Below are 62,038 nucleotides of genomic sequence, written 5' to 3' on the forward strand. Positions count from 1 at the left end.
GATTATTGCCATGCAGTATGTAACAGAATTAGCCACTGCCATGAAGATAACTAACGGATTCATAAATGATTGCTTGAATGATTCGCGTAGACAAATGTAGTAGTAAACTCTGGCTGCGATGTGTAAGGAAATGCCAAGAAGTATTTTTATATAATACTTTCTGTCAACTGGCGTTACATAACCGTTGGTCACATAAAACGGGGACATCAAAAGCAGAGATTGGAAGAAAAATAATGGCCAATTGGCGTCTAGGATTTCCTTTTCAACGTAATTCTCAAGCAGGCACTCTGCTGGTCTATTCTTGTTTTTATACATTTTATTTCACTTGACGCGGTTGTTCAATAAGCATCACTTATTGGAAGTGGTAGTTCTTAGACAAACTATTTTATTAATAAAGGTACGGGTACATAATGGCGGTATAGTAGGTACAGTCATCATCAAAAGTAGCGTATCAAACAACGCGCCAAAGGTATCTGCCACCCTGGAATTCTTTCCTAAATTGGGATGTAATTATCTTTACAGTTCGCATTCAAAAGTATCTGTCACATTCTAATTATTTTAAATATAATTTATAATAATTTATCATCGTGCACTATTTTGTAACATTAAAAAAACTGATTATATTAGAAAGGTTTCCACTTATTATATGAACTACCAACTGTACGTAGGCGTATTAAATTTGTGTATTATTTGACGTTTGTAAACGATCGAAGACGTTCAAGTAAATTGGGACATTTCATTTGATAAATTACTTTTTTCTATAAACAAAGCGTATATTTACGATAAAATAAATAACTAGGTACTTGAACATTCTTAAGAAATTAAGTTTCTATTGATTTCATTTGCGATACAATCTTTTAACCCTTAATAAGGCATAAAGCTGTCAGAAATTATGCAAAATGAATCCTATCACTTTGAAACAAAGTTCAAAATGTGAGAAATATATTCCCTCTGCCTTATAAAGGCATAAACAAAAATCGGGACGGTTTTTTGGTAAATGACACACCAAGTAACATAAAATAATTTATTGAGTAATCTCGCATACACTCGTACGCTAAAGATCGGTTTTCCTAGGATAGCGGTGCCGTCATATAGCGGCTGTCTCCATACTAAATAATACGGCTAAATATGGATGTCGTAGTATTTGTATGGAGAAGGCCGCTATATGACGGCACCGATTTCGGAGGAAACCAAAGCTTAAGGCTCACATTGGATGCGGATCGCCGATCCAGTGTGCGAGCGGGACACCGCATACACGGTGTCTCGCTCACACCAATATGATGACCACGTAAAGTAAAGTAAAGCTAGTGCGTCACGCGCGGGAGGCGCGAGTATCGCAGGCCGAGCTCGTCGGCCGCCGCCTCGATGGCCGCGAGCGCTTTGTCGAGTTGCTCTCGTGTGTGCGCCGCCGATAGGCAGAACCTGTGGACGAGACAAGTATTATTTTAGCCATGCGGTAGAATGAGATAGCAATATCACTTGCTCCCTCTAACGCATAAATGCGTCCCTTGGAGTGGCCGGCGCTGGCCCATCGTGTAGAAGAGCCCTTAAACTGATATGTGTCATAATAATATACTAAAGAAAAAGTGACTAAGCCCGCCGGTGGCCGAGGCCGGAAGATTTATACAAGGTGTAACAAAAATAGTGGGTATCCGTTTAAGGGCATATTCGGTATCGTGTTTTGTTTAGGAAAAGCAGAAAATATTTTACAGTACATATGGGGCACTAGTGCGTAAAATAGCACTTTTCGTGCGTATGTCGAAACTTTACTCCCTTCGGTCGTGTTTTAATTCATCGCCACTCGTTTCGACTTTCCTCTTTTTCGCACTTGTATCGAAAATAACTATTTTGACGTGAAAAAAAAAATGTTTTTCTATGGGACAGGTCCACCAAGTCGGCCAATCCTCCATACAAAGGCCAAAAAGAGTCGAGTCATTATCACAGCGAACTCACAATGGTGTCGCAACTCATCTGGAGAGTTTCATAGTAAACAGCCGCCGCGTGCCGGGTGACGTTGATCAGTCTGTCAAGTGCGGATGGTGCAAATGGCACTTAGAACAACATTCAGTTACCCAGAACGGCGTTGTAAGTTCGTAACATAGACTAGGAATCCTCTAGACGGAGTTTAGAGCAATTATTTCATGAGACCGATGCTGCCAAAAATACTGGGGTGCGGGGGACGAGGTGAGCGAGTCCCGTGCCGTGATTGGTCCGTTCAAAGACACGGACGTCACACAAAGACACTTTGACTCGAAGATGGAGTAAAACTACCGTATATTTGTGGCAGAGGGGGTAGCGCTACTATGCTCAGTCTAGAGCAGCCATTCTCAAAGTGTGTTCCGCGTAACCCTGGGGTTCCGCGACACCCCTGCAGGGGTTCCGCAAGAATTTAGAATTATGCTTATTCAATAAAAAAAAATACACTTCTAAAAACTATTGTTTTATTGTAGGGTTCCATCAAGTTTTCCACACGCTTTCCAAAATGGTTCCGTCAAAAAAAAAGATTGAGAACCGCTGGTCTAGAAGATGTCTTGTCTGTGGTTCGTAACAGGGATGTTGCGAATATCCGCATCCGCATCCGCATCCGCGGAACTTCCGCATTATTTTCAACATCCGCATCCGCATAAAATCGATGCGGATTTAATGCGGATGCGGATGTGGAACAGGTCGGTACGGGAACGTCTTAGCATCGGCGTAAGTGCTAGACTGCTAGATAATTTAGTCATTAACCAAAAAAACCTATTAGAAATGAGCAGTCAAGCGTGAGTGGGACTTAATTTACGGAACCCTTGGAACGCGAGTCCGACTCGCACTTGGCCGGTTTTTTGAAATAAAAATTACTAAAATGTAATATTTGACGTTTTTTATGGTACTATCTTGACATCCGCATCCGCGGATGTGAGGCTTTAAAAATCCGCATCCGCGTCCGCGGATGTCAAAAAATCGGCATCCGCAACATCCCTGGTTCGTAACTGACCTTATGCGGGCCTGGTGCAGCGGCGTGGCGGGGAAGCCGACGCCGACGGCGGCCACCCCCGCCGCCGTGAGCCGCTCCACGCAGGCGGCCATCTTGCTGAACGAGTACACCATCATGGGCACCACCGGGGACTGCGGGTGCCCGTACGTAACTACCCCCATCGCGCGCAGGCTGTAATAAACGAAATAATAATTAGTATTGTCACAGGGCGGACACGCCATACATCAAAAACCGGCCAAGTGCGAGTCGGACTCGCGCACGGAGGGTTCCGCACCATCAACAAAAAATAGTGCAAAACAAGCAAAAAAACGGTCACCCATCCAAGTACTGACCCCGCCCGACGTTGCTTAATTTCGGTCAAAAATCACGTTTGTTGTATGGGAGCCCCACTTAAATCTTTACTTTATTCTGTTTTTAGTATTTGTTGTTATAGCGGCAACAGAAATACATCATCTGTGAAAATTTCAACTGTCTAGCTATCACGGTTCGTGAGATACAGCCTGGTGACAGACGGACGGACGGACGGACAGTGGAGCGCGGCGACGACACCGAAACCTCACGAGAGTTAGACATAGTGAGCCGACCAGATAGGCCACATATGTATAGTTTGTAGCTTTCTAATAGACCCCGAAGGCTAATCCTATTGTCTATTGTTAAGAAAAACTGCTCGTGCCACGTGCCACAACCACCTGCATAAAAAATCGGTACTTCGGTTACTGAGTACCGGCGAGTCGAACGCTACAGAACCAGTCTAAAATGTGTCATCGAGATGCGTAACAAAGGCGCGTTATCGGAGAGCGCACCTACACTGGTTTTTTGAGTGTTGGACTAGCCCGCGCTCAGGTGCCAAATAGAATAATTAGGATCATTTTTTGCAGGTAGGTAGCACGTGCGGTTTTACTGAACAATAGATAATAGGATAAGCCTTCGGGGTCTACTAGAAAGCTACAAACTATAGCAATACTGACCGTTCGCGGAAGTATCTCGTGTTATCCCTAAGCGCGGCCACACGCGCCTGGCCCTGGTCCTTGCGCAGATCCCTGAGCGCGCTGAGTATCTGCGCGGCGACCGGCGGCGCCATGCTGTGCGCGTACGCATGCGCGTGCCCGTGCGCGCGCACCCAGCTCACCAGGCGCCGGGAACCTGCAGATTTTGATTGCAGAATTGAAAAGATTTTTATTGAGAGGTTGATTTTACACCGTAGATGAAATGTTTGATAATCTTTAAGATTTAGGAAAATTATAGCCTACCTAATATTAGATATTACGTACACATTATTAAGTTTTTAATAATTTTAGTTTTAAGGCATGTATGTATTTCAAACACAATACCTGTATTGTTTTATTGAATAAATATATGACTATGACTATGATGTCGCGGCGGGCGTTAGGGGTTATGACGAGTACCGGTTTGACGTTACTCGGGGTAAATAAGCCGGCTCACTAGGAATGTACGTCGAGTGTAAAGGCCTGTGCGCACTGGGTGCGTGTGCGTAGACGTGCACGTGCGCGTTGTAATATACAGATCATTATGAGATACGGCACACCGCTTGCGTGACGTGTGCGTGAGCGATAGTGATTGGCACCCTAATTCCCCAAATTTTGCAGTTTCTGACTTGTATGCTGAAAATTGCGATGAAAAGGTCACATTTGCCTGCTGTTAAAGGTGAACACTTGTCAGAGATTATGTTTCGGATATATAGCTGGCCAAGCAATTCTAACCAGTAAAAATGTTCTATGGGACGATATCCCTTCACGCCTACATTTTTCAAATTTGCCGCTTTTTTCTACTGACAAGATCTGCTTGACCAGCTATATTTGCCAACCCTGAATAAAATATTAATAAAAACACTTCATATTTTTTTTACTTAATTACCTAAAGTAAAAAGGAGGGTGGGCAAATTGGCCTAATGACCAATAAGGACAAGCTATATGTCACTGGATAGCTTATTCTAAGTTCTAATACTTTTACTATGGCAGATAGTCCCAAATCTTTGTGTGAAAAAAGTTATCACCGCAAAAAGTAGTGTGAGTTTAAACGTGACTGTATAGTTTTTTTCGGTACTAAGTTCCTGTGTCGCAGATCATTAAGGTTTTGTTATTGTGGATGATTTGGTGTCACGATATTTTAGTTTTTTTATTCGTTTTCTTATGTTTTTTTGTGTCATATTTGTTTTTTTTAAACAGAGATTTGACAAGTCTCGTCATACAAAAAAATGGAGTATATAAAAAAACCTTTCCAATGGTATGTCGCTTATTCTTATTGGCTCATAGGCCAGTGTCCATACAAATCTGCCCATCCTCCTTTAAAACCAAACTATATACTTCTTCTTAGCCCACCCTGTACATGTTAGCCACTAGCCAGTAATATAAATAGGTGTGTACCCGCGATGTAGCCGCCGGCCGCCCTGAAGCTCTTGGTAAAGGTGCCCATGAGCACGTCGACGTCGCCGGGCCGCACGCCGCACTGGTCGGCAGCGCCGCGGCCGCGCGGGCCTAGCGCGCCGATGCTGTGCGCCTCGTCCAAGTACACCTGGAGCCCGAGGCGTTTCTTCAGCGCGATTACCGCCGGCAGCGCTGCCACGGAGCCTTCCATGCTGTACACGCCTTCTACTACCTGCAACAAGGACTTACTAGTTGGAATGAAGGTTTCCAAACTTTCCAGCGTAAACACTTTTGGTCTTCCTGAAATTTGTTATTTATAAATAAATAAATAATAATAAATAAATATTAGAGGACATTTTACACAAATTGACTAAGCCCCACGGTAAGCTCTAGGCTTGTGTTGTGGGTACTTAGACAACGATATATATAATATACAAATACTTAAATACATAGAAAACAACCATGACTCAGGAACAAATATCTATGCTCATCGCACAAATAAATGCCCTTACTGGGATTCGAACCCAGGACCGCGGCTTCACAGGCAGGGTCACTACCCACTAGGCCAGACCGGTCGTCGAACTTTATTTGATTAGCTAAAAAGTAAATAACAAATTTTAACGTTTTCGTACCTTTTGGCGTCGGGAGCGTCTACGCTATTTAAAGAGTTATCGAAAAAAATAACAGACTACTGGTGATCGTAGAGCTGGCAGCTTCCTCGCACAAAGATTAAGTATTGCAATACAGCGAGGAAATGCTGCCAGCATTTACGGCACCATGCGCAAGGGTATATTTAATTTTTAGTTATTTATTTTAAGTTTAGTTTTACTCATTTTTAGATTTAGTTTTTAAGTTTTATAGGGTATAATTTTTTTGTATGTTTACTGAAAATAAATTATTTATCTATTAGCTAAAGTACTGGTTTTAACGAAAGTGACGTCTTCCTGAACTTTCAACCCGGACGGCAAATTAAGCCTTATTTATACTTCGTTTTTTTAGCATTAGAAATAAGGTAAACAATCTTGATGTGTCTTTTAATTGAAAAACACATTTTAAAAATAAGTTACGGTAAATATGTAACAATTATGAATCTCATACGATCTTTTTTCTACTCCCGTACTTTTATTTGTCACTTAAAGGGTCGTGCACACACCTTTAAAACCCTACCTTATAGTTGTCAAGACAAGTCTTTAGTCTATTCCCAAAAAAAGAATTTGTGCTTACACGCAGTATTTTTTTGTTGATTTTACGATACTTAGTGTAATGACCACTTAAAAAATATTGAACGAAAAACAGTGTTGCCAACCTTATTTTAAATGTCATCTCTGACAAATAAGAACCATAGACATGTTATTTTAAATTTCATTCATTCATTCATTCTTTCCCGGCTTTACACTAGTTTACACTCCATTTTTGCTACTTCTTGAATTAAAAATATTTGTTAAATTTACAATTTTATTTCAAAGTAAGTGCTTGGTCGTAGAAAAATTATTGTATGCAACGTTGTTTAACTGAGTTAGTCCATGACTGAGTCAACAAATACTCGTGGCGTCTTTATTAACAATTTTCGGCTCCGCCTCAAATTGTTACTCACGCCGCTCGCCTTTTTTGACCTCTCTTAAACAACGGTTGCATAAAACTACTATTATAGTCTTCTGCTTTCATAAGTAATAGTTATTGATTTTTAAAAAGTGTTTTTCAATTAAAAGACATGTCAAAATCGCTTACCCTCTTTCAAGTTCTTTCTAATGCTAAAAAAAAACGAACTATAGAGATTACTCCGGTAGCTTGAGAGTAACAAACAAAGCACTTACAACAACAATCGTGTCCCACTTCCCCTCCGCCCTCGCGTTCCTCGCGAGCCGCTCGAGGTGCCTCATGTCGTTGTGCCGGAACACCCTGACGGTGACCCCCGCCAGCCGCAGCCCTAGTATCAGGCTCGCGTGGTTGTTCTCGTCGCTCAGCACCAGCGCGCCCGGCGCCAGCAGCCCGGGCAGCATGAGCGAGTTGGTCGCGAAACCCATTCCCACCACCACCGCTGCCTGGAGACAAACATTTCAACATTTGAAGCAGGGATGTTGCAAATATCCGCAACCGCGGAACTTCCGCATTATTTTCAACATCCGCATAAAATCGATGCGGATTTAATGCGGATGCGGATGTGGAACAGGTCGGTACAGGGACGTCTTAGCATCGGCGTAAGTGCTAGACTGCTAGGTAATTTAGTCATTAACCAAAAAAACCTATTAGAAATGAGCAGTCAAGCGTGAGTGGGACTTAATGTACGGAAACCTTGGAACGCGAGTCCGACTCGCACTTGGCCGGTTTTTTGAAAAAAAAAATTACTTAAATGTAATATTTGACGTTTTCTATGGTACTATCTTGACATCCGCATCCGCATCCGCGGATGTGAACCTTTAAAAATCCGCATCCGCATCCGCGGATGTCAAAAAATCGGCATCCGCAACATCCCTGATTTGAAGACACGTAAAGACAAAGAACAACAGCCATATTCGAACTTTCAGATACGTCAAATGCTAGGTATTGAAACGAAATGAATTGGATATGTCAGTGTCAATAGTGACGTTTCTTCAAACAATCACGTCACTTTTGACACTTGTTTGACACTGACATATCTTGGTGATGTCTAATAGATATCTAGTTCAAAATCGGAATCGGGCCCCAAGTCTTACAATGAATATGAACTTTTTGTGTTCAATATCTCTGAAAAGTTGCGAGTTACGTTTTCAAGGGTTCTATTCTAATGTGGCTGCTGATCCCCAGCAGGCCAGACATGATTAGTAGGTAACTTGTGCATTTTTAATTGGCAATATTATTGAAAATTCAATCTGCACTCTTAACGCATTTACTGCCAGGGGGCGTGGCCTAGGAACAAACTTGTATGACGGTGACGCACATGTGCGATGATGTGCGTCGGTGGCAGTGAATGTGTTAAAGAACTGAGAAAACGAAAAGAAACATCATACTCTCTGAGTAGGCTTTTTGTTAAAAACGCCGCGAGCTCTGCCATAGATCACGTATCAATTAATAACTAAAACCAGAAGAGTAACCCCTATAACATTTTTGAAGGGTAGTTAAATCGGGTAGTGGCTCTTTTTATCTTACCTCAACCCCCAAAAACTCAGCAAGCTCAGACTCGAGCTGAGCATGCAAGGGGCAGGAGCCCAGCTCCGCTCGCGACGAGCCCAGGGCGAGCCCGTAGCGGCGGGTGGCCGCCTCCACGTCGGCGTTGCCGCCGCGGTAGCCCAGGTAGTTGTACGAGCCCAGGTTCACGCATTTCAGCTCGCGTCCCGTGAACCTGAAATCAGAGTAGGGATATTGAAAGCATTTGTTTATGGTAAGAATAAAATCATAGTTACGCAAACGTAGACATTCGTAATCATCGGGATTCTCTCGTGTGCAGTCTTCGAACCAATACCACACGACTCCAGGCAAACCAACCCATTGACATTCAATAAGAGAGACGAACTCTGTCTACGAGCCGGCAGAGGTTGAAAGAATCCACGCGGGTGGAATAATAGATTGGAGGATTTGGATTTATGTTTAAAGCTGAAGAAATATAAATAGGCATATAGGTATATAGATTCTGAAACACCACGCTGCGCTCCAAGACCCAGGATCTATGTAGCTCGGAAAGCGGCCAATCTAAAATGGGACTGAGCTGGACTCGTCTGCAGAATGAGTTGTGGGGCAGAATAACTACGAAGGGGGGAGATCAAAAACTCAAATCGGGGATCTGGCAGACCGCCAGCGATGGCAGGATGAACTGGACTCTTTCTTAAAGGAGTGGCCAAACCAGGGATCGGATACCGGTATTTTTTGTATGGGAACGGAAACGGTATTTTTTCGTTCTTTGCTAATTACTTCATTTCTAATTGGGCAATCTAATAATACGAAGTCGTGACCTAAAAACACAACTAAGTCCTACATTTCGAGTATAAAATAATTCGAAAAATATGGTTATTTCTAAGTTTTTGCAAAAAACCGGTTCCGATCCCTGGGCCAAACACAGCACTGGATAGAGATCAGCTGAGAAGTTGAGGGGAGGCCGGAGGTCATGTGGCAAGGAATTTTGAATCCCGACAAGGGTTACCTGAAGGTCCAATTGTAGTCGTCGGTGGCGCGCTCTTTCAGCGTGATCTCCGCTTCAGGCGTGGAGCAAACTGGTCGATTGAAGCAGTGCCGCACTCGTCGGTACACGTAGCGCGAGTAGAACTGGTCGAACGGGTTGTATAGCGGTGCGTAGCCCTGCGAAGACAAATAAATATCATCAATAAGGCCCTTCTCTCACGAGGCCACTCTCAAGCGATTTGTGTTTCGTACGCGTATCCTACGCGTCGCTTGTGAGTACCCGCCATATTTATTTCCTACGTTTCGCACACGACGAGACGCGTCGACGACGCGTTTGATATCAGTCGCACGCTACTGTCTTGCTGGTCGCACGCGACTCGAGTCGTATACGCGTTGTATACTCAAGATGGCGGCGGAACAAGTTTTTAATATAAATTTCGTTCAAGAGGTGGAAAAGTATCCATGTTTATATAATTATAAACTGGTGTTTGACAAGTCAGGAAATATATTTTTATTTCAATTAAATGTACTTATACACAATAATTGGACGAATAAAGAATTGAGAATAGAGAAGAAGATTGTCTTCATCGCTGGAGTCACTAGACATCGTCGTATGAATGTTGTTCCGCAAATGATACAAAATAGTCTCATTTGCGTAGCACCGTGTGCGGAAACGAGTAGCATACCAGTAAGCCTAAGAGTAGTCCTTTGCTATCGATGCAACAAATGGCCCTATTTTGGACTAGCTAACTTTCTTACATGGACAATACATACAGTATGAAGTTACAACGTGTCAGTGCAAGAAATCCACTGTTGGATACCTAAAGACTCATCCAAAGTATGGTCACAATCATTAGGTAGTGTCATCTCACGATGACAAAAATTCCTGCTCTTTGTGACTACGTTTCTGCAAAAGTCGCCTTTCACATTCAGATTGCCTCCTCCTTCAATTTCGATTACGCATCGAATTTACTAATCCTAAGCTTACAACTATTGCATAACAGTAGTGTCGTAAACAAAATAAAAAAAATATTTAGAAGACTAGTCATTGGACGAAGACATCAAGAATTCCTTATCATATACAATCAGCACACACTCGTCAGTCAGTGTAACGTGTAACGCATGCCGTGCCTCTGCGTGACTCAGGTGCTTATCAGTGGCGATATAGCTATCGATCACTGTACCTGAATGCTCTAGTATTGTATCGTATCTATAGTTTGTCAAACGACTGTCTCATTTCAAACATAGACAGAGAGAATCATACTATCTTTGTCTTACACTACAGTACTAGCACCCAAAAGAAAAGGATGAGTATAGATTTTTTTGTTCTTATTTACTGACCAATATCTTGGTTTGACCAACCATGATGTACGAGTATACTACTACATCTATTTAGGTATGTAAAATGTGCCTTATTTTCTCCCCGTTGGGTAATTGTACTAATTGTGCTCCAACAGTTTTTATGTATATGTAGATACAGTAGAGTCCGATTAGTACGACTTCGCATATAACAACCAACCGCTTATAGCGACGTAAGTATAGGCACTTGTTTGGTTTTAGTATGAGCTACTATGAAAGTACAACCGTTTATTAGGACTCCGCTTATAACGACCGATCGCTTTTAACGACGAAAATTGACTCAAAATCCGTCCGTCAAGTCCGGCTACAACGACGAGCGACGTAGTTTTTACAAATAAATATGTAGTTAGTAAGAAGCTTACTCCGTCCCGCACACCTAACTCCCCTCCCCCTTTTGCCTATACGCAGCAAGATGAAAATAGTCATGTGACTTTTCGTAATCCTGCAAACTAAATAAAACCCAATTCCCATTATTCAATTTTATTGAGCTTAAACTTCACATACATAATTATGTACATAAGTTGGGTAAAATGACTACAATGCAATATTTTGGTAGGTACCTTCGAGCTGATCTGATGATGGACACAGGAGATGGCCATAGGAACTGTGTGATAGAACAACGTCAGCTGGATTAGATCCCCAATAATTACGACTTTTTATTTTACGGGATTCGAGTAATTTGCGGATGAAGAGTGAGTTGAATACGCGTACCTTGAAAAGTGGCTTCTTCTAAACACACAAGTCTCTCCATTTAAGACAAAGTGTTGTAATACTAACGTAAAAAAAAACATTTTAAAGGAAATGTTTTTTTTTTCTTTGATTGTCGTATAAGTATTAATAAATACAAAATTACGTAATTATTTTGATTAAAAAAATATATTAAAATTGGCAGTTCGTTTAGTACGACGTCCGGTTAGTACGACGTAATATCAGCGGTCCCGTGGGCGTCGTTATAACCGGACTCTACTGTATATAATAACCTCATTAAGGTCTTACTACATGATAGTAGTGAATGGTCTACTTTAAATTGGCGTAAATAATTTCGAATTTTGGAGCAAATTAGGCACATTTAATGGTATGTCTATGTAGATACATTAGTATTAGGCACAATCGGCACCATGCCAAAGCGGCCCAATTTCGTACATTTATTTTAATTTAATTTAGTATTAGTCTTTAGTTTTATTTTATAGATAAGTTAGTTTATTTTTTTTAATGTACCATTACTTCTAACCTATGTACATTAGTAGGTAGTTGTTTCAGTTAAGACTTTAAAATAGCCAACTAGACGTATTTTTGACACGACTGCACACAAACGGACGTACATATTTAGAGTCAGGGAAAATTTTATCGTAACGTACCGCACTGAGCTTCAAGCCAATCACAGGCTGTCGTCAATCTGATCGATTAAATTGACCAGCCGTTCCAATTAATACAAAACTCCTCGACAGCGCTACACACAAAAAGTTATATTCCTTACATAGTTTTAGTTAAATCTTTTTTTACTATAGCTAAATACGAATGGAAGCAGACGCGCTGCATTCCCGCCCACTACTTACCACGAATAGGTACCTACTTTGATTAATATTTCATGCAAGTAAATACTTTTAGTGATCCTCGGTATATTCAATGCAACGGGGAATATTGTACTTATTCTTATACTAGCTGTTGCCCGCGACTTCGTACGCGTGGATTTGTATATTGGTGGTTATATATTCTACATTAGCTTAGAACAATATGCAGCAAAATATTGCAGTAGGACGGTTAATCATTTGTTAATTATTCATATTATACGCACGCATGAGACTTGTCTTTCACAACCTACGAAGTTTCTAGCCCCTAACTAAATAAAATTGTTCTCGACATAATCCCTCTAAACCCCCTTTAGAAGATATTCATGTCATCTATTTAATAAAACCTACTACCTAACTACCTATTTACGAAGTTTGAAGTAAATAAAATTTGAACCCTATATAAACTTTCAACCCCTTTTTAACCATTTTAGGGGATGAATTTTTAAAAACGCTGAAATTACTTTTCTTGTATTCTAATAATAATGCCTCTGTACAAAGATTCAAGCCCCGTTCTCACAAAAATGTTTGAACTCCATACAAACTTTCAACCCCTTTTTTCACCACCTTGAGATAAAAATTTTCATTAACGCTGAAATTATTTTTTTTTCCATTTTAAAATAATACCGTTTTATGAAGTTTCAAGTTCCTAGCTTAAAATAAAATTCGAACCCCGTACAAAACTTCAACCCCTTTTTAAACCTGTTGGGGGATGAATTTTACAAAACGCTGAAATTACTTGTATTGTCGTCTAATAATATCCCCAAATACAAAGATTCAAGTCCCGCGCTCGAAAAAATGTTTGATATCCATAAAAACTTTCAACTCTTTTTTCACCACCTTAGGGGATGAATTTTCAAAAACTCTGAAATTAGTTTTCTTGTATTTAAATTTAATATCTATTTGCAAAGTTTCAAGTTCCTAGCTTAAAATAAAATTTGCACCCCAAGACGAACTTTCATCCCCTTTTTAACCCCCTTAGGGGTTGAATTTCCAAAAACGTCACAATCACTTTATTTTGTGATCGGCTATTATGCCTTTCAAAGAAGTTTCAAAGCATTTGTAATGGATTCAAACTTTCAACCCCTTTTTAACCCTGTTAGGGGATGAATTTTCAAAAACTCTGAAATTACTTTTCCTGTCTTTTAATAATATCCCCAAATACAAAGATTCAAGTCCCGCGCCCGAAAAAATGTTTGATATCCATACAAACTTTCAACCCTTTTTTCACCACCTTAGGGGATGAATTTTCAAAAACTCTGAAATTAGTTTTCTTGTATTTAAATTTAATATCTATTTGCAAAGTTTCAAGTTCCTAGCTTAAAATGAAATTTACACCCCAAGACGAACTTTCATCCCCTTTTTAACCCCCTTAGGGGTTGAATTTCCAAAAAACGTCGCAATCAATTTATTTGATGATCGGCTATTATGCCTTTCAAAGAAGTTTCAAAGCATTTGTAATGGATTCAAACTTTCAACACCTTTTTAACCCTGTTCGGGGATGAATTTTCAAAAACGCGGAAATTACTTTTCCTGTCTTATAATAATATCCCCAAATACAAAGATTCAAGTCCCGCGCTCGAAAAAATGTTTGATATCCATAAAAACTTTCAACCCTTTTTTCACCACCTTAGGGGATGAATTTTCAAAAACTCTGAAATTAGTTTTCTTGTATTTAAATTTAATATCTATTTGCAAAGTTTCAAGTTCCTAGCTTAAAATAAAATTTGCACCCCAAGACGAACTTTCATCCCCTTTTTAACCCCCTTAGGGGTTGAATTTCCAAAAACGTCACAATCACTTTATTTTGTGATCGGCTATTATGCCTTTCAAAGAAGTTTCAAAGCATTTGTAATGGATTCAAACTTTCAACCCCTTTTTAACCCTGTTAGGGGATGAATTTTCAAAAACTCTGAAATTACTTTTCATGTCTTTTAATAATATCCCCAAATACAAAGATTCAAGTCCCGCGCCCGAAAAAATGTTTGATATCCATACAAACTTTCAACCCTTTTTTCACCACCTTAGGGGATGAATTTTCAAAAACTCTGAAATAAGTTTTCTTGTATTTAAATTTAATATCTATTTGCAAAGTTTCAAGTTCCTAGCTTAAAATGAAATTTACACCCCAAGACGAACTTTCATCCCCTTTTTAACCCCCTTAGGGGTTGAATTTCCAAAAAACGTCGCAATCAATTTATTTGATGATCGGCTATTATGCCTTTCAAAGAAGTTTCAAAGCATTTGTAATGGATTCAAACTTTCAACACCTTTTTAACCCTGTTAGGGGATGAATTTTCAAAAACGCTGAAATTACTTTTCCTGTCTTTTAATAATATCCCCAAATACAAAGATTCAAGTCCCGCGCTCGAAAAAATGTTTGATATCCATACAAACTTTCAACCCTTTTTTCACCACCTTAGGGGATGAATTTTCATAAACGCTGAAATTAGTTTTCTTGTATTTAAATTTAATATCTATTTGCAAAGTTTCAAGTTCCTAGCTTAAAATAAAATTTGCACCCCAAGACGAACTTTCATCCCCTTTTTAACCCCCTTAGGGGTTGAATTTCCAAAAACGTCGCAATTACTTTATTTTGTGATCGGCTATTATGCCTTTCAAAGAAGTTTCAAAGCATTTGTAATGGATTCAAACAACCCCTGTTAGGGGATGAATTTTCAAAAACGCTGAAATTACTTTTCCTATCTTTTAATAATATCCTCAAATACAAAGATTCAAGTCCCGCGCTCGAAAAAATGTTTGATATCCATACAAACTTTCAACCCTTTTTTCACCACCTTAGGGGATGAATTTTCAAAAACGCTGAAATTAGTTTTCTTGTATTTAAATTTAATATCTATTTGCAAAGTTTCAAGTTCCTAGCTTAAAATGAAATTTGCACCCCAAGACGAACTTTCATCCCCTTTTTTAACCCCCTTAGGGGTTGAATTTCCAAAAACGTCGCAATCACTTTATTTTGTGATCGGCTATTATGCCTTTCAAAGAAGTTTCAAAGCATTTGTAATGGATTCAAATTTTCAACCCCTTTTTAACCCTGTTAGGGGATGAATTTTCAAAAACGCTGAATGTACTTTTCCTGTCTTTTAATAATATCCCCAAATACAAAGATTCAAGTCCCGCGCTCGAAAAAATGTTTGATATCCATACAAACTTTCAACCCTTTTTTCACCACCTTAGGGGATGAATTTTTAAAAACTCTGAAATTAGTTTTCTTGTATTTAAATTTCATATCTATTTGCAAAGTTTCAAGTTCCTATCTTAAAATGAAATTTGCACCCCAAGACGAACTTTCATCCCCTTTTTAACCCCCTTAGGGGTTGAATTTCCAAAAACGTCGCAATTACTTTATTTTGTAATTGGCTATTATGCCTTTCTAAGAAGTTTCAAAGCATTTGTAATGGATTCAAACTTTCAACCCCTTTTTAACCCTGTTAGGGGATGAATTTTCAAAAACGCTGAAATTACTTTTCCTGTCTTATAATAATATCCCCATATACAAAGTTTCAAGTCCCACACTCACAAAAATATTTGAGATCCATACAAATTTTCAACCCTTTTTTCACCACCTTGGGGGATGAATTTTCAAAAACGCTGAAATTAGTTTTCTTGTTTTTTAATATAATACATTTTTAGAAAGTTTCAAATTCCTAGCTTAAAATAAAACTTGTACCCCATACAACCTTTCATCCCCTTTTTAACCCCCTTAGGGGTTGAATTTTTCAAAATCGCTTCTTATCTCTTGTACACTTTATAAATGCAACCTAGTGTGCAAATTTCAACTTTCTAGCTTTTGTAGTTTCGGCTCTGCGTTGATGAATCAGTCAGTCAGTCAGTCAGTCAGTCAGTCAGGACACTTGCATTTATATATATATAGATTGTGCAATAAAGGTTAAATAAATAAATCAAATAGTATGGTAAACAGAGGGCTTTATCTCGTCAGAAAGGACTACTTTACTAGATATTTGTATGTTGTTTTTAAACCTCACAATCGACTCGATCAAAATGTTTTGTTTGCGTAGCAATAAAAAGCGTTGCAAAACAATATTTGCGAATAAAAAATAAAACGAGATAACAAAACCTCAACACGGAATACGTAGGTTGCCCTGAAAGTTTCGGGAATTGGAAAAAATACGCGTTTAAATGAAATAAAAGTACTTTTATTGTTTTTCAAAGTATTCTCCTTTGTGTTTAATGCACTTTTTCATTCTCTGAAACCAGTTATTGAACTCTGAACTGGGGGTTGACGAAATGGCCATTTTATAAGCGTGGACTGCTTCTTCCGCGGTCTGAAAACGCTGACCACGCAACCGATTCTTTATTTTCGGGAAAGTAAAAAAATCGTTGGGACTTAGGTCGGGGCTGTACGGAGGATGGTCCAGTAATTCGACTTTTTCGCCCTTCAGATAGTCGTTTGTTTTCTGAGCAGTATGAGGGCTGGCATTATCATGGTGTAGTATAATACGGCGGTTAGGGTTATTTTTTCGCAGTTCAGCAAAAACAATCGGTAAACAAACGCCTATATACCAATCGGCATTGACAGTTCTTCGATCTTCAAGAGCAATAGTCGCCACGTGACCCGATTTGGAGACAAACGTGGCTACCATTTTTTTGATCGTGCTGCGAGAACGAACAACTTTTGTTGGCTTCGGCTCGTCTTCGTAAACCCATACTCGAGATTGGTTTTTGGATTCAGGCTCATATGCGTAAATCCATGACTCGTCACCTGACACAATACTAAAAACGGCAGTTGAGCTTCCTCCATTAAATCTTTTTAGGGTTTTGTGGCACCAATTGACACGGACCGTTTTCTGCTCGTCAGATAACAAGTGAGGAATCCACCGGGAAAACAACTTCCGCACGCCCAACTCTTGCTGTAAAATAACTTGTACCTGACTCATTCCAATGCCTAAAGTCTCCTGAATTTCCCGATATGTAACATGCCTATCTTCTTTTATCAGTTGGCGAACAACATCGATGTTTTGATCGGTAACGGCAGTTTTCGGTCGACCCTCACGTACGTCATCCGCAAGAGACACACGGCCACGTTGAAATTCCGAATACCACCTGTATATTGTCGTCTTCGAAGGTGCTTCACTACTAAAAGCAATAGTCAATCGGTCTCCACATTGTTGTTGTGTTAATCCACTTTTAAAGTCATAATAAATCATTGCTCTAAAACTTTCGCGGGACAGCTCCATTTTCACCAGCGACTCAACGACTTTAAAAAACAATTGAAAATAGAACATTGTTTTTTTTTCTAAGTGGCCAGTGTTTTCGAATAATGAGACTATGCTTGTAACAAAGAGGTATAACACATGTCAAATATACGTTCCTAAGTATGCAATTCCCGAAACTTTCAGGGCAACCTACGTAAATGCTACTGAGCAGAACACGAATCAATTGTTATTGTTATACATGTAAAATTCACTCAATATATGTATTCTCTCTCTCTCTGCACCAATTGTAGGTACATACTTAAGTATCTCTGTTTGGCCCTATGGTTGACTGGTAGATAATGCCATTTGGCATTAAGTCCGCCATTTGTACATTGTTGTATATATGTTGTGCAATAAAGTTTAAATAAATAAATGAAATCACTTTAAAATTTTGTGTAGGCATGGCCTTTAAGAAAAAGGCATTGCAAAATAATGACAAGGAAAAGTTACTGTGGATAATTATTTTCCCAATGGCGAAATTCCAAATTCTTAAATTGGTGTTAACACCTCAATTTTGTAGTACAAATAGATAAACATAGATTTCGTGAATATAGATAGGCAATAAAATGTAGAGATCCCTCGCATATTGGGCTGAATATATGTATACCTATTTCTAAGCAGTTTGATGAGACTAGACTATGCCCGGTGTCATGTCTCGGGAAGGTGCGACATCGACGTGGACAGGCCCCTGGAAGTGACGTCACTGCGGCAGTCTGTAACCTACTTTCCTGCATGAAACCTGGCGACTATTCGTATTAGATACACGAGCGCGGGCGAAGTTTCTCGGTCGAACCAGCTTGACGTGACCTCAGAGTTCGTGTGTAGCCATGGTATAGCCTTTATTGCCGTCAAACCTTATTGTGTTTATGTAGTTCAGTATTTATAAATAAATAAATCATCATTTATTTCAGGCAAAGCCCATAAAAGTGTTAGTAGTTCGCCCAGTCGCTCATTGGAATAACTACCATCGGTCGATATATGTATGTAAAACAAAAAACCATCTCTAGAGCTACTCTAGCGGATACGCAACGCACAGCTCAGCAGCAGTTGTGCACAGTGGTAGAATTAACTAGTCTCGCTAAGAAGTTCCGCAAAAAAATAACGTTTTAATCTACTTTCAAAAAAGACTTAATACGAGAAAAATCTGTAGTCGGGTTACTTTCATCTTTTTTTTTTAATATTATGATTCCACCGAAGACCATTAATGTTACCCTTAAATAAATGAAGTAAAGCAATGGGTCGTATGTCTATTCCCACGCACATGAATATGAAATCGATACGGGAATTATACGATGTAGCGATTGTTGAGGCTTTATGTGAGGCTCTTGAGTGTATCTTTAATTTTACAGACTTGCATAGAAATAACCATTCAAAGTGACCCGTTTTCGTTGATCTCGAGTGTATATAGCTTGCTCCTGTTAGTTGCGCAAGCGACTGTGTAAGCAGGACAAGGGTAGGCGTTGTTAGCGGCAGCTAATGGAATTCGCGGGCTCGTTTAGATCAATTACCAGAGCACAAATACGCGGATACACTGTTCTGTTGTAGCGCTGGTGACCTAGCGGTAAGAGCGTGCGACTTTCAATCCGGAGGTCGCAGGTTCAAACCCCGGCTCGTACCAATGAGTTTTTCGGAACTTATGTACGAAATATCATTTGATATTTACCAGTAGCTTTTAGGTGAAGGAAAACATCGTGAGGAAACCGGACTAATACCAATAAGGCCTAGTTTCCCCTCTGGGTTGGAAGGTCAGATGGCAGTCGCTTTCGTAAAAACTCGAGCCTACGTCAATTCTTGGGATTAATTGTCAAGCGGACCCTAGGCTCCCATGAGCCGTGGTAAAATGCCGGGATAACGCGAGGAAGAAGAAGACACTGTTCTGTTGTAGAGGGCACAGCAGAATTTCGACCTCAAATTCGGATCAATGGAACCTGGAGTCGGAGAGGGTAAAGCCGGCTTCCCACGGCCCGTGTTTATTACAGGCCAGGCCGGATCGCGCCACGCCTGTGGATGCCTGTGCGGTTGATTACATCGGCTTCCCACGGCCCGTTGTTTCACAGATCTGACCGCGCCTCTACAGGCCGACAGATCGTGGGAACGGTCGCATCCGACGAGGCCTGTGGTCGCCTGTCTGCGCAGTCCCAGGTGAAATGAACCGACGCAGACGCGCCCCTACAGGCCGCGACAGGCACCGTCGCGCCGCGCCGCGACGCGCCTTTGAAGTTACCGACTCCTGACGGATCGGACGGGTGACGACAGGCGACCACAGGCCTCGTCGGATGCGACCGTTCCCACGATCTGTCGGCCTGTAGAGGCGCGGTCAGAACTGTGAAAAAACGGGCCGTGGGAAGCCGGCTTTACTCTATCTTATATAAGGTTGGTTTCCACCTGTCCAATTTCGTGGTCCAATGTGCATTGCGTCTCACTCTCTCACTCAGCAAAATGTGAGACGCAAAAGGTGGAATACAGTCCTTAAAATATAATTGAAGCGCGCCTAAATTCAGACTCGACTAACTCTACCTAACAGAAGATGGCAACCACGGCAGCTGTTGTTTTAATACTCCGTATGTGTGTATGTGAGGATATACAAAGAAAGGCAAAAGAGAAGCAGTAGGGTAAGGGTATACATCATAAGATTTTTTTTTACTCCGACAAGTTAAAACAAAATTGAGGGAACAGGAAGGAAAATATGCTGAAATAAAATATGGTACAAGCACACTAAACGGTACGTACCTACCTATTTTTGTTAAGTACAACTTACATGCCTACTCGTACTTATTACAGCTTAACAGCAACATTTTTTAACCGCCTTCAAAAAAAAAAGGAGGTTCTCAGTTTGACCCGTATGTATGTATGTATGTATGTATGTATGTATGTATGTATGTATGTATGTATGTATGTATATTTGTTCGCGATTATCTCGCGTTTGGCTGAACCGATTTTGATGCGGTTTTCAGAAAAGTGTTTCTTACATTCTGGAGAAGGTTTTAGTATACATAGATCTGAGCTGATGCTGAACCCTGGCTGTACCTAGTGGAACTCAGGTTTGGTGCAACATAGGCTCACGCTGTTTTGGTCATCCGACACGCCTTGATGAGCACTTGGGAGAGCAGTACCCAAGATAGAGCTGATGCTGAACCCTGGATGTACCTAGTGGAACTCGGGATGTACCTAGTGGAACTCAGGTTTGGTGCAACATAGGCCCACGCTATTTTGGTCATCCATCACATCATGATCAGCACTTGGGAGAGCAGTACCCAAGATTGAGCTGATGCTGAACCCTGGCTGTACCTAGTGGAACTCAGGTTTGGTGCAACATAGGCCAACGCTATTTTGGCCATCCGTCACATCTTGATGAGCACTTGGGAGAGCAGTACCCAAGATAGAGCTGATGCTGAACCCTGGCTGTACCTAGTGGAACTCAGGTTTGGTGCAACATAGGCCCACGCTATTTTGGTCATCCGTCACATCTTGATGAGCACTTGGGAGAGCAGTACCCAAGATAGAGCTGATGCTGAACCCTTGCTGTACCTAGTGGAACTCAGGTTTGGTGCAACATAGGCCCACGCTATTTTGGTAATCTGTCACATCTTGATGAACAATTGGGAGAGCAGTACCCAAGATAGAGCTGATGCTGAACCCTTGCTGTACCTAGTGGAACTTAGGTTTGGTGCAACATAGGCACACTTTGTTTTGGTTAACCGACTTGTCGTCGTGTGCCTATGTTGCAGAGTTCCACTAGGTGGGTCGATGAACTTTTTTCTAACTGCCTTTAAAAAAGGACGTTCTCAGTTTGACCCGTATGTATTTATGTACGTATGTATGTGTGTATGTTTGCTCGTGATTATCTCGCGTTTGGCTGAACCGATTTTGATGCGGTTTTCAGAAAAGTGTTTGTTACATTCTGGAGTAGGTTTTAGTGTACAGTACATGGATGGTTTGAAAAACCAATTGGACCCGGTAGGTGGCCATGCTATCGGTATGACTACCAACAAATTTATGTTGCTGAAACCGATTTAGATTAAATAGTGGGAGTGGGAGTCGGACTCAGACTGGGACTGGGAATGGGAGTGGAAGTGGGAGCAATATACATACAAATCGTTTAGCACCAAAACGTCGTATTATGTTGTGTCGCGTTTATCATCGAGTTGGGCCATCACCAACATTAGTAGGTAGTTACTAGCCCAAAACTAAATGGAGAGCCTAACAAACTAGTATTTTAGCCCAAAACCTAAAATAAATGAAGTACTACGTATCACTAAAAAGTAAAAAATAAAATAAAATAAATAAAAAATAATTAAAAAATTAAAAATAAACAAAAATAAAACCAAAATAAAATATCTTAATATAATATCTTTTTTTAAAAAAGGGAACCGCCTTCAAAAAACCAACCCACTGAAAAGTACAAAATAATTTTTATATGGCACCCCTTTACGTGTCCAGTCCCTATCCCGTCGTAAAGCAAATTTTTGCCAAAAAGTGATTAATACCTAATAATAAGAAAATTAATAATCATCCGGGTAATTACTTAGTTTTTGAAGGCGGTGCCAAACCAACAAAAACAGTCTTTACTACCAATCAGAAAAAAAAATACGAGTAGGTACAAGAACTAAATTAATGAGTAAACTAAGTATGTCTTTATAATGCAAGTAAGGTCAGCGTTCTTCGTTGTCTAAAATATCGGTTCTCAAAAATTTTGGTTTGGCACCGACTTCAAAAACTAAGTAATTACCCGGATGATTATTAATTTTCTTATTATTAGGTATTAATCACTTTTTGGCAAAAATTTGCTTTACGACGGGATAGGGACTGGACACGTAAAGGGGTGCCATATAAAAATTATTTTGTACTTTTCAGTGGGTTGGTTTTTTGAAGGCGGTTCCCTTTTTTAAAAAAAGATATTATATTAAGTTATTTTATTTTGGTTTTATTTTTGTTTATTTTTAATTTTTTAATTATTTTTTTTGGTTGATATAAGAAATACTTGGTAAAGCTGAAACTTATGGGACGCTACCATGTGTAAGTAATACTGCGAAACGTGTTATAGTTCCCAAGCTTACTTAGAAGCTACCTACTAGAACGTACCTATCAGTACTATCGTCGACACTGTTAACTAACCATTTCTAAACTACATACATACAGGGTGATTGGAAATTCGCCGTATTCCTTGAAAGGGGTTATTCTATGGGGAAAATTTTGGAAAGTTTCGGCAATTTTTTTATTTCACGTAATCAGTAGCTTATGGGCTATTAGATCAATGCTTTTTTTTATTCCGAATTTAAGTAGTTTTTTCACAATTACCACTTTTATGTCGAAAGGCGGGTTTTTTAAACAAAAACCTAAAAACTCAAATAACTTGAAAACCAATGAGTTTTGACCCCTAGTTGACTGGACTTAAATCATTGCAAATGACCCGTAGAATAACCCCTTTCAAGGAATACGGCGAATTTCCAATCATCCTGTATGTATATTGCAACAACATAATGCCTACCAATGAACAGATCAAAGCATTGCTGTTAGTACTCTTTATTACCTAATACAATCGAATAGTCTCCAAGCGTTTCTAGTTAAAAACACTAGACTAAGACTCCTCTGTCCATCTGTCTGTCCGGCCGTCTGTCTGTCTGTCACCAGGCTATATCTCATGAACCGTGATAGCTAGACAATTGAAATTTTCACAGATGATGTATTTCTGTTGCCGCTATAACAACAAATACTAAAAAGTATGGAACCCTCGGTGGGCGGGTTACGAAAAGTACGAGTTGTCGCATCTTATTACTACATTTTTACAGCACAAAAAGTAATAAACTGTAGATAGACTGACAATACTCACCTCTACCTATACTTGAAATTATTTGAGATGGACATTCATTTACAAATCAATATTAGTTGCAATTTAAACTTTCTAGCCTAACCTTGAAGGTCCATATTCCAAATGGTTACTTTAAATTGTCTCATACCTGATTTAAGCCATCTCTTAACGATGATTGCCGCCTTTTACGAGTTGCCTAATCTGCCATGTTTGCATATTCATATTCATTCGTTCAACAACACTACCTAAGTACCTACCTACTCATGTTTTCTTTTGCATAATTTGCATGGTGTTTTTATGCCACTGTAACTGAACAAGCCTATATCAGAATAAGTTTTCGCCCATAGCGGGCACCGTCTCTTTTTCCCGAACGAAGCACTTCGTACATTGCCTATAATTCTGATATTAAACTCTATCAAAGCAATAAAAATTATGTTGCGGATATCATCATAGCTATGTTTGGAACGAAGCATGTTGCTGATTTGCATTTGTAGCATCGCACGAAGCCTGCGTTGCGGATTTCTTACATATAACTGGAGTATTTTTAAACATTAAAATGTAGATTGTTTAAATAAAAATGATTTATTTAAAGTATTTTCATCGACCTGACTACACTGAACTGACCTGAGTCTTTCTACTTTGTTGCAAGTGTTGCAACTATAGGGCGTCTTCGAAATCAATCATTTTCTAGAATAAAAACCACCACGCCACACATTTATCGTGATTAGGGCTTGCAATTCGAATATTCGAATATTCGAATTTGTCGAATATTCGACCTGTTTTGATATTCGAATATTCGGCCGCTCAGGTTTCGAATATTCGAATAATTTTTATTACTATAAAAAAATCTATGTCATCCGCTGTAGTTACAGTTTCTGTGTGTTTTACGGGTATTTACAGTGAATGAGGAACGGTAGGTACCCAAATACGAAGGAAATAATATTTTTACTGTATTCCTCTCGATAGAATTCGTGAATACAGTGAAACCTAACTCAATTTAAAAGAAAACGAAATCAAAAAGTATGCTATTTTTACGGCGCGTAAGTTTTAAGTTAAAGGGTCATTCTGTTTATTCAGTACAAGCGTACGTTAAAGATCGGTTTTCCTAGGATAGCGGTGCCGTCATATAGCGGCCGTCTCCATACTAAATAATACGGCTAAATATGGATGTCATAGTATTTGTGTGGAGACGGCCGCTATATGACGGCACCGCTATCGGAGGAAACCAAAGCATAAGCGAATTTTTGAAGTCTAAGCCTTGCCACTTATCGCAATTCTCAAATTTAATCATACCAAACCTGCCCAACTTGGTAATCTAACCATGCACCTTTAGCTGACGAAAGTGACGAATAATCCACCCAGTACTCAACTAACTTTTTCCCTTAAATATTCCAATATTATATAATTAGCCGACCATTAGGAATAATAACTTGCCAAAACAAATAAAGTCAATAAATATTCAAAATACAATGAAATTAAAGGCCTTTTTACAGGCTTCTGAGTGATTACAAGTTAATTTAAATCGGAAAATAATTACCTACTAAAAAGAATATCTTACATACCTAGGTGTTTGGATGGTTAAAGTTATATTATTTCACGCAACGACGCATTTATAATGAGTTTTATCTAGAAATATTAATTACGTCTAATTTTGGCGTTTTACTTGCTTTTATAAATGTGGGCATCTTATAAATAGTAGGATGATAAAATCTAGTCAATTAAGTGGATTTCTGCCAAATATCCTTAGTTTTAGCAATATGTGAAAAAAGCTTTTGAATAAAACGATAATAAACCGATTTCTCGTTCCTTTTCTTATTTTTTATAATATTCGAATAATTATTCGAATATTCGAATACGTCGTCAGAAAAAGTCGAATATTCGAATATCTGAAAGTTTCGAATATTTGCAAGCCCTAATCGTGATGTGATCACGATCAGAAAACAAGACCATAAAAATATTCAACATTATGTCCATCTTCACAATTGAAAATACGCCGTATTATGCAAAGTAACATGACATGAACAAATGAGATTAAGATTATAAACATGGTCCGACGTTTCTGGAGTTATCGCTCGTTGAATGTCCTGATAACACCAATAGGTAGGTACTTATTTGCCTGCTGACTCATTCATCAAACGCAGGTACAATAAATCACAATTCTCGAGTTGTCCTATTTCAAGTTCTCAAATACAATTTTCGGGGCTGCAATAAAGAAATGAAAGGCCTGTGCACACCTGGTGCGTGTGCGTAGACGCGTACGTGCGTGTTGTAATATACAGTTCCTTATGAGAGACGACACACCGCTTGCGTGACGTGTGGGTGCGCGGCTCCAACATTTTAGCGCACGCGCACCTGGCACCTGGCCTTAACCCTTAAATGCATAGTGTTGCCAAATGTCTACTAAGCATTAGACAGCTCACAGATTAAGGGTTTAAACAAATTCTATTTGTTCCTGTATATTATTTGATTGTAAAACTTTCCGAATTATTACATAGACTTACGCAGTATTTTAATTTATAAAAATTACATTTGTTTATAGACGAAATGTCGGAAAACTTGGAAAAACCTGGAAGTTGATGATTTTTAGTATGTGATTTTGGGCAGATTTTTCGGGGTTTTTATTTACAAACTTTATCATAGGAACATCATAAATAGTGCACCTTTCTGATGGCAGTTAAGATTTTTCCTATACCCTTTACTATAGCTATATATTTCCAAAAATATAATTTAGCGTATGCAACTTGTAACACTGATTTCGCAGTGAACATCGATGATATAATTTTTTTTACTATTTTTCCTAGAAACGGCAAACAATTATGTGATACATATATTAATTTCGGGCAAAAAGAAAAAATCATGCATTTAAGGGTTAAGGAGAGGGCAGCGCTCGAACTACTCCTCAGTGTCTAATGTGCTCCTGTTAGGACACACATATCTACTCCATTTTGCGAACTTGGGGAGAACAGCTGATTCATGTAGCTCAAGAAGAGAAGGTAAAAACATCAGCTGCTTTATAGCAGGGAAGAGCATGTGCAGTTACAACATAATTGCGTAACACACTAATTGTGAATTGTGAAAAAATGTTGTAACATACCTCCCTATTTCGCCCAAGGTAGGTGGGAAGAGGCAACTAGTTTATGTAGCTCGATAAGATGAGAAGTAAGAAGCTGAGCTGTGTCAGAGCTGCAGTGATGAGTGAACAATGCTCGAAGGACTTCTCAGTACTGATTGAGCTGTTAGGCTTACAACTTGCCTCTCTCTTCCTCTCCGTTGCAACCTTGGGTGGAGAGAGCTGCTATAAAGAGAAGCTTATTTCAGTTTGGACATACCTCTCTCTTCCTCTCCGTGGCGACCTTTGGCGGGAAGAGCAACTGATTAATGTAGCTCAAGAAGATAAGAAGGAAGAAGCTGAACTGCGTGAGCGCTGCAGTGATGAGTGAACAGCGCTCGAAGGACTCCTCGGTGCCGCCGAGTTTCTTCCAGTCCAGGGGCGGTATTGGTGGTGCTTTTGTCTGCGAAAATTATTATTTATGCATGCTGCTGGTACTAATGCAATGTTTATCTTGACTGCTCAAGTGAAACTAGCCGGCATGGCCTAGCTAGACAAGTACAGAGTCAAATCAAAGTGGTGGCAAGGTTGCGGTAAGGCAGATAAATTAATGGACACTTGAGTATTACATTATGGTTGACACTCATATATGGCTATTTTTAAAACTTATACGAATGACATAAGTTGTAAAATACTATTTTGTCTACAGTTTCACAATAATATACATTATAAAATGCACTCATCAATCAAGCAATCATCGCCGTTCGCACCTGCGTATTATGACTGTTATGGCGCGATTGTTCTCCACCGACGGAGCGTGCGCGTGCATTTAAAGTAAGTATCATATTTAGACATCAGTTAGGAATGAAAGTTGACTCTGTCAACTCTACAAGGGAATTATTCGTGGCCTAAGCTAGAAAAAAAAAAGAAAATTTATAAAAAAAACTATGCTACTTTTTACTCTGCCTCTTTGGCAGTTTAAATACTCTTTAAAGGGGCCCACTGATTACCAGTCCGCCGGACGGTATCGGCCTGTCAGTTGTTCGGAACTGTCAACTTTTTGTTCTAACTGACAGGCCGATACCGTCCGGCGGACTGTAAATCAGCCCTTTAAGGCCGCAAACTTTCAGCCGCCACTTGTATGGTCAAAACATACTTGGCTTAATTGTATTAGTTAAATTGCTGTTGTTAAAACATCCTACATAAACGCTACTGTTTGGAAATGTGGCAATAGATGGTCTAAATATTAACTAGAAAGTAGAGCTTAGTTGTACACCTAAATAAATTGTTGTCGCCCATAAAATAATTATACATCTCAAACCAACTTGTACATCTATTGGTCACTGTACAATGTACTAATTAAAATTAAACATTCACTGCACGCGAATACGTCTCTTTATCATACTTACCTAGTAGTGAGTAGTGTCACACCCACCACCATAGAGAACACACTTATAATTTGCGTGCAGCGAGTATTTGATTTGTAGTAAACTATATTAAAAAAAACATCTTCACTTACTTCACTGTAAGTTTTTTAAATTGGTTAGAATTTTTACAAAACTATTGAATTATAAACTGAAATAAATGTCATATATTAAAGAAAAAGTGACGAAGCGCTCCAGTGGTGAAGGCCGGATTCGAACCGGCGTCTTTAGCAATCTGGGCTAACGCCTTGAACCCTTTGGCCACCCCACCACGGTGGAACCCGTCCCAATGACTATATGCCATCTTACTAAGACTAGGCGTCTTTATCCAACTTAGAACTTAAAAAAAAAAACATATCAAAATATTTAATAAAATAATTTGATTTGTTCCCAAAGTTGTGTAAAATTAATGAATTCAAACATGAATGAAAGGGTATACAAAAACCACTTTTGAATGCAGCTAAACGTAAATAATTTACTACTATCCAACTGAACTATCAAATAAAATTAAAACACACTGATTCGTGATCACAATTGGACAGTGTTATGGAATAGCGAACTAAGCGATAGCGAACTAAGCGCTAGCGAACTAACTGTCGCTTGATCGCTTATTTCATAACACTGTCCAATTAATACTATTAAATGAAAGTAGTTATTGGAATGTTTCATGGTCCAGTGGCTGTCACAGTGGGACAGTCCCGCCCGTAACCACGCTCGGGACACCGGACACGAGATATCGTTACTTTCACATTTTTAAGGTACCTGTGTACCGCAGTGCATCACCGCCATGGCCGGAACACCAGCTCGGCGTCTTGGGGCTAATATGCAGCCCTAAGAACTAGGAAAACTTTCCCTAAATACGTTCATGCACGAGGTTAAACACGGAAGATATCGCAATTACTCACGTCATGACTACTGTGCTGAGTAGACTTCATGTATCCATTTTTATGATTGTTTATCTTGCCATTAGCACTAAATTCCTTTCCGTTACATTGCTGTGGTTTCTTCAACGGTCCCGCCTCACTCGAGCCGACAGTACCGTTCGCAGCCGTCGCCGCCATCCTTGTGCAGCTGCACAGTTTGGCACTGTACAAACTTCAGATTGAACTACAATATTTTGCAGCGATGTTTCTGCTGTCTGATCATATGTAGAATAATATATGGAATATTGCTTTATAAATTTACAACCGCTTTTTGCGCTTTACCGACCGCTGTCTGCTCTCTGCTTTATCGACTGGGCGTGCCTCTCAATGCTCTCAAACAAATCTGTCAAAAGACACATGACAACTGACGTAGGGATACCTCGAGTAGGTGGGATATGATGGCTTGATTCTCTACAACTGACGTTGACAGTGACAGTTACCATACGCCTTTTTTTTAACAGAGTGGTTTTTATACTTGGTCAAGCAGAACTTGTCAGTAGAATAAGGCGGCAAATTTGAAAAATGGAGGCGCGAAGGGATATCGTCCCATAGAAAATATAAATTTCGCGCCTTTTTCTACTGACAAGATCTGCTTGATCAAGTATATAAAAGACTTCTACGTATCTTGCACCAAATGGGGTAATCAACGGGGAATGATCGATTGAGGTGAGTAAGTATTATATTCTTTAGTTTGTTGCTGGCTAATTAGGAGTAACGAATTCATCTATCAATCAATAGCTTGGAGGATACAACTAAACGGAGTAGCCATTAACAGGCTTTCCCCTCTGTCGAAAATAGGCGGCCAACGGTCATACACAATGTATGAACTGACGTTTATCTGACATGGCTATTTTTACGTTACGCATACATTTGACGTTCCCCTCCCCCGCAAAAATCGGCAGACTGTTTTGTACAGAAAATTACAGACATGGCGTCTCCGTTTGATTATATCCTCCAAGATCAATAGCCGGAATGTTGTAAATCGCATGCGATTATCAGTGTCGTTAAGGTGTCGTTTGAAGAGGCCAAAATTACGAGTTATGAATATGACGAAATGGATACCTGTAAAAAGGTATTATTTCTATTACAATTCATATAAAATCAAATGCAAATGCGATGTGAAACTCGCAAAAGGAGTAAATTTGATTTAATAATTTTACAAGGAATATTTAAAGTTAATCAAATTTGAAAAACGTCTTAGGAGCGGCGTTCAAATACCTAGTTGGGCAACTAACTTTTGACCATATCATATTAGAAAATATTTATTAAAATAATTTGCTGGCATAATAAAAAATACTTTGTTATTAAAACCTGACATTTTGATGTCTATCTCAGTGCAACACAAATTTAAAAATTTAAAACAAATGTTGCATTCTGACCGCACTCTAATCAATTTTCGAATTGTCAAAAAAAGCTCCGTCGGTAAAGCAGAAACTCTGGAACTGGAAGTCGATAATTTTGCATTTTCCTGCATTGAGTTCGCTAACGCTGAAAGATTCGCATAGTCCGTGTAAAACTTGAGTAAAAAAATCTGTGGAACTTTATTATATATATATTTTAGTACTATACTTTGTATTACATTAGCAATATATTTCTTTGTAAGCGCGCTCACATAGTCAAGGCAAGGGCGGGCTCCTCGCACTGGCGGGCCGGCGATGACTAATACCGCTCGTCGTGCAGAGTGACGTCGCACAGCACCCCACACGGCCGCTCGCTCGCGAGCCTCAGTCCTCCGGCGCCCGGCGCCCCCACGACACGGCAACCACCTCAACTGCGCACTAACGATTTTCCACCGCGCCCTAGGGACGCGCCCATCTTCCGATCACACTTCCACCACTACACTAGAATGGACGGCACGGATGATCTTCTGGGAGGGTTCGGCGACCAGACGCCGGCGGCGGCACCCCTGCCTCCGATGAAGCGCGAGCAGGACTCGACGGATGACTTCGAGCACCTGGGCCGCGAGGGTCGCGACGACAGCGAATCGCCGCGGCACGGGCCCGCGCGCCTCGCCACCCAGAACTTCCTGGACATGGAACGGGACGTGTTCGCGGACTCGCCGCGCACGCCCTCCGCGGCGGACAAGCTGGCCGACCAGCTAGCCGACAAGTTCACCGACAGCGAGTCGGACGCGGACACGGCCGGCGAGTCCCCCCTGCACCGGCCCGCGCCGGTCGCTCCGGTGTCGGCGCCCGTATCCGACCCCACGCCCGTGCTGGCTCCGGCTCCCAGCCCCGCGCCCGTGCTCGCGCCCGCACCGGCTCCGGCTCCGGCAGCCGCCCCGCCGGTGGAGATGCCGCGGCCCGAGCCGCCGAAGCCGGTCGAGCCCGCGCCCCAGCCTAAGCCCGCCCCCGCCCCAGCGCCCGCGCCAGTGGCGGCGCCCAAACCGGCCCCGGAACCGCCCAAACCGGCCCCGGAACCGCCCAAACCCGCGCCCGAGCCCAGCCGCACGCCGGTCGCTCACGTCATCGAAGCTGAAGTCATCTTCTGCCAGATGGGACTTGGTGAGACCTATTCTTGTATAAAGTTACTAACCATTCATTGTCTTTATGCCAGATTCATCGGAACTTCTATTTCCAGAACCCTGCCTTTAAACGACTTTTGTTCCCAAGATTAGTCACAAGTCTGGGAAATGTTTTGTGATTGCAAAATTACAGTAGCATGTTTAATATTTTGAAGCGAATGCTATTTGCATCTCATGATTTCATTGTCCAGTTTCGGCCCGAACTGGCGCTGCACGCGCTGGGGTTTAAGCAACAATGGCCGTTCAAGGTCTCGAAAAGCCCGAGCAAAAACTGGTAGACGCGTGACGGCGATGAATCATGGGTCATTAGGTTTTTTCACGGCGAAGACTTCAGTACGTAGGTATTAAGATTGGGATGCGCGCGGGGTGCGGGGTCGCGGGGGCTGAGAGGTGGCGGAGCGGCAAGAGCGTTGACCGCTGCACTAACGGCGCAACGTCCCACGTTGCAGGCGGAAAGAAAGGACGTCCGCCAACAATGAGAGCACCCCGGAAGCTGTACAAACTTAATACCTAAGTGGGTCTTATGTCATTGTAATAAGGTTGTGTATAGTTGCATCTTTAATGGTATATTCGAACTGCATTAAGGTCCCTCGAATCCCTGTATCCATACTCGCGTATCGTAGCCGTGCCATACCCGCCCGTAGCATACGTGTCGCATCGGCGCAAAAATCGATGCATGTTATCCACGGGTCAAAGCGGACGTGATGACTCATGGACGCATTTGCTGGTTACCGAAGCTACCATATACACATGTACACTTTTTATCGATTTCCTCCCGAAATTTATTGAATCTTTCTGTCAGCTATTAAAAGTTGGGTAGTTTGAGTTGAGCGTTTGCAGACACTGAAGATAATTGCGCCTGCAAGTAGGTAAATGTTAATTAATTGGGTTAAAAAGTGGTTACGTCCGCTTTAACACGTTCACTGTCCGTGCCTCGTCAGATTGGGGCAGTAAACGTGTTAACTATTTACGTTTACGCGATGATATCTAAAGAAGAATGAATGAAAATTATAAATATCCGAATATGCCTGAACGTCGATACGGCTCATTATTAAAACAATTTTGAATAATTTTTATTATTTTTGAAGTTTGTAAAAATTGAATGATGGGATTTTTTTAATCACGATGATTTATGTAACAAACGTCGTAGACTTGTAGTAGTAATCAGGACGCTAGGTATCCTAAAACTTGAATGTGCATCGCAAACACTCGCTGTTTGCCCATATTATCAGCAATTTAGCGGGAGAGGACGATAGCACTATCTTATCTCATGAAAGCGGCAGAGAGCCAACAATGTGAAAGTCCCGCAAATGTTTGCAATTCGGACCAATTCATAATGTCGCGTGCTACTCATAATTATAATGCTACACAACCACGCCTCTGACAAATTTAGATAGTACGAGTATTGCTACAGAAGAAAAACCAGCAGACTTCTATTAAATAATACACGCATCTACGTCAGCAGTTATAGAGCTAGCAATAACAGTGATGCGTTGATGTATTGCAGCATGGTCATTGGCGTTCCATAGATAGGGTATAGTCTGGTGGTGCGGGATGGGCGGGTGCCACCATCGCTATTTTTAGCAGCAGTCGCGAACCGCGGGCAGCTCACAAGCGCGCGACCTGCCGCCGCGCTCACGTCGCCCGCACCTGCAACCCATGCAGCCTCGCGAACACCGTGCCTAGTGACTCATTAAAGGACCATTACCTTTTGTGTGTTTGTTGTGACCTAATCAAAATGGGATCCGATGACATCACTCGTGAGTATCGAGTCGGCTGACTTCCTAATACCAAATGATCTAGGTTTGGGTGGCGTTGCTATTTTTTCCGGCGTTCACGAGTGTTACAGATGATCGGCCGCTTTTAGGATTTTTGGAGTTTTAGTTTTGTTTTTATGACAGCGCAGAAGGATAACCGAGTCCGGTGTTTGAATTTTAAAAGTTTTGCTTACTCGTTTTGACGGAGCCTTTGCTAAAAACTTTTCCTGTGTCCCTGAAAGACATTGTGTAAATACATAACCTTTTCCTTGTTTTCCGTTATCTCCACGCCTGTGTCTAGGACTTGATTTTGGCAGGCGTGTGCACAATTATCTGCAATTATCTGTCATTGATCAAGTGCCATGGGCGTCGCTAAAAGGCGCATCCACTACAACCGGCGTGTTTAAAGTCGTCGTGCTATTTATGTCCCGCATTATATGCAATGTTCGCGAATCGCGCGAATAAAAATTCCGCGCGTCGTACAGTTTTGTAGATATGTGAATAGATATGACGATGAAACGTCACCAGATCTCTAAACACTGCTGACCTAATTCCGGCCCTTCAAAAATGCGACGTAGTAGCGGCCCTCTCGCCTCCCCTCGCGTTAAGCAGGCACAAACAAAGGGCGGCACTTCAGAAGTTCAGGAGCTGTAATCGTTTCTTACTCATCGCTAGCCGGCGGAAAAAAAAACAATAGACGCTAAGTGGTATTTTGGTTAGCACACAGCTAAATGGTAACTGCCTTGGAATAGTGATTCTAGACCTATGCAAAACTAGTTCAGACTTTTGTAACATTTCAACACCCGCATTACAAAACTGAAAATTGCTTTTACTATGCAAAGGTATATTGATGGTTATGTTCCTCCGGGATCAATAAGCTCGAGTTGATAGACACCACGTAAATTATTAAGTTGCAGTGCATAGTTGGGTTTTCCGGAAAGCCTAGACGGGTTGTAACGGGGCGAGGGGTCGCGCGGTGAAGCCTGGATCGATACCGTGCGGCCGACGCATACCTAACCGTCTCGAACTTGGTTTACTGACGAACGAGCACTTAGATACATTCACCACTGAAACTGAATAAAAAGTATGAATCTAAGTTCGAAAGTGAGTCAACAATGCAAGCATTCCGCTGCGGCGTGCGACGAGTCGACGACATTGTCACCCCTTTAGTACAGTTTTGCGAACAATGGTTGCCATTCTTCGCGCCCGCGTGCATTGTGGGGAGAAAGTTAATTTCGGCAGCGTTCTGACTGACTAGGCAACCGTGTCATTTGAAAGATTTTGTCCTTTTGTAAAGATTAAGTAGGTCAAATGTTTGGAAAGTACTTACTAGGTCTATTTTATTGCAGTTGTGTTATCGGTATCGGACATCTTGTTTTTGTTAGCTCTCGGATGGGGAGTTAAGTTTACGATACACATGTATAGGATGTTTCATGTCCCAGTTAATAGACACCAATCGATAAGGCGAATGAACCGCGCGGGTCACTTCGACCAGTATTTACTAGCCACTGTTAAAAAATGAAGCATTTTTACATTGGTGTTATTATGACTGGTAATCCACAGAGGTAGCAGGAGCCACGAAGTTCTCGCCTCTCTTAAATAATTTATTTTCATAACCCTGTGTTATCTATGCTTGTCTGTGTTTTTCTATAGTCGTTCCGTCATCATCATCACTGAAAATCGTAATTACCTACCTGGCACTGACTAGGGTCATTCTGAACTTATATAGTTCGAGCTGATCGTCTCCTTGATCTTGACTTGTCAAAGATTTCCCAGCTCTCACTATAGTCAAATTCTCTTAGCATAATCTCGGGGACTTGCTGAATAAAATAAGCGCTAAAAAGAATATTTGTTAAAATATGTAAATGCGTCACTTGTTGATTGAGTTGAGTGAGACACAAGTAGAATAAGTACCTAAGCGATGACATCTCCCGCATGAGTTCACAAAGTACCTATTCCTTTAGAATGACTCACACCAATCTATTATTCTATGTAAATTTATGGAAGTACTTATTCGTATCGGGGTTCGAGTATTGTTAACTTATGGATCTAAATATATATATTCTACTTCAATAACAGTTTGTATATTGGTAACCCTACTGGTCTATATTTTAAGCCTGATAAATAAAAAACCGGACAAGTGCGATTCGGACTTGCCCACCGAGGATTCCGGACAAATTTAACTATAAGTTTGTGGTTTTCTTGTCTGAAAGGAAGTGTAGTAGGTAGCGGAAGTTATCGCATTGAATTGTTTACATTGTTGCCAATTGGCTGTACCTACATATAAATGCGTCTTCGTTCATTTAGAACTCCAAGTACTCGGAGTACATTTACAGGGCTAGTTTTAACTTGATACGTATAAGTACTAGATTCTATCAAGTCTATGCTACGGAGCAAATGCCATTTTGTCAATGTCAATGACTAAAACTTCAAGCTTGTGAATGCATACGGCAGTTATTGTTGGAGCCTGGGATGTCAATCCAATTTCTTACCGAGTGCATGCAAGTCCCAGTATAATTATGCTTTCCGATTAGGCATAGCTGTTATCTCAGCTACAGGTCTTCTGAGTACTGGACTGCGCTCGCTGAGCATTTTGAATACATGGTCGAAATCTTGACAGACAGATGGATATTCGTCGCGTGCTGCAGGTGCGGTGACGTCACGTCTATATTTATGTCGTCTGCCGTACCTGCCTTGTCGCGACGGAATGGGATGGAACTAATCCGTTATGGGAGCCGGCAGCCGGTGATATACAGTTAACTATACTGATCCCCAATGTATACGGAAGTAGAAATGCCCCTCGGTCGGCGTTCCATTCGCAATGTGATATTTTCCATTTGTCATAGAACATTGACAATTCAAATCAAGAACAGTGAAAGAAATAGAGTCAAACCAAAGAAAGTCTGCAGCGCAATAATTTGACATCGAATTAAAAAACTACATATGGCAATGTTTTTTAGCAGTCAGTAAACGTCATGCACTATGGTATGTGTTTGTCAAAATCGTTTAAATATTCGTTGTGTTTTGTGATGAACGGAATAAACATGGTGAAACCTTACAAAACCGGCGTGCGGGAGTTACTTTGCCGCATGACGAATAATTTTACACTTGTAAAAAGTCAGCACGAGGCGATTCAAGCTGAAAAACGACAATGTTTACAAAATTTGGAGTTGATGACGGGTAAGTGGAATGAAACATCTTAATACTTCACCATATGTACCTACTTAGATAATATAATATTGGTTTAGACTAAGGTTTCACAGCAAATTGAATTGAACACACCTAATAGGTATAGGCATACTTATGAACTTCCTCTAACATTTCGAGAAACTCGTTGGTACTAGCCGGGTTTTGAGCTCGAACCCACAACCTCCATGCTTATGCTCACGGCATGGGTACCTACTAGTTAAAGCTAAAATTTATTTTTAATATATGTTTAGGTATTGTTTTAATGGTTTATTTCGTTTTTCCGAAAACTTTAGTTCGCAAATTGCGGGCAATTTCTCTGTCAATCTAATTACGCCTTAATGGGAGTAAAAGAGAAAGATGCTCGCATATTGAGAACTTCGGTGTTCGCGGTAGGCCCTCTGTACCTATTTACCGCCGTCGCGGATATTACAAAAGCTTATTAATTTTGATGAAGCCAAATGTCACATTCTCCCAATATTATTTATCAATATTAGTATATGTCTACATATTAATAGTTACATCTAAAGTGTCATTCTATAGAACTTGCTAACTATGTAAACAAACCGCCATACTAAAATTGACAGTGAATGTCAATTTACTAGTAACTTTTGTTTGCATAGCAAGTTCTATTGAATGACACTTTATTGTTGGAATGAAATTTATTTTACCATAAAAATTAAGCTGTGCATACAGCTAAATTTTTTCATAGACGGTAAATATGATAGAAATTTCACAAGTATCAAGACTATTTAATCCATTTTCTGTGGTGTTGTCGTATACTGATTTTTAAAAACTACTTTTAATCTAGCGCTGCAGACTTTCTTTGGTCTTACTCTAGGAAATATATTTGACTGGTTCCTGTACATAACTGAATTACAAACCAATGTTCAAAATATAGTTTGTGGATAAGTTAGGATCGTTTAGTTCTTTTAGATGCCCGAAACCTCTTCTGAAATTCATGCCCTGTTAGAGTTACACCAAGCTAATAAGCTTGCACCGATTTTTATAGCACAGACTGTGCAAGTGTTATTTTAAACGTCACAATTTCTTAGAAGTTTCACGTTTAAAATCGCTGCCAAGTTAGCTTGGTCTGACTTTAACAATTATGAAGCATAAAACTCTCCATTGCGATGTTAAGCCCATCTGACTAAACTAAACTTCATAATTATTTTTATCGACCAATGGCGTCACTGGCGAGCCCAACTAGATCAATCTTGAATTGCATTTGTTTGAGAGGTTTCACGTTTCACATGACATGTGCTTTCTTAAAGTTGAGGATTCACACTTAAGACAAATGCGGTGCGATGTCAACCAGGTCTGACAACATTCTTTGTCACCAGGCAACAAAGTTCGTCTTGGGACTTTAATCTAAATTGTATTTTTCGCCCTCAACGTTCCGTCCCAAACGTTCGTTTTTATGCTTAGGAGCATAACACTTTTACATAAACTCCGTGGTTTAATGTTAAAGGAAGCGGATGGAAATGTTAGGTCGTAAAATGCGAAAACTTTACCCCGTCTACATTAATTATACAAAATGTATAACTTCCCCGAATCAAAGCACCTAATTATCGTAACTAGCATGAATCATGCGGGTGTGAGTATCATGCGAGGGTAAAACAGCCAACAACAGCCCCTGACCCTCGCCCGACCTGAGTTCGTGTGATAGTGCCTAACTCACTTATTGGAGTTTGTTAGTTTATAATAATTGGACACCAAAATTTTTTATGACAGTTAACAAAAATCGGATATATGTATAAATAATGGACCAACCTGTACTACATGTATATAGCTTCCTGAATTGTCCTCTGTATTGCTCGCCTGGGTCGTACTGTTCACAAATTCTATAAACGTTGATTTCTATGGTTGTTAACTTGTTACTTTTTATGTTGCATAGATCCTGAACACATACAACACCCTGAACATACTTAAAATCCTGATAAACATACTTATTATTTTCCTTTAATTTAACTTTAACATGACATGTGTTTACAAGTCTCGTGAGGCATCCTTGTCCTTGTCGCCCATTCCGGCCATTCCTGTTTACCGTTTATTCTTAATTCCAAACAAGGAAAAACAAACGGGCATCATGCCTGGACTTAAATCTTCGGGGTTTTCGTTCACTGTATTTTCTACGTGTTTTGTAAAAATCTTTTCTAAATCTAGAAAATGTTCTCTTTCTACAGATGGCACCTGTGTCTGTGACGTCTGTGTACTGATACTGATGGGCCGCTGGTTTCCAAACTTGCGAAATTTCTACAACATAAACCCCAAGGAAATGAGATTGAGAACTCTTCTCCTTTTAAACTTCGGTTAAAAACAGCATTTATCGTCGTAATTTCTGATAGTCTCTTTCGGTTTCTTGCGAATGCCTCCACATCAAAATACTGTTAATTAAATATAGTTAATAATACGTAGATATTTATATAAATAACGGTTTCAAGTACTAATAGATAAAACTAAGTGTAAACTATGCTACCAGACAACCAATTGTCTTAGTTATATCAACATGAAGTGGACGAAGCACGTGTTTCCTACAAAGGTTGCATTGTATTGTCTCGGTTACATGTGTTGTGTGTATGGTAATTTGCGTCGTCGATCTTCATATAACATTGCTACTGCACTTGACTCTTTCTGACCTTCGTTTTCGCTCCTCAGTCAAGTTCATGCAAGGTTATAGGAATTCAAATTTGCGACTGATTGTTTAGAAAAGTTTAGCCCTTGTATCGTTTTAACATTAGGGTTAACAATTTTCTGTGACGTTCCTAAAGTACCGAGTAGCTAAACGAAAAATCCATTAAGATATACCTGAGTCAGGTAACCTGACAATGAATACGATAGTATTTTTACCTGCCTGTTAGCTGGTAGTATATATTATTTATGAAGCTAGCTAATAAGCTCAGTTAGATGTTATGCGGTTATCTCTGATAAGTAATGTGTCGACGCGCATTAAGTGATTAAGTAAAGCGACATAACGCAGCATCAAGGGCGGGTGAGTCACCGGCATATAACAGGACGAGGTCGCTGCGATGATGTCTCGCAAACTGTCTGCGTCAGGGAATGGGAGAGCGGCCAGCACTAGCCATTATTGCGGCCCTAGGCATTAATCGGTCAGGACCAGGAGATGATTGTGTTATCTGCGGGCGGCTGACCCTTGACAGCAGTTGCCGCTCGAGTCTTTCCTATTTGTCCACGACTCGACTCGTTAGGCGTTGCATCTACAGCTTCGGGTGCTGATGTATGCTAGGGATGTACAGTCGCCATCAGATATATCGGACCTACCAAGGTATTCACAAATAGCTGAACAAAGCCTCTGTGATCAAGACGTTAAACTGCATGTTCAGATATTTTTGATCACCTTGGCCGCTCCGATAAATCTGATGGCCCCTGTACCTGTAAATATGCTATGGCTGGGGGATTTCACATATGTATTGTATGCACGCTTCCCAACTAACTGATTTCGCAACTAACACCTGTTAATGCAACCGCATGCACCGGCGGGTGGTGGTGCTGGGCAGGGCGAGGGTGCGCGGGACGCATGCGCGGGCGGGGCGCGGCGGCGCGCCAGTGGTGCCAGTATCGACGCGAGAGTCTGGCGCGCCGCGCGTGTCACCCGCACCCGCCGTACTGTAAAGCGCGCGTTACGTAAAACGCGGCCATGGCGGACTCCGGGCCTACCCTGTGCTCTGTGCTCAACCCCCGTAAGTGCCCGACGGCCCGCTTCGCTCGCTTGCCTCTGTCGCGACTAACCCGCTAACTCGCAGCCTTCTCTTGCAGATGCTTGGTTCGACCCGCAGAGGCTGCATCCCGAAGGTGAGTCCAGGGCGGAGGGCAGAAATAGGAGGATCGCTTAGGTCGGCGCGCCGCCAAGTGGGCCGCCGCCCGGGAGCGCTCGTCGCGCCCCCTGCACTGTGACCCAGTGACCGACGGCGCCGGTGTTGTGAGCCCAGTGTTGACAGTGCACAGTGTCCCCTGAAGCCCCCGGTTCCTCTCATGAAGTCCCATCCATCACACATGACACACGTTTCGCGCTGTCGCAGACCGATATATAACCTCGCGTGTCACTCCGACGTGCCCGACCTCATTCAAACACTTGCGATTATCATTCAACGCTCTGCTTGTCACTGTGATGGGTACATCGAAAATTACATTGGTAAACTCGATACAGATGTAAAACCACATGTCAGTTTCCATAGCCCAGTTCAGTATGGGGATCATTAAACTTTGGCTGCTATCTGCCAAAATATACTGGCGCTCAAAAATTTTACTATCCGGTATTCCTCGTTGAGGTTGTTGCCTCCGGGTATTTATATCTGTCCTAATGCCATATGAAGGACGCCACTGTCCCCGCAATGCGGAATCAAGCTTGGCCGCGTGTCCCATCCTCGGAACAATTCATAAACTCCTTCAATAGTTTCTGTTTCGAAATTATCGCCCAATGTAGTTCGCGCACGCGCGCTCTCATAGGCGCGCTCTCATCTCGCGAACTTCAGCTCTGCCAAGATCAAATTAGACTAATTTCGAATTGACATTGACGCCTAAACAATACAAACTGTCGCGATTGACCCGTCGCTTGTAGATAAATAACTGCTCATTTATAGAATAAGCGAGCAATTAGTGAGGGCAGGAGGGCTCGGGAAGAATCAGGTCTTGCACACAACGGAGTTTGCTTCTGTCTGTGATTGTTGAATGTGTATTGTGTAGTTTGCATGATTTGCATGATAATTTGTTCTTATAATCACGGTAGTGGTATGACTTTTAGACCCTTAAAAGTCTCGTGAAGACAGTAGTCAGTTGCCAACACAGCTCGGGTTTAAGCTATTGTATTGACTAACGCGATTCTCTTTAATACCCGATACTTACGTCTACGATACGCTGGGTCTAATTAAATTAGAAGCGAATGTGCTCTGATGTCATGTAAGCCAGACGAGGGCGAGCAAACTAACCTGTAGGCTATCTCGTCCGTATAGGGTTGCGATTGCGATGCTATTCCCTCATTGTTTCCGCGTGTACCTGATGACTACTGTTGCACCACGAAACACGACCCGGCCCGGAGACCGCGGTGCTCGTATCCCATCTCTTGTTAACAATCTGTTCATATCGGCCATTCCTTGAGAACTTTTACACAGGCACCTCTGGGTAATCAGCAACTCAAAGCCAATATTTCGTGGAAATTACTTAACTAAAGTGACCCTCGAACTTCTTTAAAACTATTCAGTCAGACAGAGCTTAGTATTTGAATATACCTATTGGCCATATTGCTTGATAGTTTATTATGTAGTAACGTCCTGAAGCACCACAATTGTATAATTGGATGTTGAAGTAACATACCTATTACACGAGATTTATGCGTAGTAAAAGGAAGCGTTAACTCTTAAGACTCTTAAGATCTACATATGTAATATATTGTTTTGTGGTTTATTGAGGTTTAGAGTATAAAGAAAGACTTATTAAGAAAATCTTCATATTCGGAAAAAAATTACAGTTACCTACTACAAATACTAATAAAGGTTTGACAGACCAGATCTCAACATAACATCAAGCTAGGTAGCTAGAGGCCAGATGAGTCGCTTCCCGCGTCCGTCGACTATCGGTACAATAGCTATCTATATCTACCGCCAGGACACGCCGATAACACGTGTTGCTGATACGTGTGGCGAAACGTTTTTATCGTGATATTCGTGATTCCTGTCCCGTGGGACCCGATAGTCGACACGTGAAGTTTAGTTACTCGTGTCGAAATATACATCTACTCGGAAACAACGCCGTGTGGCAGGTTGACAACCCCTTTCAGTTTTCAGTAATGGCAATTCTTTGTGGGACTCCAATAAGATTCAACAGGGAATATTATAAAACCAGAAGAATTTGACAATTAATTGTAGACGGCCTACTTCTCGCTATCTATTACTCCTACTAGTAAAATATACGCGAATTTGATAACGTCGTACAATTTAATATCAATGGAAAGTCAAATGAAAATCTTTGTAATACCTTTTTCAAAAATATCCACATATTGATATGACCGTGATCCATGGTTTGACCCAAAGAACTTACGAATACACAACGAATAATGAACAATACATACTAATATACACAAACACTTTATATACAAATCTTACAAAACTTTCTTAATTTCCTATCAAAATTATACAACATTTACAGTAAAAACACCAAACGAGCAGTTGTTTCAGTACTCGTAATTGTGTTTACTATTTTAAGACATCGACACACAAGTATATCGACATTCACAGTATTCATACGTTATTAGTGTTATTACTTTCCTCCTCGTCAACAAGATTTATCAGCGCTCTCAGACTAACTAAACTGAACAGTCTGATAAATGGGTTGACGTGATCGCCTTGATTAAGTGCGTAATATCTTTTTTTAAATGTGAAGTGAACATATGCTCGTTTGGTAATCAATGTAATCATTATGATATTCATGATTCAAAAGAAATTATATCCTCAGAAGTAGGTACGTTACTTGGTACAGGTAAAAAGTATTTGATTGATTATAATGCAGACAGGGTTTCATCATTGTTTACGTTAAATTTGACACTTTCGTGGAAGGACGTGACTGCATGCACTCACTGCACTATCATTTTCTAATTTTAGCTCCACTGATTGCAGATTATTACGACGTTGATTTAAATTGAGGCCGTGTTTTTGTTTGCTAATGTAATGGGCCTTGTTAAAGACCTTGGCTCGACCTATTGTTTTTTACTTAAAATTTAATTGACTGTTATTGACTCGTTACAAGGTAATTAGTTCAAGTCAAATAAAATGTTTATCATTACGATAGCGTTTCGGCTCAAAATTGTCAGTGCAATCTTTCACCGCCTGTTTATCTTTATGATCGCGAATATGTGATAACTAAATTGTTTATCGGGGCTCCGCGTAATGTTTGACTTATAGGTTAGTATGTCGTGCACCGTAAAATTTCGGAGTATTTAAAATGAATAGGTGGGAAAATTCGCATATTTTCTGAAGGAATCTCCGTCCCTCATTGCGCGGAAGTGGCCAGTATATTTAGCGACAAGGACGGCGCCATTGTATTTCTATTCGTAATGAATTTAGTTTAAAACTGTTGTTGGCTGGTGACCGACTAACTGATGCTATCAAAGTACACCTGCCGCGTCACAATGGGGATCGAATATTAAATGTTAGAACTACAAGTTTGGCTATGGGGTTCTGTTTTAGATTGCAACTGTAGAATCACCAACATACAGATCAGGTTTTCTGCATGGGCTTCCTATTTATTACTTACAAAAAATTATTGGAATCATTAAACATCCGATGGCATATTTTCTAAATTTCACTTTCGCATAAGGTTAAATAAACTCTACAGCAGTTATTAATTTATCTACTGTTCTTATATAGTTTACCTTCAGTTGTGACTTGAAACTGTTGACATAATAATATCGAGTTATATTTAATAATTAACTTCAAACACATCATTACTTATCAGTAACTGACCACTTTTGTTGAAATACATTAAGCTACAGTGGGCGGGCTCACTTAATAATAATTCAGTTGATACCCAATAACGTTTACCACCGAATTCATTTACAAAATATTTTTTTTTATATTTACTGTCATATCAACTTTAGTAGCTTAGCTCCCTAAGAATTTATACAACACCTTATCTCAGGCATTTCGTGATCAGATAATTGGCGTTGTTACTAAATTTTCCAAAAGGGACTGCTTCTGACATTCAAAACACAAGGATAAACTTAGGCGTGGAATACTTCGAATAGTTCGAATATCATCCTTATTTATACTTACGGCTTCACCCTGTAAGCCAATGGAACAGTTTAGTTCTAAACTCCCGTCTGTGCAATTACATTGTAACTGCGATTCACTTTCGTTACGTTGATTATGCGCAACAGTTGCGTGGACGCAGCTCCACTCATGCGCAGACCGATTATGAAGCAGGAGGGTTCAACACTCGTAGAAACACTGTCAGTGGTGACAACTATGTCTATGTAAATACATATATTCCAAAGTTTACAATGTCATTTTCTGTTGTCGGTTTTTGGCATTTTCCTGAATCTTTTGTTGTGTAGGTACGTAGGGATGATAAGGAGTAGTCCTTATTGATATATAACTGTTTTAGGGGGTTTTAATTAGGTGTTATTTATAGGTCAAAAAGGACATTACATCTAGTGCGAAAAAATCAATAGTTTCTTAGATAATCGGTACAATCTTTGCTGCAACGACCAACATTATTTTTGACCTTTACGTACCAAACTGTCATTTAGGATGTGGGATAAAGAAACATAATTTATGATGATCAGAGATCTTTTTTGTACAGTCAGCAGCAGAAGTTGCTAAGCGGGCCAGGTGTTCAAAATTACCTTGACACGCTCTTATTCTCTTAACAATAAAGTCGCGTCAAGATAATTTTTAGGGTTCCGTACCCAAAGGGTAAAAACGGGACCCTATCACTAAGACTGCGCTGTCCGTCCGTCCTTCCGTCCGTCCGTCTGTCCGTCCGTCCGTCCGTCTGTCTGTCACCAGGCTGTATCTCACGAACCGTGATAGCTAGACAGTTGAATTTTTCACAGATGATGTATTTCTGTTGCCGCTATAACAACAAATACTAAAAACAGAATAAAATAAAGATTTAAGTGGGGCTCCCATACAACAAACGTGATTTTTGACCGAAGTTAAGCAACGTCGGGCGGGGTCAGTACTTGGATGGGTGACCGTTTTTTTGCTTGTCTTTTTTGCTTGTTTTGCTCTATTTTTTGTTGATGGTGCGGAACCTTCCGTGCGAGCTCCGACTCGCACTTTGCCGGTTTTTTAACACCTGGCCCGCTTAGCAACTTCTGCTGCTGACTGTACTAGCAAACTCTGATTGCATTCATTCAGCTCTCGTACGCTCGGTAGGCGATTTCATTATCTGGACATAGCAAAAAACAAAGGAAAGTATGCTGTTTACTTAACCATTACACGAGTTACAGTGTTCATATAGCGCTGTTACAATGTTAAGTTGATTGAAATCCACATACATACACGTAATGTATTGACTATAATTGCTTTGTTAATATATATTCTGATGTTGATTCAAATACTTAAAGTACCACTATAACTATAACACTGTCATATATCACCGTAAATTAAGATGTTAGACTTTTTCTGGCAAACGTGACCAACCAGCCTGTATTGTTGATGTAGGTTATAATATAAGTCATTTGTTTGATAAAGGGGCAAAGTTAATAGACAGTAAGAGGGTTGAAACACGAAAATTTTTCGGAAAATACTTTCTGTTAAACATTATAATTCAAATCCAAATGAACGCTATTAAATATTTATTATCACAAAACATCTCTTAAAAATCAATTCTACCAGAGGAAAACAACATGAGGAAAAATCTCAAAATTTGCTTGAAATTACTTTGTTACTCTTGTGAACAAATAAGTTTTTGGCAAAAATTTAATTTTTGGTACACGCTTTTATCGCTGACTGTACTTTTCTTACGACAGACAACTTATACTCATCGAGACAATTCTAAAAACCCCCTAACACAATTAGGTTGCGTTGTTTCATCACAGAGTTCCTATGGCCACCTCCTGTCTCCATCATCAGATCAGCTCGATAGTACCATAATATTGCATTGTCACCCGACTTACATGTGCATGCCAAATTTCAGCTCAATCGGAAACCGGGAAGTGGATCAAATTTAACTTGCAAGATTCCATTACAATTTAGTTACATACAGGTCGAGTTCCTATGGCCACCTCCTGTCTCCATCATCAGATCAGCTCGATGGTACCATAATATTGCATTGTCACCCGACTTACATGTGTATGTAAAATTTCAGCTCAATCGGAAACCGGGAAGTGGATCAAATTTAACTTGCAAGATTCCATTACATGTTAGTTACATACAGGTCGACCTAATAAAAGCGTGTTAAAAACAAAGTTCTCGACAGTTTTTGAGAAATAAAGAAAGCCTTTACGGGTTGGTGACTTGGTGTAGTAAAAAATATACTTGTACCGTGTATAATTTTGTACCTACTAACAAGGTTTTGTTACTTACTCGTAATTAATTTTTTTACATACCACACGCAAAATTCGCCGTAAGCCAACCAGTATAAAAACATTTCGAGGTCCGTAATAGCTGCGTATTCTGAAATCTCATTTAGTCTGGTCACGTGAAGCAAAGCAAACTCTCGCCAGCGCCCTCTGTAAGTGATGACAAACAGGCCAGTTTTCTTGAGCTAGGTCAGTGCCTTAGGACGACCGGACTGGTTCTGCAGTGTTATGCGGATAAAAAACGTTTCTCCAATAAGGCTTAGTCATTTCCAAGGACTTTAGTATGTACCTGCCTTAAAACAATCGGTAATTGTTAGTATTGGTAATACTTTGGTTAACTTATCGGTTGTCAATAAGATGTCTTTTTGTCAACCAGCAATGACAATGTAAGGTCTCGAACGTCTGAACAACTCTAAACACACTTCAAATTTCCTGTCGACAGAAATTTTTCACATGGAAAAACCTCGAAACTTTCGTTCAGATGTGGAACGAAATTTCCTCTTTCCGTAATGGAAATTTCCTTTATTTCCTGGGAAAAATTCCATATTTTTTCCGTAAACTTCTCAACACAAACTGAGCTGCACTGCAGAGCGTGTCAAAAATTTGCGAACCTACAATAAAGTAGGTAAACCAGAAAAACATACACAAAGTAGAAAATAAAAAAAGTATAGGATGGTGTAGGTTAGGTAGGTAGTTTGTTTACTCGCGTAATATACGGTAATGAAATACTGAGTGCGTAGGCTGGGTGGGTCTCTCCGCACTGCGTAAATGTATCTACCTCACGTCTGTATCAACAGATACAATTAACAGACGATTAGTAGACCTCGATCGCTTTGAATTAAGGTTTCCGAATGTTTAGTTCTTCGCTGTTGATTTAGTCGTGATAGATGATATGATAGATAAATGTTGATTAAAGTTGGTTTTTGAGGAGCAAGGCTTTCTTTAGACGAAAACCATTTTACCCCGAGTACCTACATGTTTTTGTTTTGAAATGGAAATGTAATATTAATATTAGATAGCACTATCAGTGGCTTGGTGGTTCTTTCTTTAAGTTTATCATTAATAGGTAAACACTTTTATAATAGTGTGCTGCAGTACCTATTACAGATTTCTAATTAATTTTGTATCAAGCTGAACGATGCTATTAAGCTTAGAAAGTTAAGGAACTAGAAAATCGGGACTTGAACAGTTGAACCCCCACCGACCCAAGACTGAATTTTTCCATTTTTAATTTGTTTCATATCTTTAATTCTATTTTTAACAATCTGAAATTTTTGCTATCAGTTTTTTTAGGGTTCCGTACCCAAAGGGTAAAAACGGGACCCTATTACTAAGACTCCGCTGTCCGTCCGTCCGTCCGTCCGTCCCTCCATCCGTCTGTCACCAGGCTATATCTCACGAACCGTGATAGCTAGACAATTGAAATTTTCACAGATGATGTATTTCTGTTGCCGCTATAACAACAAATACTAAAAACAGAACAAAATAAAGATTTAAGTGGGGCTCCCATACAACAAACGTGATTTTTGACCGAAGTTAAGCAACGTCGGGCGGGGTCAGTACTTGGATGGGTGCTGACCGTTTTTTTGCTTGCTCTATTTTTTGTTGATGGTGCGGAACCCTCCGTGCGCGAGTCCGACTCGCACTTGCCCGGGTTTTTTGTAGGGAGTGATACTGATAAAATATCTGTTTTAAGGCGTTAGGATGTCGGTTGTCGATGTAAAGTCTAAAACCGCTTGTGAAGTTTCTGCTTATTTAAATTCGTATTGTACTTATTTACACCAAGAAACAAACACCACCGGTAACTGGACAATAATCAGAACGAAACGAATCCTAGTTTCAATGGCGTCTGGACCAGACAAAAGCACAACCTGCTATTGTTTTCCAAAGATCCGTTAGGTCTGTTTAAACCTAAATTAATGAGACAATTATTCTCATTATTAAATTGTCACGTAGTTCTCAAACCATACCTTAAAACGCAGGCTACAAGGACGAAATTACGACGCCGAGGAGTATTGAAGGCAAAATGTTTTGTGGTGGTGGGAACGCATATACAGTATGTATGTAGCTAACAGTAGCTACATACATACTGTAGCGACTATGCAACTATGCGCAGACAGCTGCGCATAGTTGGTCTATTGTAACATTTGTAACTTTGACTGAATGGTGTCTCTATTTTCTTGCCTCTAATTAAGGGCGAAAGAACAAGGGTCCAAATTGGACAGCTCGATTTATTTCGGGTTTTGGGCTTACTGGGACCTTAATTCCTTAATTCGATTCTATAAGATCACGTAGGGATCGCGATTTATGTTATGAGGAACCTCTCATCTTAGAATTAATCCCGGTTGCACCCACAACGAGCTCGGTCTAAAAACGATATAGCCAAATTGGCGAGTGATGATTTTGACTTTACATGATACCGAAATGATCTTAAACCGGGAGATGTGCATATAGAGAGGGCAAAGTGGCGGGGTAACAAACTTATGGCGTAGCGGAGCTCCGTCGACTCAGGGAACGAGTCAAAGATTTTCACGTTTCACGATATGCCTAGGAATTTCACGATATGCCTGATCTTACGATCGGCCGCCGACATCTACGATATGAAAACGCAGAGAGGGTATATACCTACGCTACGCTGATCGGTCGTGCAATCGCAGTGCGCACGCGACGCCTGATGCGTGTTGCTTTTGGCAATGCTCACGACGCAGACATTGCTCTTGAAGTTTGCTCGTCAATTGCCATTGCACCATTCTGAATCTGAACTCATTATAAAGTAAGCTTTTAATTTTATTTGGATGGTTAAATCAACTGTAAATATACCCCGAAATTTAAGCGGTCTAATTTTAACCTGTACGGACTCAATTAAGCCAGTTTATTGTCTAGGTACTGATATTGGCGATCTTTACGAATATTAACGTTACTGTTTCGAAATCGACGTATAATTTTTCATCTCTACTGTAACCTACAGAATTAAGAATTAAGTTTCCTTTTTAGGGTTCCGTAGTCATTTATTATCGCGAAGGTATTCTGCTGTGAAATCGTGGTCTTTCTTATTTTGTGTAAATATTACCGACTTATAATTGGTAATGGAATTTGAGTTATATTAGAACGGAGAAACGTTAGTTTAATGCTGTAGAAAATATGTTGATATACTTGATAAACTTAGATACTTGATTAGATAGATACCTACACGCACACAAATGGTTTTGCTGTCATATTGTTTGCAGTAATTAATTGACGAGGCAAATAAGTATTTGGAGTGTGGAATGCTTGAACACGTAAATAAGCAGTTTTCCACGAGAGATTCCGCATAAATATTCAGACTAGGAGATATATTGTACTGCAACTTCATCCCAAAGCGATTCCAATCGTGTTCAGTGAACGAGACTCAGACGAACTAATATGAGCGTGGTCTCCGGTTACACATGAGTTTCACGGATGTCGAGGTCACATGCAGTTAGGTACACTATACACTACCTATCGCAAGTTAGTTTGAGACAGTATGTAAATGCTGGGAAGAGGTAATAAATAGCCGGCTCAGACTTATGTGGGAGGCTGTGCCTTTCACTCCCTCTTTGCCGAAACCATTGTAACTCTCTATTCTTCTCTATTCTTTAAACTTTTACTTTCATATTTGTACCTCTACCACTCCCTGCCCTGTCAGTCTCATGTCAAGTTTATGAAGTATAGGCACGGGCTTTACGGACCGATCACGCAAATACGTGTTGGAATGAAAGTAAATTTTTCACTACCTATGCTTTATATGTGTAGGGTGGCCATGAAAAAAATGAGACATCCAATTTAACTAAAATTTAATTGTGGATAAAATATTCCTGTTATCCCAACCCCAACGCCTCCCGTAGACCAATTGGCGTTTTCATAAGTACATATTTACATTTATGTATGCAGTTCTACTTTGCAAATGTTCGATCAGCCCACTTTAGATACTAATGCATTCACTTAGACATGTAGTATCTCAAAATGAATAGCCCCATTAACTTAATTCAATTCAACGAAGTCGTTGACCGAGGCTCGAGATTCGAGACCGATTTAGTACTGTGAGTCACCGTTTCCAATAATCTAAACGAACAGACGCCGGTATATTATCGATACTTCAAAGCAATTGAAATATTATTTCAGTCAACGAGACTGAAATTTTCCGTAATCTACTCTCGAGCCCCCTTCATATCATGCCCACGTTAGTGAAAATTGGTTTTGTCCCACAAAACCTTTCCACGAATTAATTTTAACTGAAACAAGTTTAACAGACGTTTATGAATAAAGGCATCTCTTCCGCGAGTTGTATCGTAGCGAAATAAAAGAAAGGCGCCGCGATAAGGCTACGGAGCCGGGGTTGTCGTGGTGTCAGTAGTTGCGCGGTGACGTGTGCCCTCGTGGCTGCGCGCGCGGCGCGGCGCGGCCGCTCACACGTGCGCTCGCTCACTCCGCCGCCATGGTGCGTTCCAAGCAGTCGCCCCGCCACGCCGCTCAAAACGAGGACCTCCCGCCCCGCGGTCCAGGTACCTACACCACATAATCATCACTAAAATTTCCCTTCATATCATCCCCCGAACCCTCACACAAAGCACAACAACATAAATTTGTCGGGATCGACGAGCGCCGCGGACTTTCTGTCGACGTGTCGGGATCATAACATACTGTCTCTGCCGAAACTGCCACGAAATACTTATCTTATCATGTGAAAGATGCACTTGAGAGTGAACGTGTTTGTGTATGTAGTTTAATTCATTTTTTTATGCTTACTTTTCGGTTGTATTAGTAGTTCCAGGTGCTTCGTAGTGCAATAAGGCCAATAAGTGTTGTTAGTGTTCCATAAGGTGCGGTTTTGTTTTCCCCGTTATAGTGTTTTTCCTGTTTGCTGTTTCGTTTGGTTTCGAGTATTTAGTTGTTTTGTTTGATAAGTTAGAAGGAGACAGGCTCAATGGGCCGTAGTGTGCACGGGACCGGTCCGGGGTTATTCACCGCATCCCGCGAGCTTACTCAGTAGATGACCCAGTAGACGGGTTACCTTTGCGCAACTTTGTATTTACTTATTACTAAGTTTGTACTGGGATTCTTGGACGGACCTGTCAAAATTCTTTAGAATTGAAATTTAGGTATAATCGGACAAAAAGTATCAATTTCTTCTAGTTCGAGTTCCAGGAACTACTGGCCAGATAGTATTTACTTGATTAAGTATTCAACAAAGTTGCACAATTTTTGGCATCGCCTGAAATGGCAAATCCGAAAATGATGCACCCGAGACATTGTTATACTTTGAGTTGAAATTTTCCTCACTGCTTCGATCGACACCCACCCACGTTAGTCTGGGCTTATTAACATGCAAAATGCGTGCTGGACTGATTGACGACTTCACAAACTTTGCCGCACATTGTAACGTGAAATATCAGAATGGTTATATCATTAATTTTCATAGTATATTTTGAGAAGTATCACGACATCCTTAGCCTCCTTATCCTCATTATTTTGTTATTCTCAACAGAGCTTCTGATTTTGCATTATATTGACGCTAGTTCTTCTCTCGGTTGAACTTGTCATTATGCTTTGTTTAGACGATTCCAATGCTAGTGCCAATCTCTCTGAAATATCAAGAGTTGTCACTGTTGTCAGTTGTTGTATTCACCAGTCCGCCGTTAAAAGACTTGGGTTATTTTACCTGCCAGTAAAAAACCGGCGTCATAGCCAGGCCGTGCTAAACATATGCGGGCGGACTAGCAAGACTGGCACTACCACTAGCGACCGGTATCGTAACCGGTGCTTCCTTCAATATTGGTACGATAGTAACAATTCACTCTTGTATTTCAGTGGAGGCGTTAATATACTGGCGTAGCGCGGCGCGCTCGGGTGCCGCGCTGGGCGCGGGCCTGGCGCTCCTGCTGGCGCTGGCGTGCTGCTCCGTGGTGTCGGTGGCGGCCTACGTCTCGTTGCTGGCGCTGTCCGCGGCCGTCGCCTTCCGCATCTACAAGAATGTGCTCCAGGCCGTGCAGAAAACCAATGAGGGACATCCCTTCAAGTGAGTGCCCCCTACTTATCAAAGTACTTATAGCGAAAAAGTGTATCATGCAGCGTGCACTAGGATTGCAGAGGAAATTTCAAGCACGTAAAGAGGGAGATGAGGAGATAGTATTTTTCTCGGAAGCTGACTGCATACAATTCATAACATTAGCAGAACTCCAGAATGTCCTGCAAGAAGTTTTAAGTAACCTAACTGAACAGTTGGAAAACATTTGTTACAGTAGATAATTAATAAATGCATAGAAACATAATCACTGCTTATGTTTGTAGCACTGTGTAAGAACTGCGTGATATCGAGAATTCTGTATATTCCTGCATACACTGTCAAACTTTTTGTTTACATTGAAGGTCAATAGGGATTGCATAGAAAGTGCGTACAAACTGAGCATTTTATTTTCTTTTGACCATGACCAGATTTCTGGATAAACAGACCCCTATCTGTGTAATTTCGGGACTACACTGTCTGTTGATTTGTATTCTTCCGTCAAAAACTAAATAATTGGCGTGCCAAAAACCCCAGTTATTTGTAGGTATGTAAATACAGGGACCTATATGCAACAGTGATAGAGCCGAGATGCGCAACCAGTCGCGTCAGCCGCGCAAGCGTGAAAAAGAAACTCGATAAGGGACCTCTCAACACATTCACATATATACCGTATTATGTATGTCATGTAATACATTTTCGGTCTGACATCTCTTTTATTCGTGACGGTGACCGCAGCGGGAACTTGCAAAATATTTATGTGTCATCTCTTTCTTTGAGGCGTAAAACAAGGAAGAAAAAGTCTCGCTTTATAAATATACAAAGTTGTTGACTACGGTGTGGTTTAAAGTTTGTTTTGGCCGTGTGCAATGCTTAGTAAAATAGAAGATAAGATGTTTGTCAGTCTTTTAACTTTTGCCTAATTTAAAACTTTTGACAGGTGGTTAAGATGGTTAATAAATAAATTAAATAATCCAGCCTGCTATCCATTCTTACTTCATTAGGTACCTATACCTACTTAACGTCGTAAATTTCTAGGAAATTCCTTCTATGACAATCAGTACCTGTCTTGGATTGAACAGTGGCGAACACTTGTGTATGAACAGCCTTCGCGCGTCTTTTGTTCACCTATTTTTTGTATTGATTTACCGCGCACATGCTCTTACATTATGTGATATATGTATTTGAGCTTTTCCATAAATAATTGTACCATTTATACCTAAGCACCTAATGAATATAATATTTCTGAAGTCGATTAGACTGCATGGTTATTAAATTTATAAAATTACTATGCAGTTTCTCCTTCCATAAGGAAATACTAGGTATTAAATCATAACAACGATAAACTCGCATTACTCCTGTTACCAATGTTACGATACACTTGTATAAGTAAAGAGCAAGATAATAGTCACGTAGCAACCAGTTAAGTGAATTGCCTTTCATATGTTATAGAAAACACCTAATAGAGTAACTAAAGCGAAAATACATGCAAGGAGAAATCTCCGTTTGATTATATCCTCCAAGGTAAAAAAAGAAGAACGCCGGTATGTCAAGGGCAGTCACAAGTGTCACAACACAACAAAAAAATTCTGTTGACACATGGCTGATCGTGAGAACTTTTTAGGATATGCTTCTAAAAATTCCTTCTCTAAATATTAGTGTTTAAATTAAATAGAGTACCTATAAACTGATTATTATTGGAGAATCGAAGTTTATGACATTCTGGAGAGTTTCGTAGCTATGGCTGAAGACCTCGGCCTTGGCCGTGGCGAGGCTATCGTGCGCGATAAGCGCCAGTACGTCGTCATAATCGTCATCGTTGTCACCAACTAGACACTCATTCGTGGGCGATGTTAGACTAAACATACAAGGGTGGTTTCAAGTTTGTTAACGAAGTTTCTTAGACTGTGAAGAGTTTCGGAGCTTTGGCTGAAGACCTTGGCATTGACAGTGGTGAAGCTATCGCGCGCGTTAAGCGCCAGGGAACGTCATAATCGTCATATCGTTGTCACCAACTAGACACTCGTTCGTTGTTGAGCAATGTATGGATTGAGCAATCTATGTATTTTTTCTCTATGACCGTGGTGAAGCTAACGAGCGCGATAAGCGCCAGGGCACGTGTCATAATCGTCATCGTTGTCACCAACTAAGACACTCGTTCGTGGGCGAGGGTAGGTTAGTTGTTCTTTGACAGAAAATGGCATCGCAAATCTTGTGGCATACTTCTCCAGTCTAGCTAAGCTTTCAAAACGACATGAAGTGCTCACCTTTTGTTGCAATTTTTCGAAATAGAATGTTAAGTATATTATTATTGGGGTGTTTTGGGACTTTTGGGTCTTTGGAGTGCCACTTCGACCAGTGATCTATTGTTAAGTATAACTTAAGATGCTTGTAGCTACAGATTAATTACAAATCTATAAGCAGTGAAAGTAGGAGTATACTAGAACGGATAACGGATATGAATAAATTATTGATAATGATCATTTAGTGAAATTCCGACCGAATGTAAAAAAATATCTTATATTGCCTTTTTTAGACGACCTGGCATTTGGGAAATCCAAAGATAGAAAGCTACTCTATCGGAAAAAGGTATAAATAACCCCGGTCGAGGGTCTAAAATTGTCGCCGACCGGGAAAGCTGAGGCGAAAGGTCAGGTTGCTAAACGGTTTTTCGACGAGATGTGTAGAAAAATGTCGAAGCCGATCGATGGGGTACGTGTTTTCTAGATTAATGGCTGTCTTTGCTAGTACATGATGGCCGTCATTGCTAGTAAATACATGACATGTTTATGTTTAATTAACGTTGTTTGTAGGTACATTAGTACTTAGTGTTACCGAGGATTTCGCCTTATCGAGGTTCCAGTGTATACGTAGACCTATTTCGGTCCTCTTGTTACATTTACCAGTCGTTAGTTGATGTTATATTTACGACTCTGCTTAGTACATAATTAATTCATGTGTATTACGCATCGCGACGCCTCTTGTGTAGACAGCAATATAGCATTCCAGTTTTTTCTGTGGCAAAGCACTCAAAAAATCTCATAACAATAATCTTAAGTTTGTAAGCTAGCTCCTGGAATGCTCCAAACAAGTGAAGTTGGTACCGTTACAGCTGAGACTGAAAATAAATGTTTTTCGTTCCAGATTCCTCTTGGAGAAAGACATCAGCGTGCCCGCTGAGCGCGTGCAGTCGCTGGCCGCTTCCGCCACGGCGCACCTCAATGCTGCAGTCAGCGAACTTCGCAGGTAAACACTTGGTACCAGAGAGCCTACTGCGAAAACCGAAATTCTATTTTACTCCAATGAAGGCGATTACGCCAATTATGGAGTGACAGTGAAAGAACTTCGATTTTCGCGGTGACAGCCCTGTTCAAATGCTGTTTACTTTAGTTATACTGGGTCAACCAAATCTTGTCAGTAAATAGGAATAAAAAAAACTATACTCATCCTTTTCTTTTGGGTGCTAGTACTAGTGTTAAGACAAAGATAGTATCATTCTCTCTGTCATGTTTGAAATCAAACAGACCTTTGACACACTATAGCTTTCACTGCCGTCGTAGATAATACCCAAAAGATTTTGGCATTTCTGGCAGCCAACTCTTTGATTTAAAGTTTTTGTAACTCTTTTTAAAAACATTGACACGTCTAAGACAGCCGTCTGACGGGCGGCGAGAAATCGAATAGCTATTGACTTTTTGCGCTAGACATAGAACAGCAACAACTCTTAACTGTCCATCGGTGGACCTTATGCCTTTTGTAATAAGGTTTACGAACTGTCAGTCAACAGTGGGCGATGGTACTAGGTATGAAGCAGGGATGTTGCGGATGCAGATTTTTTGACATCCGCGGATGCGGATATTTAAAGGCTCACATCCGCGGACGCGGATGTCAAGATTAGGTGCTTAGAAAACGTCAAATATTACATTTTTAGTATTTTTTTATTATAAAAAACGAAACGTTTAGTATTTGAGCAAGAATATAGGTGCGTTATATTTAATAAACAGTAACTTCGCCGACTTTTCTGGATCTAGACGATTTCGTTATAGGTAATGACGAAATTACCTAGCACTTACGCCGCCGCTACGACGTTCCTGTACCGACTTGTTCGACATCCGCTCATAAGCTCCGCATCGATTTTATGCGGATGCGGATGCAGATGCGGATGTTGAAAATAATGCGGAAGTTCCGCGGATGCGGATGTTCGCAACATCCCTGCTATGAAGTGTGATCCCATGAGAATTAAACTTTGCCGTGCGTTGTTGTTGCTTATATTTCTACTACTTCCACCACGCACATTACTACACATCTTGGACATTAATGGCGTTATTCATAAAAGGCTGCTTACTTAATCAGTATGATCGTCGTTTGCCCCTATCTGTCGTTATGTCATAGAGAAGGATAAACGACGATCATCAGCTGATTAGCTTAGGAGACGTTTATAGTATATTGGATATGTTATGAAGTGCTCCTTTGAACGTTTCAGACTGTTCCTGGTGGAGGACCTGGTGGACTCGCTGAAGTTCGGCGTGCTGCTGTGGTGCCTCACGTACGTGGGCGCCTGCTTCAACGGCATGACGCTCATCATCCTGGGTCAGTATTACCTTTTGAACGTTTCAGACTGTTCCTGGTGGACTCGCTGAAGTTCGGCGTGCTGCTGTGGTGCCTCACGTACGTGGGCGCCTGCTTCAACGGCATGACGCTCATCATCCTGGGTCAGTATTACCTTTTGAACGTTTCAGACTGTTCCTGGTGGACTCGCTGAAGTTCGGCGTGCTGCTGTGGTGCCTCACGTACGTGGGCGCCTGCTTCAACGGCATGACGCTCATCATCCTGGGTCAGTATTACCTTTTGAACGTTTCAGACTGTTCCTGGTGGACTCGCTGAAGTTCGGCGTGCTGATGTGGTGCCTCACGTACGTGGGCGCCTGCTTCAACGGCATGACGCTCATCATCCTGGGTCAGTATTATCTTTATAAAATGTGCTTAACGCATTCATTGCCACCCAGCCTAACAAGACATCCGCGCCAACAATTTCGTCATATAAAGCTGTAGTACCACGATCCCGACTATCGGGTTGTCCGGCCTGGGAACGAAATCATAAAATACCCGAGTCGGGTTTTCGGTACCTACTGAATGTATTATAGAGAATAAAGATTTGTAAGGCATCAGCCTTTTCTAGATATACGGAGTTGTGGACATAATTTAAATTTTAAAGGAAAAGATCTGGGGGCCTATGTAAGATGACAATCAAACTGACGAACAAAATTATGATCATCGACAAACGCCAAACGAAAAGAAAAAAATGTATCGGGATGACAGATGCTACGAAAAGTCACGTGACTGTTTCCATACATTATTTAACCCATTCAGTTCCGAAAACCCGACTATCGGGTATTTTATGATTTCGTTCCTAGGTCGGGATCGTGGTACTACAGCTTTATATGACGATTTTTTTGTGGCCTGGCCCGGATGTCTTGTTTGGCTGGGTAGCAATGAATGTGTTAAGTTTCGATTGGCGTCATCTTGGCTAGACCCCTGACCTCCAAAACCACCCGATTAAGTTTTAACTTTCTATGAAAGACATAGTTCATTTTCGTTTTAATGACAATTTTTTGGGGATGGATACTTTTCGCTGAACAACATCCTTAAAAACAGAAGAAAAACAATGTTTAACATGGATGTATGTGTTGTATTGCAGGCTGGATAGCGCTGTTCACGCTGCCGAAGGCTTACGAGATGAACAAGGCGCAGGTGGACGCCAACCTCGAGCTGGCGCGCGCCAAGATCAACGAGATCTCCGCCAAGTGAGTATCACCATCTGTGGTGTGTTCCCACTTGTCCCCAACCCACGAGACTGCCGCCATACAGGCCACGAGGCGGGGACAAATGGGACTTGAGCTCAAGCAATGATTCAAGATAGGTTATACTGCCCTGCTAAGCCGAAAAGCGCTATCTCAAAACAAAATTCATTGCTAACTTATACTTTAGTTTCAATAACTGAGAATTCCATTTTCAAAATCATTTGTTTTTGAGATAGCGCTACTTGGCTTAGGAGGGCAGTATAGGCGTTCCAAAATTGAAGCTCTTACCTTGTGACAAATTGGACAAGTTGCCTTTAGTCGCGGCTGGACAAGCGAGAAATGTGCACGTGCTAACGAGCTCCCGCACTCCGAAAGAGAAAGAGACGACCTTATGTTTAACAACGAGTGTGACAAAGATGGATGGAATGAGAAAATTAACTAAAAATAAAAGATTTCTTCGTAGGCACAGAAATAAATATGGAAGTATTTTTTGTGCTCCTAAAGTATGAGTATAACATGTCTATGGTTATATAATATCATTGAGCTCAAGTGGGAAGTGAGCACCCGGACAGATGGGCCAAAATAGCGACCGACTGGGCACCACAGATCACCCGAGGCAGAGGCAGAAATGAGATGGCGAAACGACCTGGACCCATTCTGTGGCGACTGGCGGGAGCATGCACAAAGCCGTGACGAGTGGCGAAAGACGGGAGGCCTTTGCCCATACACCTACTCCCATCTGTGCCCGGCGGGGACAAATAGGAATACACCTCATCTAACATATAGTCTGTCAAACATCTTTGTCAGTAGAAAATGGCATGAATTTAAAAATTTTAATTAGCTAGGTGCACGACTGGTGCTGCCCTCATTTTGGCGGACTTTCTACGTTAAATCTTATGGAGTAAAATTAGTTCAAGCGGCTGCCGCTAGTACTAATGGCGGACATTCCATAAGATTACCTGTGTTTGTGACGATCAGCGCCACTTCCCCCTCCACCGACTTCGCACCTTGCCAATAGGACTATAACAATGGCTCCTACATTTTTTAAATTTGCCGCTTTTTTCTACGGACGGAAATGGCTTGACAGACTATACGTCATATATCATCACATTTATACTCGTTCAAGCAAATCTTGTCAGTAGAAAAAGTCGGCAGATTTGAAAAATCACGGGTTGGCAACACTACGTTTGAATTATTCGAAAATCGCGTGTCATTTATATCTTATCTGTGGAACCTGTTTTGTTTACATTGCTGCTTTTTGTTCGTTTCCTAGGGATACCATACTTTAGTTTGCTTTACATTGCTACTGACATATCCGGCTTGACAGACTATATCATTAATGTCTGCGACACGGACATCGTGATGTTGTCGCGTCCTTGCATATTTTCAAGATTTGCTCTACGAGAAAGTGACGTCACAGTACAAATGAAAAAAGTTTTTGGATTTTTAAAAAGCTGCAATTAAGGAAAATTAAAAAAAAATCGCATTTTATTCCATAATATAGGTTTGAAACAACCGATGCTAATTCCATGTTTTCGTATTTACAGAGTGCGAGCAGCAGTCCCAATCGGCAGGAAGGCCGAGAGCGAGAAGGACAAGTAAAGAGGGACGGAAGATGGGGGGCGAAGCGGGAGCGAGCGAGAGCGCGCGCAGGCAGATCTTTTATTAGCGCCGGAGTACTTCACTCTTTGTTATATTTATTGTACTATTAAAGATAATACTTTATGTGTAAAGCTTTATGACGAGTCATGCGGAGATTGTATTTGCTTTTTGAAATTTTAAATTAAAATAACTGTCGAACCAGTCGGTTGTTTTTATTTGTTAGTTATAGGGACCGTGTGCGTTGGAAGGTCTGCCATCTTGTGGCCTGAAGCGGGAACAAACATATAAATTGACAAAGCAAGTGCTGCCATCTACCGTTATTGTACGTTTTCTTGTGCATAGTAGGTTCTGCCATCTTGTGGGCTAGATCGGAAGCATAGACTTCACATTTACGCCTAGCGCCAAAAATCTGACGACGTATTCCCTGCAGTCTTACCGTGTAGTCTTACCAGTTGGACTACTGGGAATTTCCTTCCCAATAGACTCACTAGTAAGACCATTGGGAATTTTGTGCCCTGTAGACTTACCAGTAAAACAAAACTCCCAATAGTCCTACTCTTATGTAAGAGTCTACATATACTTAGGTTATTGATAGACTTTTCCAGGCATAGTACGATATATCGACCACATACGTGTCAATAGAATTTCAACCTTAACAAATGGATTAAAGTTTCAAATTAGATTGAACTTTCGGAAAATGTGACTCTTCATTAAATAAATCATCAAAACAAAACTATTTGGAGCCTACTTGGATTTTGAGGGAAAACCTTCTAGATTAGTGGGGCCTGAGGCCGGGGAAAATTTATTTAATAAAAATAGATTTACATTTAAATAGTTTATGAACTCGACTGTACTTGTCTTTGAGTTTGTTATTGTTTGTCATTAGAAAAAAATGCATTTAATTTATTTTTCTTCTTAGATTTAATAAAGCTACTGTCTATCAAATATGAGGTCTATGATTTATACATTTTAAAAGAGTAAAACTAATGGGATGAAAATGACATCTGCGAAGTCTTACGACCAGTAAGTCTATTGGGAAGGAGATTCCCAGTAGTCCAACTGGTAAGACTACGCGGTAAGACTGCAGGGAATACGTCAATCTGACAGCTCCTGTGCTGCCCCCTATAGTTAATGCACGCTCCCTATAATACTCTGATAATACTACTGTGTATTTGGAAAAGCACTGGTAAAAATGGCGGGTCCAGAGGATTTATGTGCTTTTTTATTTCCTAATCGATTTTATTTTATTATGGCTTAAACTACGCTTATTTTAGCTTTTGGCAAAAGATGGATTCGATATAACGCCTACGACTAGGGGAACTGGACTTGGTCCTGTTAACCTGACGTCAGAATGGCTGACCAGTTTTTTTCAATATTTCTCGATTTTTAGCTTTATTTTTATTTTTAGGTACAATTTTTTTGATGTCGAGTACCAAATAGTACAAAAACTTGGAGTAACACTCGTTATAAATAGCTATCATGGTCCTGTCATCCTGACGCGCACGAAAATATGTACATATGAGAATGTTTGAAATGAAACAACAACATTATTGTCAACATTGTATAATAAAATTGTTGGTATCTAAAAATTCATAAGTACAACGGTTCATAGGTTAATTATAACGTGATATCAACGAAAATGTCCATAACAAGGTATAATATCATAATTTAGGTAACTCTGCAAATAATAAACAATTTATTAGGTATAAGTAGGTAAGTAATATTACTGACCATGACCATCTGTAAAATTTCAGTAACTAATAATATAAGTATACCTACTACGAAACATAGGATAATAACCCAAATTAAAAAACCTACTTAAACGAAAAATGTATTTAAGTTACGTAGGTACCTATAACAATTTAGTATAAGTATTTAAGCAACTATTAAAATAAATATAATTTGGTCTATGAGCGACGGTAATTGCACACTCAGGCGATCGTTTGCCTCCTATATCAAAACTGTGTACACAGATACCACTGATTCTGAACGCGAACTGACAATACATAGTAGTTTATGTGACTGCTACATAATGAGAGGCATTAAAATACGAGTGTGGGTTTGTGGGGTTTGGGCACGGTTTGGGTGGGTGGGATCACACGAGTGTTTTAATGCCTAATTATGTACAGTTACATACACTACTTTATCTAAACACATACTTAAAACTAACTAAAAGATAAAACTGTACGTCAAATGGCGGTGAATGAAAACTTTTTTCACGCATGTCACACATCCGTAGTTTTTTTTAATTCCTAGACAAAAGAATGAAGTCCCTATTCTCACTCTATG

The 62,038-nt window shown here is 40.5% G+C and overlaps 2 protein-coding genes and 1 non-coding gene across 8 annotated transcripts; 1 reads left to right on the top strand and 2 right to left on the bottom strand.

Moving 5' to 3' along the window:
- Positions 1-1,210: 1,210 nt before the first annotated feature.
- LOC134651419 (serine palmitoyltransferase 2-like) lies at positions 1,211-29,038 on the bottom strand. Its single transcript, XM_063506526.1, has 9 exons — positions 28,805-29,038; positions 26,756-26,938; positions 9,476-9,630; positions 8,488-8,680; positions 7,176-7,403; positions 5,362-5,593; positions 3,946-4,120; positions 2,978-3,148; positions 1,211-1,422 (listed from the first exon to the last, which is right to left on the bottom strand). Exons 1-9 carry the CDS (start codon positions 28,958-28,960, stop codon positions 1,305-1,307), a joined length of 1,611 nt encoding a protein of 536 aa, XP_063362596.1. The 5' UTR covers positions 28,961-29,038; the 3' UTR covers positions 1,211-1,304.
- Trnas-aga (transfer RNA serine (anticodon AGA)) lies at positions 28,098-28,170 on the bottom strand. Its single transcript has one exon. It is a non-coding gene; the product is annotated as a tRNA-Ser (tRNA).
- Positions 29,039-30,324: 1,286 nt separating the features above from the next.
- Positions 30,325-59,950, top strand: LOC134651540 (reticulon-1-A). Of its 6 annotated transcripts, none has more exons than XR_010097120.1 (7): positions 30,325-31,326; positions 40,067-40,102; positions 52,155-52,362; positions 55,492-55,593; positions 56,831-57,181; positions 58,045-58,150; positions 59,695-59,950. XR_010097120.1 is itself a non-coding variant. In XM_063506654.1 (7 exons), the coding sequence occupies exons 1-7, from the start codon at positions 30,669-30,671 to the stop codon at positions 59,747-59,749; spliced, it is 1,272 nt and encodes a 423-aa protein (XP_063362724.1). In that variant the 5' UTR covers positions 30,392-30,668; the 3' UTR covers positions 59,750-59,950. The 6 variants fall into 6 exon arrangements, 3 of the variants coding, with proteins under 3 accessions (XP_063362724.1, XP_063362738.1, XP_063362731.1); XM_063506654.1 differs by having other exon boundaries at positions 30,392-31,326; positions 56,831-56,937; XM_063506668.1 differs by lacking the exon at positions 30,325-31,326 and adding an exon at positions 39,833-39,990 and having other exon boundaries at positions 56,831-56,937.
- The last annotated feature ends 2,088 nt before the right edge of the window (positions 59,951-62,038 follow it).

This window comes from Cydia amplana, chromosome 1 (genome assembly GCF_948474715.1).
Source record: "Cydia amplana chromosome 1, ilCydAmpl1.1, whole genome shotgun sequence".
NCBI classification, from domain to species: Eukaryota; Metazoa; Arthropoda; class Insecta; order Lepidoptera; family Tortricidae; genus Cydia; species Cydia amplana.

Coding starts and splice junctions, on each gene's coding strand:
- LOC134651419 (XM_063506526.1), bottom strand. CDS start 28,960: ATGGCGGCGACGGCTGCGAACGGTACTGTCGGCTCGAGTGAGGCGGGA. Junction 8,681..9,475: donor GACTACAATTGGACCTTCAG/GTAACCCTTGTC, acceptor CTCTGATTTCAG/GTTCACGGGACGCGAGCTGA. Junction 4,121..5,361: donor GGCCGGCGGCTACATCGCGG/GTACACACCTAT, acceptor CAAAATCTGCAG/GTTCCCGGCGCCTGGTGAGC.
- LOC134651540 (XM_063506654.1), top strand. CDS start 30,669: ATGGACGGCACGGATGATCTTCTGGGAGGGTTCGGCGACCAGACGCCG. Junction 31,327..40,066: donor CTTCTGCCAGATGGGACTTG/GTGAGACCTATT, acceptor CTTCTCTTGCAG/ATGCTTGGTTCGACCCGCAG. Junction 55,594..56,830: donor GCAGTCAGCGAACTTCGCAG/GTAAACACTTGG, acceptor TGAACGTTTCAG/ACTGTTCCTGGTGGAGGACC.